The following is a 72,089-nucleotide window of genomic DNA, read 5'->3' on the forward strand; positions in this document are numbered from 1 at the left end:
ATGGAAGCAGGATCAGGTTCTAAATGCATTGGTTTCCAGGGAGAGGACTTCCTCCCGCGCAATCTTTTTCAAGTGAATATTTGCATTTTGATATAACTTACTAATGCAAGGCACTTTACCGCAGGCAAAATGCGCTAGCTTACATTTGGTTGCAAACAATTACTGGAAGGAAATGTCCATTGGGAAAGCCAGAGAAACTCCATAGTGGCTCTAATTTATTTTTGATTAGCTGATGCACTTTTTCTCCTTTCTAGAATTGCAGCAGCTTGTTCAATCCATTCAGTCATTAAACTGTTTATTTTAAACAGTATCAGTCACAGAAAACAACTCCTCTTATTAACATATTCAGACATTTAAATGGTGACAAACCTTGTTCTGACAAAGAACTATTTCCTGTCTGGCTTAGTGTTGATGGCAGATTTACTCTGTGGGATTTTTATTTCAGGAAACCATAAGGTAGATCAGGGGCGAGCAACCTTTCAGAAGTGGTGTGCCGAGTCTTCATTTATTCACTCTTATCTAAGGTTTTGCGTGCCAGTAGTACATTTTAACGTTTTTAGATGGTCTCTTTCTGTAAGTCTATAATATATAACTAAACTATTGTTGTATGTACAGTAAATAAGGTTTTTAAAATGTTTAAGAAGTTTTATTTAAAATTAAATTAAAATGCAGAGCCCTTGGACCGGTGACCAGAACCCTGGTAGTATGAGTACCACTGAAAATCAGCTTGCGTGCTGCCTTTGCCACACTTGCCTGCCCCAAGGTAGATAATGCAAACTCCTTCATTTAGGCCCAAATCCTCTTAGGCAAACTCTGAGTGCTGTAAATGGAATTAGCCCAGTGCTTACAACCTGCAGGTCCCCGAACTGCATGAATAACTGCATCAAACTGGGGCAGTTTCTAGGATGCTGGAGAAATTGTAGATTCAGACATTTGCTGTCAGGAAATTCATCTGTTCCTACTAACACTAACCTTTCATCAAAGCTTCCTATAAGTACATAATGAACAGCCCCAGCAAATATATAACCAACACAATAATCTGACCCAAAAAAATCGGTCATTATGGAGGTTTATGGTCTGTACTGGCTCTTTAGACATGGTCTTTCAGTTCTGTTTGGCCCCCACTGGCAATATTGATGCCCTTTCTGCAAGCTTGACTGGTGTACTTTGTCTTCACACATCTTGGGTATCATCTTAACTCTTGGCAGGTGTGTGGCTGTGCGTCAGGAGTCAGAATTGGCAAAACAGATCTCTGCTTCATCACTGTAAAATAAAACATATAAACTAAAACATGAAGGGTGAAATCCAGACCCTAGTGAAGTCAAGTGAAAGTTTTCCTAGTAAGTTCATGGGGTCAGAATTACACTGAAACTAGTCTCCTTTGGGAGAGATGGAGCTTAACACTCAGTAGGTAGGAAAAGAAGGGTGGGCCAGCGGCAAGGGAATTAGCCTGAACCATGGAGACAAGAGTTCAACTCCCTGTTATGCTACAGACTTCCTGTCTGACCTTGGGCAAGTTGGTTAGGTCCAGATCCATAAAGATATTTAGGCTTCTGTGGCCAAAAGCACTCCTGTACTCACACACTATTGTCATAATCTTTGTCCAAAATATATCTTGTGAGGTATCACTTGAAAAACTAACAACTCACTGATCAACAATGTAATGGTGAAATGTGAGTAACAACATTATATGTAAAAGTTATGAATTCCTCCTGTCTGATGTTGTTAGCAAATGTTCAAAAGCCTGCCCTGGCAAAAGTTGGTAAATAGGGCTATCCTAAACAAAGGAATGTGTATTTATCTCAATTTTTATATAAGTAGTAAACAGGGTCCTCAAGACAGCATGCAGAGGAGATGGCAGGAAACAGAATAACTTGCATTTTAGCAAACATAAGTGGTGGGAAGAAAGAACATGGAGCTTCCTGCATCACCAGACTCCATGTTGTCTTCCTCACTGTTTGGATAAACTTTACATTGAGGGGTAATCTTCAGAAGAATCCACTTCAAAGATCCACTGGACTATAAATGAAAGGGGCAGAAAACCCGAGTTTATCTCTTTCCCCTGAGAAGACAAAGGCACCAGCATCTCTCACCTCTACGAGAGACCCTATCCAAGGAGAGGGTCAGTCACCATCTCGCTGGAGGACTGTAGGTAAGAGAGGCCATCTTAAACAAAGCCTTAAACAAAAACTTGCTAGATTAAGTTTTAGACTTCTACATGTGTTTTCATTTTTATTTGCTGGTAACCATTTCTAATTCATCTCTTATTCACCTAAACCTCTTTCTTCTTTGCGTAGTGAACTTATTTTATTTTTAATCTAAACCAGTTTAAACTGAAGCAAACTGTTGAATATTGATTCCTTAAAAGGGCAATGAACCTCAGTATCTGAACAGTCCAGGAAAGGACTGGATGTTGCAGAACATATGTTTTGGGGAAAATATGGGATTGGGAGCGTGTTTGGGGTAAGTAGTACAACCTGCAAGTAGTAAACCAGGCTCATGGAAGCCAGCATGCAGCTGTAGACAGGCTGCTAGGGGAAGAGCTGCTGAACTAGGGCTGTCTAGCACACAGACACTCGGAAGTGACCTGCATCCTGGTAGGTTTGTCGTGAGCAGCCCAGGTTGGGAGCTACACCAGCAAAGTTGTGAGGTGCCCAAGGTTACAAGGCAGGCAGTGACACCAACCCTCACTGGTCTGGATTGCACTCCCTAATGTGACAGCTTCTAACTTTCATTAATTTTAATGGCAGTCAGGTCCAGATCCACGAAGGTATTTAGGCTCCTTAGTCTTTCTGTGCCTCAATTCCCAATCAATAAATTGTGAACTATAGTACTCTCTACCTCACAAAGACCATGTGAGAATAAATACATTAGATTGTGAGGCGTTAAGGGTATGTTTATACTGCAATTTAAAAGTTTGTGGCTCACCTGACTCAAACTCATGTTAAGGGATTGTTAAATTGCCATGTAGATGTTTGAACTCGGGCTGCAGCCTGAGCTCTAGGACCCTCCTACCTCACAGGACCCTAGAACCTGGTCTCCAGACTGAGCCCAAATGTCTACACTGCAATTAAACATTCCTCTAGCCCAAGCCCTGCAAGCTCAAGTCAACTGTCAAGCTGAGGGTTTTTAATTGCAGTGTAGACACATCCCTAGATACTTCAGTAATGGAGACTGTGATTGGATGTGTACCCTACACAGGCTCAGAAACAATTAATGTGAGCCTAAGAGGCCAGTTAACATACCAGGCTGCACCTGGAGGAAAAGCCTGGCTTAATGAGGTTGGAGCCCAGCTGGGAAAGAACTACATTATCTCCTCACTCAAAGTCATCCCGGTTAACGTTGTTTTGTTGTTGATCAATTAGGGAACATGCTCATTTAAAGTTGTGCAATGCTCCCTTATAACGTTGTTTGGCAGCTGCCTGCTTTGTCCACTGCTTGCAGGAAGAGCAGCCCATTGGAGCTAGCTGGTGGGGGCTTGAAATCAGGATGGACCGGCAGCCCCCCATCAGCTCCCCACTCCCCTAAGTTTCCTGGGCAGCTGCTGCCCAGCAGCTATCAATTGCTGACAGTTCAGCTGTCCCTCCCCCCACTGCCATGTACTGCTCCTGCTCTCTGCCTTGGAGCTGCTCCCCGAGACTCCGCTTGCTGTCCAGGGGACAGGGGAGAGAAAAGGGAGCTAATGTCAGGGTGTCTCCTTCCCCCCTGCTCCTGCACTCCACTTACCCCATCTTCCATAGAGCAGGGGGACACATGACAGGGCTCAGGGTGGAGGGAGTGTGCTGGCAGTAGCTGTGGTCTCAGCAAGCTGATCTAATTAATAAGGCAGTGTAATGAAGAGTACTTCAGTCAGCGTACTTAAAGGTGAAATGCACATCTCTCTCACACACATATGGTGTGTGTCTCTGTCTGCAATGCTGTCTCCCCTCCCTCCATCCCTGCTGCCTTGTAGAGTGTGAGAGTTAATTCTCGAGGGCTCATCCAATTGCTAGTTCATCATTTAGCAGTAAGGCATTCCCTGGGAAATATGACAAGAAAAGATCTTTCATGTGAAAAGAAATGTGAAATATTAGGCCTATTTATTTAGTTTAGATATGAGACAAATAAGAGGTGATATAACAGAGGTATGAAAATGGTACAGAATAGGTAACTAAGGTGATCTTGTTAATCTCTTCTTTACAATACAAAAACAAGTGGTGTCCCAATGGAACTAAAAGCAACACATTAAAAAGTGAAAAACAAAATACTTTTTTTCATACAACACAATATTAACCAGTGGAACTCACAACCACAGCATATTGTGGAGGCAAAGAGAGCTTATGTAGAGTTCAAAAACAGATTAAATGTTCGTATGAATAACTAAAAGTTACATAGGCTAAGATAAAATTGTATTGGATATAAGCCCTCTTGATTCAGAACGTACACTGCCTGGAGTTAGAATAAAACTTTTGCCATGGGTATGAGCATCCATTGTGAGAGTTTTACACCTTTCTCTGAAGCATCTAGTACATAGGATCAAGTAGCTAAAATACTGGACTAGATAGCCTAGTAGTCTAGTCCTGAATGACAAGTCCTGTACTCCTTTATACCTATTACTCCAGCTGTGAAACGGCACAGTGACCTCAAGAAATCTGATCTAATGATGAATCTTTTTTTTATTATTATAGCTTACTAATTACAGAGGATGACATAAGCCCTTTGTGATGCAGACTTGGAAATTATTCACAATGTTTTTATCCTTTCCTCTTTTAATAGCAACACAGATCCATTGTACAACTTCATTAAGACACTCCAGGGCTTGCATTAATGAGATGTTATAATACTTCTTAAGTAGTAGACAGCACTTCTTCTTTGGTCTTCTGACTTACAGTTACAGTGTGGAAAACACAGACATTTTGCATCACAGAGTTCGTGCAAATATACTTGTACGCGTCTCTCCATGTGGATTCACAACCCTTCCATTTTGCATTTTACTAATTTGAATAGTTCAATAGTTCAATTATTTCAAAGTCCCCAAGTGAGACCTGGTTTCATCTGGAAATGCTGCAAATATCACAAATTTCATCTGACTTCAGTGTATAATCATAAATTAATTCTGTTTCACTCAAAACTAGAACCCGGGCACATAAAAGGTTTCTGATTAGCAAATGTTTTGATAATTTTGTAATGAACCCTCCAAACAAACTAATTTCATGTAGTTGAGCTCATTTGGCGCAGCTCTGCTCATAGTGCGTCTGGGATGTACCATATCAGTGATGAACACACGTCAACACTTTTTCAGATTGAGTTTAGATCAGTATCTAGCTGTTCCCAACAACTGGCTTAATCTAGAAATGTTGTCATTCTGACTTTTTCCTCAAAGTGGCTTGAGACAATTTGTAACTTTAACTCCAATTTGACCACTATGGGATTGGGTGGGTTTGGGAAGGGAATGAAGAAAAAACAATGAAAATATCAAGTGAAAAATGAAGTTGAGAGGAGGCAGGAAATTAAATGCAGAGAAAGAGAGAGTGAAAATAGAAGCAAAGAAGCAGAGAGAAAAAACATTCTAATGAAAAAATACTAGTACTTTAAATATACCACAGAGGGGACGTGGGTGGGGATAATAAAATAATAATAAAAGGTTCTCTTTATCATTAAAAGTATGTGGTAGATCTTTGGTTTCTTTTTTAAATTGTATTCTCTTTTTTTTAAAAAAAAGAATCTATAAGGTGTTTTTTACTTCAAGTTTTGTGACCCCAGAAAAAGTTGGAGATCTCAGCCAGTCTTGACTTCTTTTTCATTCTCCCTTCCCTTCTAAAAAGCCTTCTCTCCTTCTGCACCCCGCACCCCAGTATTTTCCTAATTTTGACTGGATCAGAAATACCATAAGATTAGCTATATTCACATTATTCCTGATTCTTGACCAAGTCAAAATCAGAAGGTGCAGGGGTATGTGGAAATCTAAACAAACAAGCAAGCAATGATATTTATCAATAAGTTGCCAAAAGTTATTGGTATCAAAGGATGGGATTTGCTTACTGTTCTTATTTTATGTTATGTGGTTCCCCCATCCCAACAAAAGCATGTGATGGAATGTATATGATCACTTCTTGTTCAACTTCCAGAGCAAATATTCTTAATCTTGGGATTCAGTCAATGTCAACAAAGAAGATGATAGTAAAATTAGATACATTCCAAGGAAAGAGGATTTTTTAAAAACAACAATAATAAAAATAATTGATGAAAAATGTGTGTAGGATTAATTGTATGTGAGAGAGTTTATGACAGGAAAAAACTGTCGACTATCAGTTGCAATTTTACCTCATGAAGACTTAAATCAAGGAGTACATGTATTCTTCGCAGTCTGTATTTAGATCCCAGAGAAAACAACTCTTCCGTAATCGTCTCAGGCAGTAGCTTGGTAACAGCAGGCTAGCAGCAGGATGACATTTTCCAAAATTATATTTCAAGTCTCTTCAATTTTCTCTTTATTTGTAACAGATTAACAGCCAGCTGTTGCATTGGCTAAATACACTGAGGAACCACATCTCAGTGGCCTCATGTTCAAAGAGCCTCTGAAACATGCGTATGCAAAATTTGCTCACGCACATTTCAGTGAACCATTGGAAACTTGACTTGATGTGTCCACCCATTACATCCAACAGAACTAATTCCAGTTCCTGGTAGAGATTGTAATGAGTTGCTATACCTTGAATGTACTAGTTATAGTCATTGTTCTTGATAACAATTGCCAAAGACAGCTGTGGTGTCATTCCACTACCACCAATTCTGTCTGTAGCCTTGATCACAAATCATGGCACATGTACTACATACCATTTAATTACATGAACCACCAGGTCACCCTAAATCAATCAGTGAAGGGCAGAGCAGAGCTCTCCTGCATTCTCTTCACTGTCTCCTGGCCCTGCAGAACTCCCAGAATGCCTCTGTATGTGGCCCACTGCCAGCAGTGCAAGAACATACCCTGCAGAAACACTAGTGTCTGATCCATGTGTAGAGTGCTTGCAGATACTCCTACCGACGCCAGCAGGAGTCCTATATATGGTGGGCTTGTTAGAAATCGGCCCTGGGCTCATTGCTCTGCATGGGTCACCAGGGCCTGATGAAATGCATCCTAGAATACTCAGACTTAATAGATGGTATCTTGAGCCTCTAGCTATTATCTTTGGAAAGTCATGGGAGACGGAGAGATTCCAGAAGACTGGAAAAGGCGCAAATATAGTGCCCATCTATAAAAAGGAAAATAAAAACAACCCAGGAAACTACAGACCATTAGTTTAACTTCTGTCCGGGAAATAATGCAGCAAGTAATTAAAGAATCATCTGCAAACACTTGGAAGGTGTAAGGTATAGAAATAGCCAGCATGATTTGTAAAGAACAAATTGTGTCAAACCAATCTGACAGCTTGCTTTGATAGGATAACGAGTCTTGTGGATACAGGGAGAAAGCGTTGGATGTGTATACCTAGACTTTAGTAAGCATTTGATACAGCTCGCATGATATGCTATTGATAAACTAGGCAAATACAATTTAGATGGGCTACTATAAAGTGGGCCATAACTGCTGATTACCATACTCAGAGAGTGATTATTAATGGCTCCCAATCCGCTGGGAAAGTATAACAAGTGGTTCCAGCAGGGTCTGTTTTGACCGCTCTGTTCAGCATCTTCATCAACGACTTAGATGTGCATAGAAAGTACGCTTATTAAGTTTGCGGATGATACCAAAGCGGAGGATTGCAACTGCTTTGGAGGACAGGGTCAAAATTCAAAATGATCTGGACAAACTGGAGAAATGTCTGAAGTAAACCAGATGAAGTTCAATAAAGACAAATGCAAAGTGCCCACTTAGAAGAACATCATTCACACCATACAGATGGGAAAACGACTGTCTAGAAGGAGTATGCTAAAGAGATCTGAGTCATAGTGACACAAGCTATATATGAGTCATACAGGTGATACTGTTGCAAAAAAGCAATGTATTCCGGATGCATAACAGTGTGTTGTACAGAAACGAGAAGTCATTCTCCGCTCTACTCTGCATTGGTTAGCCTCACTGAGTATTGGTCCATCTGGCATCACATTCAAGAAAGATGTGAGAAATTGTGAGAGGGTCCCAGAGAAGAGCAATCAGAATGATTAAAGCTAGATAACATGACGTATGAGAAGGCTAAAGAATTGTTTGTAGTTGGAAAAGAGAAGACTGAGAGGGACATGATAGCAGTTTTCAGATATCTAAAGGGTCATCAGGAGGAGGGAGAAAACTGTTCACCTAGCCTCTAATGATAGAACAAGAAGCAAGGGCTTAAACTGCGCAAGGGAGATTTAGGCTGGACATTAGGAAAAAGTTCCTAAGTGTCAGGGTAGTTAAACACTGGAATAAATTGCCTCGGGAGGTTGTGGAATCTGCATCTCTGGAGATATTTAAGAGTAGGTTAGATAAATGTCTATCAGGGATGGTCTAGACAGTATTTGGTCCTGCCATGAGGGCAGGGGACTGGACTCTTTAACCTCTCGAGGTCCCTTCCAGTCCTAGAGTCTATGAATCTATGAATCTATGGGTGTTAACCTCCTCATGAGGTGTCTCAGGAAACCTAGGATAAGCAGTTACCATAAGGAGGAATCTCATAGGATGTATCGCATACAAAAATAAAACGGTTGCATGGATGTGCTGGAGAGACAATGTCCCTAGCATTGCCCAGAGAGCTACAAGCCATTGCATGATTTTATTCTTTTCAGGTTTTTATACTACTCCTGTCACTATCATTCTCTTCTCTTTTCAATTTCTCAAGCTCCAAAATGATCTTCTTAAACTGATCCAATAAAAACAAGTGCAGTTTTGATCTGATTACGATTCTCAAATCCAAATAATCATTAATAAGATGAAAACACTTTATCAGTTTTGAGTTTGGTCCTCCTCCCATTCAAGTCCAAACTTCCATTGACTCCAATAACAAGAAGATCAGGTGGTTAAACACAGCTGGGCTGACTTGTCAGAAAAGCTGAGTACCTCCAAATCTCATTGAAGTCAGTGGAAGCTTACAGTTCTCAGTACCTTCAAAAATGAGACTAGCTATGTTTGTGAAATGCAGTAATCCATGATGGTTCATTTAACTGCAAGTGCTTTAAAATAACAAGAAACCTACAATAAATCCATGGTAACACGGTGACTGATTTGTTGTTGTTTTTGTTCACAGCATCTGGAATTAGTAATGTAGGGGAAGAAACCTTTTAAATTAAAAAATGGTATTTTCGTTAAGCACAATGGGACAGGGAACAATCTAATGATCATAAAGACAAATAGGAACAGCTGTCTGACATTTGCTTACAAGGAAACATTAATGGAAATGAGCAAGTTTCAGACCAAACAGAGTCAGATGTTCCCCCTATCTCTCAAGGGAATGTACTTGTACTTTTAACAGCTCTGTCAGTAAGTCTTACATTCTGAAACATGGACAGCTAATGAACGTGGAGAACATCTGTATTTTCATTATGATTAATGTCAAAAGAATTTTATTTTTATCTCATTAAGCATCAAGATCGTTGCGTACATAGGCTGCTTCTTGAAAGACACAGACTTTTGAATAAAGGTCCAGAATTAAAAAGAATTAAGCAATGTAAGAAACAAAAAATCTATTAGTTATCTAAGACTGAGAACGTACACACGAAGGATCCGCCTGCCACAGAATTCAAAATAACTATATTTCAACCAAATATAGGACACACCAAGATGACTGTAATCCAAGAGTATTACTACATAGGGGAGAGTGACTTCTCTTTCTGTTTCCTCCTGATTACAATGGCAATTCTGAAATCTTAACAGCCTGTCTCAAAAGTAGCAGCCACGTGTTCTGAAAAGAGCAACCTCAATTTGCAACCACTTACATTAGGTGACTCATCATGATTAGTCCAAAGATTGTAAGTAGGATCCCTCAAGTCCCTTTAAAATGTCACAGTTAGGTACAGTAATACGAGTGAGCTGAGAGTGTGTTTCCATTAGTTCAGTGCCCTATAATTTCTATTAATGTATTAGTTTTTAATATGTTTTACATACAATCAAAGAGAGGAGGTGGGAAACTGCACATGCATGGTCCTTTGTACACTGAGTAACCTAAAGCTTTTTTGGAAAGAGATCATATTACATTAAAAAAGCACTGTTCTTTAATTGATTTTAAATGTCTTTTTATTCCTCTTGAATTTTGTAATTTCTGATACCTTATAATGCTTTTGAAAATTAGAGGGCACCTTTTATCTTTTAAACCACGCTGCCTACCCTTTTTACTCCCTCCATCTTCAGACGTCCTGCATCATGCTGACTAGCCTTTCAGCCAAGGAATGAATGTGGCTCTATCCCAAATCCATCCTCATAATTCTTCAATCATCCAAAGGGGCAGCTACAGAGCAGCTCAGAGCCATCCCTCGTGCTGGGGCTGAGTGTGCTGCCTTCGCATTGTTCCTATCCTTGTTACTGATCATGTTCTTATTTTTCTAAAAGTGGAACCTGAATCCCCTGCTAGAACTGTGGCATTATCTTTACAGAGGCTCCAGGAATGTTGTTAGGAATTTTATTCAAAGGCACTTTGAATCTCCATTCAATGCTATTATTTAAAAAGCAGGACCCCATCAGATTTAACAGAGAAAATATGGATCCCTAAAGAATCTGGACTGGTTTCTAAGTTTCTGTTTCTCACAAGCAATGTTTTTCTTAAAGTCACTTAAACATCTGCTACCATTCCTGCACTTCTGCAGATATTAAAAATAAAATTAGAATACAGAGATCTCAATGTTAACATTTTACTCACAGATGTGCTGAAACTGCTGAGTCATACCACATGAAAGTCCAGCTACAGAAGGGACTGTGGAAGTGAGTGAAAATCTGAGGCTTGCACAACTTTTTCCACTGCAAGCAAAAGCTTCTGTAAAGAGAAGATTGAGACTTTGAACCTCCACTGGAAGATGGAGCCAGCCACTGAACAATGTTGCTAAGTTTCTTAGCAGAGCTCCTAAAATTGTCCCTGTAAAAATTTTAAAGATGTTTTTTAAAAAAAAAAACTTGAGGAATCCATTTCTGGGAAGGCCTTGCATAAAATCCAGACTATAAAACTATAAAATACACCAAAATTTGCTAAGGTAAGCACTCTGCAAGCACCTTAAAACAAAAACTGCAATTGGATGAAGTCAAACCATAAAATGCTGAAAAATCTTGTCCAAATTCTCAGGCTGTCTTAGCCTCAAACTTCCTTTGGGACTATGATGACCTTTTTAAAGTAGTCTGTAATTTTGAGTGCTTATGTTTACAAGTTGTGTAGCTGGTTGGCCGCCTAATATGAGACACCTGTAGCTTCAGTTTCAAAAGTGCTGAGCATCAGCAGCTCTCTCTGACTTCAGCTGCCCTCTGAAAATCATCTCAAACTGGATACCCAATAACTGCGGCATTCCAACAATTAGATACCACTTTTAGAAAATTTGGTCCATAACCCCTCCAGGTTGTGGCCTCCTGATCTCTACATCACAGGAGTCTGGAATAGGTTAATGTATTAATTAGAATTGGTTGGAAACTGGAATTCCTGTCCCTTGAGAAACTCTGAAATTTAAAAAAAAAAAATCCAAAAGAGAATGAAAAACATTTAAAAATTTCCCCCAGAATGGAAATTCAAAAAATTTTAACGTTGAATTGTCTAAGCATTTTATTTAAACCTTTTCTATACATTTCTGAGGTTCCCTGAGTTGTCCAGAGTCCCAGCAGTCCACCAGTCAATGAGCTAGGAAGGCGATGAGCCCTGGCTACCTAGGAATTATGAGTTTAATAGTCTGGGAACCAAGGTTCCCAGGGCGTCCTGTCTCCCTGTCAGATGGGTTGCTGAGAAGCTTGGCAGTTGAGCTGGCAGGAAACCAGGTAACTTGCAAAATTTGTCTGGCTGGCAGGGTTCCATCAGAACCTGCTTTCCATAAGAATGTCATCAAAATCAACATGTTTTGTGGAGTGTTTCAGTTCTGATAAATTAACATATTCTGACAGAAAAATGTTCTGTCGGAAACTTTCTGACCAGCTCTAGTTCTATGGTTTGATAAAAGCTTATAGATCCTCAAGTGCAAAGTGTTTGTTTGTTGTTCTTTGAAACTTTTTATGAAGGTAAAGCTACAATAAAATGTTAATGTACTGCGTTGTACTTAATCAGGATCAGGTTAATAGTCAAAGAACTGGCTAAAGACTTTGGCATCAGAGCCCTTCTCTTTTGAGTACACTAAAGGTGACCAAATTTCTAAATACCAGTCCTCTTTTTGGCACTTTTCTTGTGCACGTACTTGGTGTGAATTTTTTTCCATTACGAGGACAGTCCATATTTTATTATATCACAATTCCGCAGGAGGAAAAGTCACATTTTTCCAATAATGTGGAATACAAATCTTAGCATATAAATGCTGCTGAGACAGATGGTTGTAGAGGGGACAAAATGCAAATAGCAATTCACATACTTGTATATTACAATAGCAAACCAGCTTCATTGGACTCCTAGGAAGATTGGGAATTGACATATCAGATGTATCTGAACAATAATTTCTTCCATTTTGAGAATGACTCTGCTCTGTTAGTGGAGTTATAAGGATGGTCCCTCTCTGTAGGTGTAAAAGGATATAGGGAAACATCACTACAAAGGATTCACAATCAGCAGCTAAAGCCTTTTGAGTAAATCCTTTCTAGCTCAGATATTTATACAACTCCTGCCACTATGATCTAATCACTGTTTAAATAACAGATTTGTATTAGTGAAACTCGGCAGCACCAACCTTCTATTATCACAAGGAGAGGAGTCCAAACGCAAAATCCAGATCTAGGTCAAAGTTTAGTTAGCAGCTTGAATTTATCTCGATAATGGGCTGAATCAAAACATCAAATCCGAACACCCCAATTTTTGGAAACTGTTGTTTTTCTTTGGATTTCAAATGCCAGCACTTCAGTTTTTAATCCCTGATTTTGATTCTTCTCATGATAGAAATATGAAGCTTGGACTCAGATATGGATTTAGGTTTGGGAGCGAATATTCCTAACTGAATGGCGTTCTCTGGAATTTCTTGATGTTGCAGATTCTGAGGCTTTGACATTCTGCAATTCTCATCTATATGGCTAATTCCCATTTTCTTTCTTCTGTACAAGGGAAGAAGGTTTACACCAATAGAATTATGGGGTTGCCTGAGTATGCATCATGTTGGTTTCTCTTGTCCTTATTCTATGTGTATTTAAACAGACTGGGACTAAATTCTGAGAAGAGACTGGGAGACATATCTTGGTGACACTCAGACCATGGAAGTCAAATACCATCCTGCTCAGAGGAGCTGAGTCACCCCTCCCACGGAACATGTATTACAGTATTCTGTGCATATTTCACATTGGACTATTTTAGTTTTCACCTTCTCTCAGTAATTGTTTCTTTGATCCCATAATCATTTGGCTGTTTCTAATGTTTATGGCACAAGAATATATTAATACTACTCTACAGGCAGGTCTGACTTCACTTTCTCGTTGAAACACGCCACAACATAAGAGCGTACCATTTGGGGAATCAGAGTCGCAGCTGTGTAGTCTGTATCCGCAAAAAGAACAGGAGTACTTGTGGCACCTCAGAGACTAACACATTTATTTCAGCATGAGCTTTCGTGAGCTACAGCTCACTTCTTCAGATGCACAGAATGGATCACACAGACAGGAGATATTTATACACACAGAGAACATGAAAAGGTGGAAGTATGCATACCAACAGGAAGAGTCTAATCAATTGAGATGAAGCTAATCCGTCCCAGCAGGGGAAAAAAACTTTTGGAGTTGATAATTAAGATGACCCATAGAAGTGTGAGGAAGAATTTACTAGGGAAATAGATTCAATTAGTGTAATGACCCAGCATTCCCAGTCTATTTGGCGAATTAGACACAGTAACTCAGGCCTTAAACAGAGACTGGGAATGTCGGTCTTACACTAATTGAATCTTATTTCCCTATGTTACTGTTTCTCCTCACGACCTTCTATGCGGTCATCTTAATATCACTTCAAAAAGTTTTTTTTCCCCTGCTGACGATAGCTCATCTCAATTGATTAGACTCTTCCTGTTGAATATGCATACTTCCATCTTTTCATGTTCTCTGTGTGTATAAATATCTCCTGTCTGTGTGTTCCATTCTGTGCATCTGAAGAAGTGAGCTGTAGCTCACGAAAGCTCATGCTGAAATAAATTTGTTAGTCTCTAAGGTGCCACACCTTAGCACACACATACTCTTGTTCCATTTGGGGAATGTCCACATCCTTCTTACTGGTTCTCCCCGCTACTGAGTTAAGGTTATCATCTGGAAAGTTTGAATCTGAAGTTCCCAGGTTTCAGGGTTTGGCTATATAATTTTATTTCAGGCCCATCCTTTTTTGCAAGAAAAAAAAGCCCCACCAGGAAACAACAGGTGATAAACTCTGTAGCTATGAGCAAGCAGTAAGGAATCTACTAATAAAAATATCACTGTGCAAAAAAGGAACTGAGGAGGATAGAGGCAGATTGACACTAAGTAGATGTTTATCTTCTGTGAATAGAAAAGAAAAAATTTGGGTTACTTGCCAAATAAAAAGGTTATTGTATGAAATAGTTAACCAAATTAAAAAACTAAAATATTTCAATAAGTGCCCTCGTCTCCCACACAAGGTTTGAACTGTTAGAAACTCCTGACCTTGACTAAGAGAAAATGCTTCTGAGGGATACATGAGTCATGAAGGTGAAGGAAGAAAAAATACCATGTTGGACAACTGAGAGATGGTAGAATAATAAAGAAGCACAACTGCAGACACTTAATTGAGATACAATAGGCTACAGTCGTTCCATCTCTCCTGAACAAAACCAATATTAGAAGACTGCCTCAAAGGTTGTGGTATAGCAAATACTAAATATGGTTGAACTATGCAAAGTAGGGCAACGAAGACCTTTGGCACTTTTCCAAGAAATGTGCAGAAGGACAGCCAATTACTTTCAGTAAGCAGAAAAATAAGTCATTTATCACTGTAAGACCGACTAAACACAGTCTTGCAGAGGTTTGTACTGCATAAAGAATGAAAATGCTATTGAGTCTCAAAAGAAACCAACCTTTATTGTCAACTTAAAAGATAAGGAGACTAAACAAGAGCCATTGCTGCATACTGATACATCTGTAGTTTTTCAAGGCCAAACCTCTGTTCTAATGAAGTAAATATGTGGGAGTAAAAGCAGCAGAGAATCCTGTGGCACCTTATAGACTAACAGACGTTTTGGAGCGTGAGCTTTCGTGGGTGAATACCCACTTCGTCAGACGCAGGTAGTGGAAATTTCCAGGGGCAGGTATATATATGCTAGCAAGCAAGCTAGAGATAACGAGGTTAGTTTCAATCGGAAGGTGAGCCCTGTTTAGCAAGTAGAGGTGTGAAAACCAAGGGAGGAGAAACTGGTCTCGTAACTGGCAACAATAACCAATTCATTAAACAAGTCTTTGTTATTCCAGAGCTGATGGTGTCATTTGCACGATGAACTGAAAGCTCAAGCAGCTCTCTTTTGAAGTCTGGTTCCCTAAAGTTTTTTTGCTGCAGGATATTCCACCACGGACTCACTTCATTCACAATTACAGGCCCCAGTAAAACCCTCCAAACCGCATCCAATCTTAGGAATCTACAAAACATACCTGGACATGATCCACCACTCATCACGGTTACTGTGGCAGCAATCATTGCCAAACAACCTGCCATGACCAAACCTTGAACGTATTCACCAGCAATCTGCACACACCGCCACCATAGTAACTCCTAGCCAGCACACACAATTCCTGCAGAAACAACCTCGATGCCACATATCTACACCGTCAATTAACCTCACACCAACAGACTGAACCGCAGAATACCGCACAATCATCACTGGTTCCAATCTAGCCACCTGCAACCGATCACAATGTACACTAATTACGCACCATATACTATCACAATGCCCCTCTGCTTAATTATGGCAAACTGGGACAATCAACTACGGAAAAGATAAATGGACACCCAAATCAGATATCAGGAATGCAAAATACCAAAACCTGTAGGAGAACATCACCTCCCTGGCCAAACTATAAGCAAGACCTTAAGGTGGGCCATCCGCAGCAAAAACTTCAGGCCAGGACTTCAAAGAGAACTTGAGCTTCAATTCATCTGCAAATTGACACCATCAGCTCTGGACTAAAAAGACGTGAAATGGCTGTGCAATTACAAACCAGTTCTTCTCCCTGGTTTCAACACCTGTGCTAGAACAGGGCCCTCTACCCTCCACTGATTGAGACTTAACCTCGTTATCTCAGCTTCTGTCTAGCATTTATTATACGTCCCCTGAACTTTCCAACTAACCTAGCGTCTGACGAAGTGGGTATTCACCCACGAAAGCTCACGCTCCAAAACGTCTGTTAGTCTATAAGGTGCCACAGGATTCTCTGCTGCTTTTACAGATCCAGACTAACACGGCTACCCCTCTGATATGTGGGAGTGTCTTCCATTCCGACACAAAACTTTGATACTGATTTTGGGGTGTAACAGTTTGGATGGAGGAAATAGTTAAAGAAGAGCAAATACAGTGGGTGTCACTATGAAGAATGATTTCACAGCAACTGCCATTTTTCAGCATTCTGAATACATAGTCAAGGAATTCTCTGCTCTCCCTGTCTCCTGCCAAAGCAGTTGTGATCTGCTATATCCTCCTGTACCTGAAGTCTAACACCCTATAAGATGCAGCAAGGCCCTTATTTCCACCCTGAGAGAAACACTGCAGTGCAAATAACCGTCCTCCTAATGGAAGATGGCATGAGGGGAGTCCATTCAGAGCCCATCACCACCATTCGTCTAGAGCAAACACACGTGCTGAGCATATGGCTTCCACTCCTACTCTTCTTGGCTTGCGGGATGCGAATGTCATCTTGATATCAAAAGAGCTCAGACAACACTATTTAAAAATGAAGCAAACAAAAGGAAATTAAATTGGCTGCTTATGGATATGAAACCTTCATAGAGGAGGTACCAATTAAATACATGGTCCTACCATGGGGACAACACTGCTGTATGTACTGTGCCAAGAGGGTTTCAATATAACAATTATATCAGCTCCTTAAAAGGCATATCCTCCTACCTACATGTGACAGTCTTAAACAAACCAAGATAAACCAGTAGCACGCACCTTACGCATGTTGATGTGCCAGCTTTTTTCAGTTTTGTTTTATTTGTCTCTGTAAATCAGTGAAGTGAGCACAACAAATGAGCAAAGCTGTTAAATATAGGACTAACATTAGCAACAATTTAACAATGTGGTCTTTGCCATGAGAAAGAAATAGCTGTGGCACTGGTGTGGAAATGGCCACAGTGGGAATCCTTGTTCCTGTTCTAAACTCCATCCATCTGATAAATCCATGTGCCCAGATTGCATCACTGTATTATTATTCCCTTTCCATGGTAGCTACATCACCATGCTGCCCTTAGTTTAAGTGAATTACAGTATGCATTAAAAGCCGCCATCTGGAATTAGACCCATTCCTTGGAGTTTAAGCCTTTGTCATCTTCTCTCCCCCATGCCAGCCCCTTGCACTCTGTATCAGTGATGCTATTATAGGGACTGGTATAAAGGAGGGAAGAGATAACAATGGGTCTGGATTTCCTCAGAGGTATGTTTTTGATATGGTATTAGAGGAGATGCTACTGCTGCTGCTGTTTTCACTTTTACATCTGCCACACGCCCTTTTCCTCTGATTTTGCAGCTACTGCATGTGAGCAATTGTCATTAAAGTCAGTGGAAGCTGCTCTTAGAGAAGCTGTGCTAGAGAGTTTTGTGAGGGGGAGTTTGTTTTCATTGTTCACTCCAGCTCTATTTTTGATCTGGCTCTCTGTGTAAAGTACATGCGTGAGGTGTTTGTGGGTTGTTCTGGGCAAAGATAAGGAAGTGAGGACCACTGGTCAGTTCCCATTACTGCTTTGTTTTCTTGTTTCCTATTTATATTTTCTGAGACTTTTTTCTATCTCATAGATGTGTTTGTTGTGAAGGTTTTTTTTATTGGGGTTTTTTGTTTTTCCTCTATCTCCTTCCTCCTACAGCAGTGAACAGGGTCTGGCTCCTTAGTTCATGCCCATCAGACTTTAGTTCTTTGATTCCCCTTGTACAGTAAGTAATCCATAAAAAGTTAGAGAAAACAGAATATTTGGTTTATATTAAGGCATGCAAAGTACATTATGTCCTGTGCAGTGATGTTCCTTTACTCTACAGCAAAGCAGAAGTTTCCCATGGCACCGTGCCTTGTGAGACTTGCTAAATCTTGCAAATTACAGCAAGTGTTTCAGATGTACACCTAGGAAGAAGTGCATCCTCCACATGTGTATGCATTTTTGTGTACGTTTGCTGCAGGATAGTCATACTATAGCTCCATAGTCAGGGCTCCAATATTCCTTTGCAATTGAAACCAAAGCTTTTTCATACTTTAAAATACCACTGACATTCACTTGCATCTGTTGTTTCAGATTCACACCTCAGAATGTGTCAGCACTAAGACCCTCAGTTGCACCTGCTCCATACTCCTGATGCCCTAACAAGCCAGCCAGGCTCCCTGCTGGACAGCCTGACTGATTGGCTGAGGAAGGCCACTTCTTAAACCTAGCAGCAGAAGTTCCGTGCTCTACCCACAGACTTTACCTCCCTTGCTTGTCTCTCCAAGCCCTGCTTCTGATTTGCTCCTCCACAGCTGTAGCTCAGACCTCATTCTGCACGCAGCCTCATTCCCATCCTATTTCAGCCTCCAAACCAGCCCTGCTCCCGCCTTCTTCATTTCTGGCAATTTGGCTCTGACTTTTGATTCTGACTTCAGTCCTGACTCTAGGCTCTGATTCCTGACTTTGAATCTGTCTCACCCCTTGACCCTGGCATTTGGACTCTGAAAACCAGGCCCGACTCCCACTCTGACCACTAGGCAGGACTGCTGAGTTAATGAGTGAAGATTGCTTTCTGGAATGTTGGCAATGAGTACTGAGTTAGCACTTGTCTGTTTTTAGTACAAATCTGAAATGATTGCCAGAACTATGGCCTGCAGCCATACAGCCTTGTACTGTGACCCTGTTATCTTGATAAAGGTGGACGAAATAACTTCTTTTATAGAACCAACTTCTGCTGGTGAAAGAGACAAGCTTTTGAGTTTCAAGTTTGGAGAAGAGCTGTGTGTAGCTTGAAAGCTTGTCTTTCACCTGTAGAAGTTGGTCCAATAAAAGATACTTTCTAATATCCTGTCTTTGTCTTTCTAATGTCCTGGGATCAATACAGCTACAGCCACTCTGTTAGATTACAAAAGATAAATAAAGTGGGTCATGGCATTGGAATGAGAGACCTCCCAGGAAAACATAGTTATCGAGGATGTGCTATTAATAATTCAGCAAGTGTATTGTTTCTCTCTGAATCAATATAGTAGCAATGCCTCAGCATTATGTTAGGAGACCCTATGAAAGTCAATGCCTTGTGCTCCTAAGTGATTTAGGTGATTTGAAAATCCCACCCATTATCTCTCAAATGAGACATAAAAGCAAGGTCCTCACCAAGTGTTTAGGCCAAAGCCCATTGAAGTCAATGTGAGTCTTTCCATTGATTTTAATGGGTTATTGTTCAGGACCCAGATAAATAATGCAAACGTGTTTGATGATTGAAATTTTAAATGTATTTCCTTTTACCATAGTTGCACACCTTTTGGGTCTGTTTCCCCCCCTCCCCCAATAAATTTTAGTGGCAAAAAAGGGAATGAGTAAGCCAACTGTAGGGCTATATACATCTCATAGTAGTTTCAGAAACAGAATTTTTTAAATTTTTAAATGTGTGCTCCAAATGAATACATGCATACTCATGCAGAGAACAGAAAGTACCAGCTGACATATTTGAGCAGTCACAGCTATGCAACACAGCTTCAATTTCAAACATTTATGATCAGACCTTAAAGCAAGACCCTTTTGGGACATAGTGTGCATGGAGTTGATAGACTTGATCAGTCAGTGTGGGACCCTTACTTTATATCAGATGAAGTTTTTACACAGTCTGGAAAAAGAAGTGAGACAAATTTGAGAAATGTCACTACAAAGCAGCCAATATTCTTCAAAAATCCACAAAGAAAAAAGATCATGCTAAGTTTTCAGGACTCTTGGAAAAAAACAGGGAGATCCTGTTGAATATATTAAGTACCATGTGTTATTTTGCCTAACAAGGATTAACCATGAGAGGCCATCATAACGAACAAACTGAAATATGCGATTAAGTGGAGAGGATGACTACAAATTTAAAGTTGCTGACAAATCAAGACAAATTCACAAGTCCAGTTATTCAAAATGAGATAATGGAAATCGTGACTCAGAAAATCATGAGGGATATTTCTGAGAATTTCTGGAAAGTGGAATGCATGGGTGGCACACCTGTAAGAAGCTTAGGGAGACTAAACCTCCCCAAAATAAAAAAGGTTGGCCATGCAGGTGGCAAATGCTGGATGTGGGTCACCTCCCTTTGGAGGTGTACTGGCCTGCTGTCCTTGCACTCTCGGAGCAGGAGTGCTGGAAGCTCCTTAGAAATGAGGATGCCATAGGTGCCTGGACCGTGCCCCTGCCCCCATTCCACCCTTCCCCCCATGGCCCCTGCTCTGCCTTTTCTCCCAAGGTCCCATCACTTTTTTCCTGCTTTAAGGCCAAGTGATTGAGGGGAGGCATGTAGGATGCAGAGAGAAGTGAGCAGTCAGAGACGCCCAGAGGATTCAGGGGGCCTGGGGCAAAGCAGGGGAGCTGCAGCGCTTGTACTCACCTGGCTGCGGTCCGGGTCTTCGGCGGTGGGGGGCCCTTCAGTCACTCCACATCTTTGGCAGCACTGAAGGGCCCCCTGCTGCTGAAATGCCTCCAAAGTCCTGGACCACCGCTGGGCCAGGGCTCATGGTGCCCCTGTGGGGCCCGGGACAAATTGCCCCTCTTGCCCCTCCTCCCTGAGCAGCCCTGCAAGCAGCAGGTGGGGCCTCAAGGGAAGAGGCAAAGCAGGGCTGGGCAGAGGCAAAGTCAGAGTGGGGCCTTGGGGGAAGAGGGGGGAAGGGGGTAGGGCCATGGAGCAGGTGCCTTGGGCCCCCTGACACTTCAAGGAGCTTCCAGCACTCCTGAGAGTACATCTACCTTAGAATGAAAAGACTACACAATTATTCAAAATATTGAAACTCTCATAACTCCATATATAACAAATGCAAGTCCAAGGCACACTTCAGGTGTATGCTTCCAGTTTCAACCATGATTGACTGATTACTCAGCTTCATCTGGTGGAAGCCAACTATCTGCTTAGAGAAAGATCACTGAAGTTGTTTCAGAAATATCTCAGTTCTCTTGGCCAGACCAAACATCAGCTGTTTTCTGAAGTGATGGAAACATCAACCAATACTGTAACAGAGAGTCAGAGCTCTACCATAATATTAAAACACGGCTTTGATCCACAATGGGATAATCACAGCTCCGATGTATTATTTTACATGTACATGCGCACAGGAGAAAAATGACTTGTACTTTACAGATGTTTCAGAAGAATTCATTTTAAGAAACCTACAAAGTGAAGGTAGTTTTGTACCATGACTAAATTTGTTGACTTTATTATAAGTGAGATAAATGAGGTTTTATAGGAAACTTAAAGAAATAAATGAAATGTGCCGTGGGCCAAATTCTCAGCTTTCACTATACTATATCCATTCAGGCCAGCTAAAGAATCTCTTCCTATGTATTTTACAACTGCTCTCTTGGGCCCCAATTCTGCATACTTAAGCATCTATTCAGTATTACGCCCCACTGAGCTAACCGGGACTACCTATAATGCTGAAAGTTAAGCATGGGTAAGTCTGTGCAGGACTGGGGCCTTGCAATGGTACACTCTAAACTTTACATAGAAAGCAAAATATAACCTAAATATAAGAATGATTGTCTAGAGTATACTAGAATATAGGAACTCTGGCGGGGGAGGAAGGAACTATCCAATTTTTTCCGTTGATTCCAAAAGAAAATAGGTACGGGAAACACACAAAAAAAACCCTAAACTTGTTTTAATATTTTTTTTTGAATTCTCAGATTGGAAAGATGGATTCAATTTGTTTATGAATGTCAAGCTTCAGAAGGAAGAAATCAAAATATTTCTTCAATAGGAGTAAATGGATTTCATCTGCAAGAGAACCTTCAGAACTCTTACAGTAAGAGAAAATTCAAAACCTTTCTGCCAGAGCTCATTGCTAACTGGAACTGCACTGATAGGCTCTACAATAGTCAGGGGACCTCTTAAGCACCTATTTTAACAGCACATAATTCATCTGTTTAAGCTGGCTCAAAAGAGCTCTTTTTCTCCAGCCATCAATGTATAGTGTCTTATGTTTATTTTGTTGGAGTGAAAACTTTACACAATAGCACTGGTTGGCCAGGTAAAGTCCTGCTTTTGATAAGTAAGAGGCTATTGACAAGGAGAAGAAGCAAAAATTAGTTTGTATTTTCCTATTCCATTATAATCAAGTTCAGACCATTTCATGACACTTTTCCTGATCACAACTTCCTACTGTTGCAAAAAAAAATTATTTCAATTATCTGTCCTGTTTATTTTCTATTTTGTGTCAAAGCCCAAACATTGGTCCCTAAGATCAATGACAGAGTCTTTGGAAATAGTTATTGAGTTGCTTCCTTGGACTAGATTTGTCTACATTACACAAATTTCCCATTGTTGATTATGAGTGTCAGCAATGCATGTAGCTGAACACAGTTTATTTGGAAGCGTAGACAACAACAAACCATATTCAGCTTCATCTCAGTAATTACTAATCTACTTGCTTAAATTAATCAGATAGAGACAGATTTTTAAGAGCGCAGCACCAACTATTGAGACCAGATTTTCAAGAGCTCTCAGCTCTTGAAACTCTTAGATACTGGAACAAGGGCTAAATTTTCAGCACTCATTAGCTCCCACTGTGACACTTATGGCCAAATTTTCAAACAGCTCAGCACCCAATCAGCTGAAAATCTGGCCATCTACTTTGGTACCTAAAAGGAAGCTGGGCTATTTTGACCCCAATTGTGGGTGCTGAGCCTTTTTGCAAAGCTAGTCCTTAAGTTATGTGACTCTGTTCCTGAGGCTTGTGGATATAAAAATCAACAAAATACTGTTTATCATGGATGTATCCGTGCACATGTGCATATGTATACACACACACTGCAGTGATATTAAAAATAAACAAAAGCCATCTCGCTTCCTCCCAGGCAGACTGGAAAAAATGACAGGCGAGTTTCAATACACTCAATAAAGTTTGGAGATACCATTTAGTATGAATAAAATATTTAAATATCTCTGTAATATTCTCTGCCTCATGAAAAAGAAATTGTCTCAGACTCATCATTAGCCCAAGAATCAATTTTAAAAAAATCAGTAATAGGGCATTTACACTCTCAGTAATGAGAGCTTTTTAGTTTGCTGCCAGAGAGAAGAAATTAAAGATATTTAGATATAATGGTATTTGAATATGGCTTAATCAAGGCTTTTAAAAAAAACTCCAAATAGATTTCTCTCATGGTTCAAGTAACAGATGTATCTAGAATCAATTTTCAGCACGGGCCAAAAATTACAAACAAAATTATCTTTTTTGCAAATTGGGGCCTGGATAAAGGACCATCAGGTTTTCTTTGTCTAACAATGAGTTCTTCAGAGAAGCACAGCAGGTAGAGTTATCCACAGATTTACAAAGATACTGTTAGTCTGTCTATTAACAATGGCATAGGATGTAAATTTAATGGAATATTTAGGGCCTCATATTCAAAAATAAAGGGGCAGAGTTTGCACTGCAGCTTGACATATTAGGCTGGGAGAGGAGTAACAGGGGGGCCAGTGGATCCACCACCTATTCTATTCCTTGGAGCCATAGATCTAAACACTCCTCAAAGGAGATGAGTAGTGACCCCAGCTGCAACTATAGCCCATGAGCTGTAGCTGAGACTACACAATTACCAAGTCAGCAGACTGGAGATGACAAATTTCTTCCCTCATCCTCAGCTACTCATAGTTCCCATGTGCAAAGACTGTTTCCTCAGGCTTTGCCCATGGTGGGAATGGAGATTTTGTTTATCCCTATATGGAGAATTAGTCTGGTCTGGATCTTCACTGAGACTGTCTAGTTATACTTTTAATCATTAACTTTTGCTGTCTCACTTAGACTCACTATCTATTTTAAAGCTTTTAGGCAGCATTTTGGACAGTAAATTATTGCAGCCTTTCAGCTGTACCTTGGAAATTAAATTCAGTTGGGTGCTCATGCATTGATTTTGTCCTGATGTTCATTTCATCTGAAGATTATCTTGTTTCTTTAAGATCAAGGATTTTGTTTTAGAGGTTTTTCTTCTTTTTCTTTTTCTTGTTAGTTGACACTAGTGCACTCTCTTTTTCTCCTAACAATCCATGGATGGGCTTTTCAAAAGAGTCTGTGACCCAGTATGGATAATACATTAACTTTAATTTTCTATCTCTTGACTAGAAGCATCAAGGTCTGTGTAAAATGCCTCCGTGTCTTTCTCAGTTAGTCTCTTTCCACTGTGATTTAGGCACTTAAGGTCAGATTCACAAAGGTATTTAGGTGCCTAAAGATGCTAATAGGCACATAGTGCATTTACAAAAGCACTCCCATTGAAAGCCAATGGATTTAGGTGCCTAAGTGCCTAAATCACTTTTGAAAATGAAACTTAGGCTCCTAAATTACTTAGTTACTTCTAAAAAATTTATCCCCAGTGACTAAAGAGCTAAGTAATTTTCCTCATTCAAAATTTCATTTTGTTAAATAATTCAGCTTGGGCAGATGATTCTGGGCAGATCACAACCTGGTACTTTTGGAAACAACTTCTGCAGAAATACACAAACATTTTATTTAAAGATCATCCCTATATCTAAGATGCCCTATAACAGATCCAAAATAGTAAAAAGTTTGGCTGTGTTCAAATCAAGCTGGCAAAATATGTTCCCACTTTCTATTCTGAGTAATAAATATACACTCCTAAGTTAGAGTTTATTGATTTATTATTATATTTTACCTGCATCCACAGCGTACTAGCTGCTTCCCAATGCATACTAAAAAGGCACAATCCATGCCTCAAGGAGTTTACAAACTAATCTCCAACATAACACAGCAAGTGATAACTGGACAGTAGATAGAGGCACAGGAGGAAGTACGAGGCAGCATTCTTAAGATTATGCAATTGTTGGGTGAGACTAGCAGTTTTCAGTCAATACTATTTTTATTACTTTTTCGGTTGAGTGAAATAAACAAATACATGACCATATCCCCAGTCCTGCAAACACTTAAACATGCTTAACTTTACATACCTGAGTTTTCTGACCCGGAGCTGCATTCCTATTTGTGGCACGCTAGATGCTAAGTGAAACAAAATGAATGTTGCTCTAACCAAAGTTCACACATGGCCATGAAATTAGAAATATTTGCATCATCTCTGAGTCATGCATTTCTTTAAGTGCTCATACCTGCAACATTGCCAAGTACCTAATTTTATATGACTAAGATTCTAGCTGTATTACCTCAAATACAGACTCTATGATTCATACTTTTATCGCCTAGGGAAAGGATGACTGTAGTGCTGTGATGGTCAGCCCAATGTCCTTGTGGCTTCTCTTCTGTTTGTACAAAATGCTCTTGCTCAGTGAGGGCCTGATCCTGCAAACACTGCTTACCCTGAATAGTCCCATTGATTTCATGAAGGTAACCTTACAGCCTGTATTAAATAGCTGCAGGATGGAGACCTTACTTTAAACTGAAACAGCAGCAGGTCAAAGTGCACAATGGAACCTGTAGTGCAGTAGCAGGGCTCACACAACAGCTGGTGCATGGCAGGCTACAGTGCTGTAGACTTATAACCCACCTTACTGTGCACTAACTGACTGCGTAGACAAGCCCTAAAAAAACAGAATGTATATAATGTTAGATTGTATAATAAGCCACTATCAGGATGCTATCAGTTTCAAGAAATCTTACAACCTATGTTTAAGGTAAGATCTTTCCCCTGTTTTATTAAACTGATTGAATGGCTCCCTAAGTTTGAGGGAGTTCTGCTCTTGCCAGATCTTTTCGGCACTGCAATCCCCAGATGAGGCAATTTAATGAAAAGTGGTTCAAAAATGGATATTAGCAAAAATAAAGCGTACTACAGATCTTCAAGAACAAGCGGAGGGGAAAAAAAAACTAGACCTGGAACTCTGAATATGAACACCCACAAACATGGTGCATGTTTGGGTTCTAGGTTCAGCTCTTGCTCCAAACTTAAGGGCTCTGATCCGTCATGATTTATGAGTAATGTACATCTCCTTTTAGACCAGACAGCCTCTTCAAGGAGTTTGTGAATGATGTTTTAAATACAATAAAACTGTTCACTGAAAATCAGGATTAGAGGTACGAACCACAGCAGATGAGCCAGGCAGTGCATTATGTGATGTGCAGGTAATGACAAAGTCATTGAGGGTACATAATTAATTTTTACGTTACTACTAATAGTATCAAAAACACACAATAGCAGATGCTGGGTCTCTTGGAGACGATCTGGTAGAGTACAGTTCAATGCCCATTGAAATTAATGGAAAAAGGCACATTGATTTAAGGTTAGAAATGTACTATGTTCTCCAAAATTGTTCCTTTAATAAATGTAATATGGAATAAATATATCAGATTTATCAGCATGATACATTAGTAATCAAAATGTGATGTTAAGAATCCATGGGCAAAAAACTCAATGCAAGTGCAGTGCAAATGCTTTTTTAAAAAAGCAAACATTTTTGACTAGTTAATTTATTTTATCAATAAAGCATTTATTACCCTTTGCATCACAGGTTTTTTTTCCTTCCAGGAACAATAAATTTTAATTTGATGAAGTTTGTTGTGATGCTTTGCTAAAAGATATTTTCCAGTGAGACAAACTGCTTCTTGAAGTCCTCGCCCAGTATTCGGCATGTAGTTGAACTGCTGAAATCACAGACAAGTGACTGCTGTGCTGTCTTTTAATGGCTTTTTATAGCAAAAGAAGCTTGCTTAGTGAAATGTCTGCTGCAGTTCTCAGGATTCATTCTTTCCAAAAGGTGTCATGATTGGGACAGGGGCAGTCACAGCAGGAGTTGGGAGTCAGGCCAAATCAGGCATGGGAGGTCAGAGTCCGAGACAGGCCAGAAGGTAAAGTGGGTGTCAGGCATCAGGATGCAGGCAGGGCAGGTTACAGGAGATCAGAGTCAGGCAACAGGTTACAGATGCAATCAAATAGGGAAGTTGAGGACAAACCAAGTTTGGAAGTCAGAGTCTAGGCAAAGGCAGGCAGGCACTCTGTGTTGTTGCTCAGACATCTCCCCTTCATGGCTTCCAGATTTATATTCTGGTATCAGCCAGTGAGGGGCCACTGGGTAGTAGGTCCTGCCACGCCCAGCCTTACATGGTCCTCCCATGGAAGCCCAGCCTAAGTCTCCTGTGGTGATGCAGTGGAGTCAGCAACCCAGAACCTCCTGTCATCCTGGGTTCTAACAGAAGGGGCTTGGCTGATCTTTCCTTGTACTCAGTAATAAACAAAGCACAAATGGCATGGGTTACCTCAAAGGAGAAGACTGGAAAGTAAAGAGAATTTTTCCAGACTCTTCAAGAATCTCTCTCAAATCTCATGATTCTGACCAGCAATAGCACATCTTGGCATCAGCACTTTGGTTCCACTTAAACCTAGTGGCCTGCTACATTTCCTGCTGCCATTTATAAACACTTTCATTTCAAATAGTGTTTAACCTTTTTTTGGACTTCTCATCTGAAATTACATTAGGGAGAACTTTCACCCCTTAGCAGGGGGTCAATAATAACAAGGCCTATGCACCATTTATACCTTATTTTGAGAGTTTAACAGATTGTCATGATGCATAAGCTTTGTGCTGGCCCTGTGTATGGTGTGAATTTTCCAGTATGTTATTCTGAAGTATTAGACTTGAACAAGCAACAATAAGAGTTTCTCTCATCCTAGACCTGCATGACAGACTCTGCTGGCTACTGTAAAGAGTACTGCAGACAATTTAAACCACTGACCTTAGTGTCAAAGGTTCTGGATTCCTTTACCAATTCACGGTCAGTAGGCTCAGACTCACATCTTGTAGGAGCACTGCAAATGGAGGGATCCCTGCACCGAGCCTGATTGACTTTGGTGGATCTCTACCCATGCACATGTTGCAGGATCAGTGTCTTGCATCTCAAGTCATCCTTCATGTACAGAAGAAAATATACAGAGCCAAAGGAAAGCTGTGAAAAGAATACAAATTGGGCTGGTGCCCTTTTTTTGCTTCTTTATAGCTTCATAGATTCTAAAATGAGAAGGGATCATTATGATCATGTAGTCTGACTTCCTGTATAGCACAGGCCAAAGAACTTCCCCAAAATATCCCTACAGCACATCTTTTAGGAAAACATTCAATCTTGATTTAAAAATTGTCAGTCATGGAACATGCACCATGACCCTGGGTAAATTATTCCAGTGGTTAATTACTCTCATTGTTAAAAATATATGTCTTATTTCCAGTTTGAATTTGTCTAGCTTCAACTTCCAGCCATTGAATCGTGTTATTCCTTTCTCTGCTAGATTGAAGAGCCCATTATTAAATATTTGTTCTCATATAGGTACTTAAACTGTAATTAAGTCACCCCTTAATCTTCTCTTTCTTAAACTACACAGATTGAGCTCCTAGAGTCCATCACTGTAAGGCATGTTTTCTAATCCCTTAATCCTTCTTGTGGCTTTTCTCTGAACCCTTTCCAATTTATCAACACCTTTCTTGAATTGTGGGCACCAGAAATGGACACTGTTCCAGCAGCCTTTGCACCAGTGTCATATACAGAGGTAAAATAACCTCTCTTCTCCTATTTAAGATTCCCCTATTTATATTTATGTTTACCAGGACTGAATTAGCTGTTTTGGCCACAGCATCACATGGGGAGCTCTTGGTCATATGATTATCCACACACCCCTCCAAATCTTTTTCAGAGTCACTGTTTCCCAGGATAGAGTCCCCCATCCTGTTAAGTATGTGTACATTTTAAAAAGCATATTGTTTGCTTGGACTTAGTTTGCCAAACGATCTAGATTGCTCTGAATCAGTGACCTGTCTTCTTCATTATTTACGACTCCTCCAATTTTTGTGTCATCTGCAAACTTTACAGTGATGATTTTGTTTTCTCCCAGGTCATTGATAAGGATGTTAAATAGCACAGGGACAAGAACCAATCCCTGCAGGACCCTACTGGAAACAGATGATGATTCCCTGATTACAGTTACATTTTGAGACCTACCATTTAGCTAGTTTTAATACACTTAATATGTACCACATTCATTTTATATCATTCTAATTTTAATCAAAATGTGATGCAACAGCAAGTCAAACCCCTTACAGAGGTCTAAGTGTATCATGTCAAACTGTCACCTTTAATCAACCAAACTCATAATGTCATCAAAAATATATTTATTATTCATAAAATATGTTCCAGGTGTTTTTTCTCTTTTTTTAAAAAAGAGCTCCTCTTTTCTCCAGATTGCTCTTTATATTAGAAATACAGGCTTTGTCTACGCTCCAAGAGGGTGAGAGGAAGTGAAATGAAGTGGTGATATCACCACTACCAAGAGATGGAAAGTTGAGCAGTTGAGAGGGGAATAGACTTTTAGCCATATTTGTTACAATGTTTTTATTTAATTATTTGCTTATTTATTTTTAACCACATGGTTGCAATGATTGATATTCCTACCTTTTCAACTAAGGCATGAGAGGTCACAGTAAACATCCCTAAAACCTCACTGAAGCTCTTCCAAGAAAAACTAGGTGTGGAAACTTACACCGATATAAACCAGACTTTTGATTAAAAGTGTATTTAGTTTAAGCTGGTTAGGATCAGGTTTAAGCTAAACCAAAATCAGCCACTCAGGCAAGAACAGACTTAACATTCCTGATATTTCCCAAGGTAAAAACAAGCAGAAAGAAAACCTTTGAAAAGCAACCTTTCAAGCCTTCTTTATATCTCAGAAAGTAGGAAAAATAGCACAGTTTCTACTTTAAAAAAATCCCTTTACAGGTCATCATTAAACAGAAATCTCCAACAGATATTGCCTTTCCAGTCATATTTCTAGCCAAGATCATACGAAAAAATAAAAGATGAATTCTGAGAAAGTTGCTGAATAACAAATATTCAATGCTAAAGCTTCAGCATCACTAGCTCAAACAGCACTTTGTCTTCATCTTATGTATGTTCTACATTTACATTTGTGATACAATTTCTTTGGGGGGAGGAAGGGGAAGCTTGTCAGGGCAGCCTGACTCTTTAAGGGTCAGGAGGCCTGGGTCCAACCAGCCTTCTTCAGTTAGCCAGCCCTCACTACATTTGTGTTGAGTGTTGGATGTAACAGGAGGAAAGCTTGGCAGTTGAGAGATGTTGGTGAGGGGGCTGAAAGGCTGCTCTTGAGTGGAGCAAAAAACTTGACTTTTACAAGGGACTATTGAAGGACTGAAGGCAAACTGTTGTACTTGAGGGCCCACCTGTGAGGAAGGGGGGCTGAAGGTTGAGCCCAGTTGGACTGCGGATTCTTTTGTTTGATATGTTAGTTGGATTTGGACTAAGTGACTGTTACTCCAGAAAGGGCTGAATGCTTTAAAGTGGCTTGGCCGGGTGGGCCAAGTCCCTTCTACAGAGAGAATAGGATGAAATTGAGGCAAGGGTACCTGGAGGGCCACAAAGGGTGCTCCAGGAGGACCTGCCTTATCACAAGGCTGCTCTGTATGTCTAAGCTGTGACTATGCAGTCAGTCTTTCTGTTGAAAGAATATTATACTGGATGTACAGGGCCTTCATACTATGTTGATAAGTGTTCGAAAACTGCTTCTAGATAGACCCATAGAAATGGCTTATATGAATTTCACAAGGCAATTATTTAGTGGCCAATTTACTAATCTTTTCCAGTGGGCCTCCTAGTTTGTGTTGTTAAAATCAAATATCAAAAGCAGATAAGATTTCTCCTGTTTACTGCAGCAAGGCATTCATACTTTAATCTAGGGGGATGTTAAACTAAAATGAGTTAGATCAAATGTTTTACTTTCTAGACTGTTAAATATGCACAAATATTTGAAATAGTTGAAATCAGCACAGTTCACCTTGCCAAAACTGTAGAAAAACATATTTTGAACATAATTGGTATTTACGGTAGTTATAAGTAATGTTTTTACTGAACATGTATCATGTAGCAAATGACTGCTTTTACAGCCCTTGTCTCAGCCTCTCACTCTGATCTCCAAACATTAATTAGCAATTTTTGTTGAGTACAACTGCCTTCTAATTTAGGAAATGTGTGGTTCTCAAGAATGCATTTCCACTGAGCTGGAGGCACATGACCATAAGTTTTGTCTTTCTGGATCAGATTATTGGTCCTTCCTTCCTTCAGCAGAGACCAATGACTGATGTTGTAGCAAAAGGTGAAAATACATGAATCCACTTGTATTCCTTAATACCCCTTTTCACACCTTAACACCATCTCTTCACACCTGGATTTTCTTAACCCCCAAAAAATGCACATTAGATTTATATTAGATTCTTTATTCGCCTTGCTTGTGTGTCCAGCTGTGGCTACAGTAATGAATTCTACAGTAATGAATTCTACAGGTTGACGATATGCTGCATAAAACAGTTTAATTTTCTTTCGTTCATTCTTCTTTCTTTCCCCTTGTTCTCAAATTATGTGATAGGTTAAAAAGAAAGCTTTACGGTCTTTCATTTCCAGGATCTCACTTTTCTACAGAGCCTTGTAAAAAATGGACATCACAATCCTGAAAGTTCTGCTTATTCTAAACTATTTAAAAGTTTATTTTCAAAAGTTTCTACATGGTTTAAGAGCACAAGTCCCACTGAATTTCAATTAAGCTTGGGCTCCTAGATAACTTAAGTGTTATTGAAAATCCCAACTGAAGTCAGAAATGTTTTGTTATATAATCATGCAAAAAGCAATGCCTCTACAAATTTGTAATATAATGATGAAGGTTCAAGTTTTCCCTTTGCTCCTTTTCCACAATTTGCTCCTGTCCCCCAGTTGTCATTTATTTTTTGGAGTACAGGATTTTGTTACGTTCCGAGTTGTGGTTAAAGATTTCTCCCTCATGTGTATGCAGCATGTGTCTCCCTTCCTTACATTTTAGCTGTAGAAAATCAAGGAAATTAGCCTTCTGCTCTCAGTTTTAGAGGACTATTGTATTTCCTTCTAGTAAATTAACTATGAAAGTTCCAAAATTAGATTTAAGATTTTGGACATTGGAGTCTACATTTTCTGAACTAGTTGCTAGTTTTGCAACTAGCATGCACATTTGACATCAGAACTCTTCATTTTTTTGAGACAATGTTATCTATTAGTATTGAGATCAAACTACCTTTAGAAGATTTTTTTGATAGCTTGAATGTTATTGTTTTAGAAAAAGATATGATGCATATTGAAGTAATCTTGTCAATGCAATCTGATTACAGTGTGCAGACTGTACTTTTTATTAACATTCTGAAAACATGCTATTTTTGTCTTACTGCTTCTGTTTCCTATTACAAAGTAAAACTGAAAAATAGCAAGTTTATCTTAACCAAATGTTATGAGATCACAATGTTGCTCTTTTTCCTGTAATCCGGTTTACATGGATATTTGTTCTTGTCCTAAACAAAGTATGTCAGTCATGTCCAACCCAATTTCCCTTCCTTGGCATTATTGCAGTTTGAGAAAGGAAAGCATGTAATTTATATTCTGCAGACTAATTAACCAGATTAATAAGGCTTGGTCTACACTACAGAGTTAGGTCAACATAAGGCAGCTTATGTCAACCTAACTATGTCAGTGTCTACACTACAGCCTCGCTCCCACTGATGTAAGTGCTCTACTAAGCTGATGCAATAACTCCACCTCCACGAGAGGCGTAGGACTTATAGCAGTGTAATTAGGGCAATGCAGTCATTCTTTACATCAGCTGTTGGCTGTCTTGTCAATTTCACCATTCCCTGCTAGGAGCCCTGCTGCCCCCCTACCCTGCGCCAGGGTCCTGGCTTCCCGCTGGGAACATGGACTCCAGGCACGGATCACCCCAACTGGACTCCAGGCACGGATCACCCCATCAGAGGTGAGGAACCCCCCTCCCCTCTGCTCCCAGCTGGGAGGCAAGGAGCCACAGGGGGCAGTTGGGCTCCCAGCAGGGAGCTGTGCAGAACAGAGAGCCCTGGATCTCAGCCTCTCACATTTCCCCTCTTCAGCTGGTGGAAGCGCTCCTGGTGAGGATGCACACCACCAACAGAAGGAAGGTAGTGTGGACATCAGTCCTTAGAGTTGTGGATGTATACAAATCTCCATGAGGCCATGTTTCCTGCTCTGCACCACATCCTCAGCTGGTGTAAGTTAGTGAGCTCTATTGGCTATGCCAACTTTACATCATCTGAGACCTTGGCCCTCCATAGTCTCATGAGGTGATAAAGACCTAATTGTAGACTACTGCAGCCATTGGGAGTTTTTCCATTGACTTTAATGTGAGGCACATCATGCACTATGGGTGAAATCTAGGAATCTGTAAAATTCACTCTACTGCAGAGGTCCTCGATGGATAAATTCTGATCGCTTTCCAAAACTAATGAAGTGGTGTCTAATCAAATACATTTAATATGAACAAAATCACCCACACTAAAAAGGAATGACGATGTAGTATTTCATAATAAGTGTTCCTTTGGTAGCAAGAGCTATGGCTAATTTAGAAACCCTCCATTCTAACTCTCCTGTTCTACTGGCCCTGTACTGGTACCTCAGCCTCAGGCTTGGAAGGAGGCTGCTCTGTGTCATGCATCAGGGAACAAACATTCAATTAGCAGTCTATCTCTCTGGGTGGGGCAGAGCAGGAAGCAGGCTCTTGCCTATTCCTGGCTAAGGCAGCCAGCAAATATGTGATCTAGGCCCAGAGTCCCCTGGCTGGGACAAGCCACAAACAAAGCACAGGTCTTCTGGTCTAAGAGTGAATAGACCACCACCCCTGGGACACAATCTAGGCCCAGAGTCCCCTGGCTGGGACAAGCCACAAACAAAGCACAGGCCTTCTGACCTAAGAGTGAATAGACCATCACCCCAGGGATGGGGTTGGCAGCGGAGGGTAGGAGGACCCAGACCCACCCTACTTCCCCTGGTTCCAGCCCAGAGCCCTAACAAAGGCGAATGGTTCTGCCATTGAGTCAGGGGGGATCCCCCCAAAACACACTGACTGGCAACTAAACCGGACTAAAGTCTTTTTTTCCTGGGCTACTTCCTACCTCAGTCTGGGCAGAGGGTTCCATAGCCCAAGGGTCCTCCATCTCCTTGGAGTACACTGCGGATGGCAGTCCTAGCAACTCTTCTCCAAGGTCGGTCTCTTCCAGGGGCAGGACACTGCACAGCATAGATTCAGGTCTGCAGCGGGGTGGAGATGTCTGTCTTCTTCCCCAGCTCCAGCCCAACTGAGTTGCGGGGCTCGTCCTTTCTACTTCCTGCCATGCCCCTCTGTTTCTGGCACAGAGAGCTGAGCTGGTCCAGCTCCACCCACGAGAGGGAATGTAGTGGTCCCTCGGGCTCAGGCTATATTACTGTGCCTAACTACAGGCCATCTTAAGCATATTTAGATTCTGAGGTATGATGGTGTAAAAAATATTTGTGATACAGTTAGGATAAAGAGGATCAGTATGTAGTTTCCCGATAGTACATTTCAGGTGAAAATAAATAACATATGAATTATATTCTGCTTCTTGTCTTTGGATATCTCCAAGCCTCAGCTACAGGATATTTTCCATTTTCTTTTCAGACTCTTCCTGGAAACATCAGAAATATATTTATTTAATGCAATTTTAAATTACCCATCAGGTGAATCACTACATCTAACATGCTGTCTGAGAAGGCATTATGAAAGGCATCAGTTTGCATAAGGTCCCTTAAGTGCATAGTCTTCAAAACCAACATTCATATATTTTCACAAGGGGATAGTTGGAACTGGAATGTAAGTGACTGAGTAATGAAGACATTAAAAAAGCCCTCAGTAATTTGGCTTCAGTGGAAAGTTATTTTCATAAGACATAAAAATTGTTGTATTAATAAAATACAAGAGATACATATTTTATTTATTTGTATTCCTTTTACAATAGACTTGGAAAAACATATCCAAATAAATTAAAAACCTATTGAACTTCATACATTCACACTTTGGGAAAGATCGATTCCATATGTAAAGGATCATCAATACTGAAAGATGAAGCATGTTTTAAGCTCTCACCCATGATGGTGCTGGTGAATTTAGGATTCACCCATCTCGCTAGCATAACTGATGAGTGTCAGCTTCATTACAAAAGGGCCAGATTCTGTGAAATGCTTAGGCATCCCTGTCGAGTTACTGAGCTTCTGCTACTGAGAGTGAGGCACGGACGGATACGCTGGTGGGCAGGGGCATACCTGGGACAGCTCCACCCATGGACCCCAGTGCTGCAAGCAAGAGAAACTGGCTGTGCACCTTCACTGTGTTGGAGATTGCAGCCATGTCACCTGTGGGCTAGACCCTGGCCAGCAGGGAGCTGTACAGCAGCTGGCCTGTGCCCATCCCAGCTGGACTCTGAACAGCCACTCAGGCAGGGCAAGCTGCCATCTCACCCCTGCGGTCACTTCTGGGGGCGTATGCACTGCCCCAAGCACATCAGCCCTTCCCCCTGCCTGCCCCACACAAAACAGGCCCCTGCAGCGGCCGCAGGCCTGTGTCCCCAGTGTACATGGAGGGTGGTGTATAGTCAGTGCCTCAGTGGTCCTTGTTAGACAGGATATTGGACAGGATATTGGACTGTTGGTCTTACTCAGAATGCCCATTCTTATGTTCTAGTTCATTTTGCATTTCTGCAAAGGTTACATCCGGGTTCAGTTCAAGGTTGGACCATGATAGAAGATGAATATCTAAAATGATTGTCCTCACTGATGTAAGTAGGGTCTAAATGAGCTTTCCTCTGACATCTAGTGATGAGCTGCGGGGCAGGACTTCAGGAGCAGACTGTGTTTGCATAGACACACCTACTCTGCCTAGGTGCACAGCATGATGGATCTGCTTTCCCAAAATGATCGCTTTTGGGTGGTGTAGGGTTATAAAGCACTTTAGTGTCAGGGTAATGAAAGGTTGTTATCCTTATTGTACTAATAAAGGGCAGCAGAACAGTACTTAGCCTGCCCTGATTGAGGTGGTCACCCTAAGCTGAATTTTATTTACTAAACAAGGGGTAGGGATGCCAAATCCTAGTGAAGGGGAGAGTAGATGACGATAGGTGTTCCTACTGTAGGGATATTAAAGAAGGTTTATATAAAAATGATGTATTGTTAAAAATGATGTATTGTTAACTGATACTTTATAACTAAAGGTTTATATTAGAAATAAATGTGATTCCCGAGATTTAGCCTCTAACCTGCAAGCCACCAGCTGTGTTTGTGTGAAGCCTGCTCAAAGAAATACTTTGTATAAAACTTGCTAAACGTTAATTAACTTTCAGTGCTCGTTCTCTAAGTGACACTATGGGTATGGCTACATTAGAAATTTCAAAGCGTTGCCCCAGAATGAAGCAACTCTCATGGACTGACATAGGGATAAATTCCTATAAAACTGGACTCTGAAGAATAAAGTCTTTGAGTCTCTGATTCTGCTACCACCCTCCAGGAGCATCAGCTGTGCACCTGACCTGGACTCGGCTCCACTCTTGTGTACAGGATACCTGGCCAGTTTTCTGTCACAAGCAACATTTAGGCTGGTAACTATGACATCTACACAGAACTTGTATTAATGATTGTGTGAATAAGTATATATATATATATAAGTGTATAAGAAATAAGTAAGTAGTAATAGGAATAAGTAGCCAAACAAGGTTGTTTACTGTTATCTTTTGTTTTATTAAGGTATTTTCAATAAATGTGACAAATGTTTTGTCCCCTTTAATAAGATCCTGCTGATTTTTATTGGTCTAATATAATTGGTATAACATTTTGGTGGAGAATAGCAAAAGGGGGATTATTGGTATTTTTGCCTCACTTATTGTAAACCAATCTGTGTGCCCACAACCAGCTCTACAGAGCACGGTTCTATTCTTGGTTAACCAAACCTGCTGGCCTCCGGATAAGTAGCAGAAAAATAAAGAGGTCATAAAATTGTTAACAAACCTGCTGGCCTCTGGATAGGTAGCAGAAAAATAAAAAGCTCATAAAGTTGTTAACAAAACCTGCTGGCCTCCGGATAGGTAGCAGGAAAACAAAGAAAAATCAAGGGCAGCAAGAGGGTCCCAGGGGCCAAACAGTGCTGCTCACTGAACAAAATTAAAAATGTTTAAGAAAAGGCAAGGGAGAACAGTCTCAAAGGGAGGAATGGAGTTTGAAGGAGCTCCAACCTCACCTTTTGTAAAAAAAAAAATAATACCCTTTAAACAAAGCCTTCAGAAATATGGGCACAGTCCTTGGACTGAACAAGCCCTCGCAGATGCTTGCTCTGTTTCGGATCTAGAGGATGGATTGGCCCAATATATCCTCATATGTAAACCCCCAAATGCAGCAAAAAGAGATGCTGCAGGGATCTGGCTGCTGTGCGAGGCTTGTAATGACAGCTACCACCACCTAACAGCCTGTAAAAAGGAGAAAATATCTCTAAAAGAAAAACTATCCCAATTAAAAAAAAGAGTAGAAAATTGGAAAGTAATGACACATTGGAAAAAAGAGGCTTGGGACCCCAAGGAAACGTGGGGAAAAAATGTGTGAAACAACCGTTGAAAGCTGCTCTTTTAGGAATTAGGGGTTATAGTGCTTAATATTAATATTTATCTATTTGGTTTTGTTGTGGTTGGTTGTTGTTCACAGCTGTTGGGAAAATGTTTAAGAAAACACTGTCTAAAGAGATCCTTAAAAACAAACAAACAAACAAATTGGCTAGGTACTTATTAATATATAAACCCTCAACTCCAATCAAAAAGGAAGCAGCTGCAGTTTGGCTTTTGTGAAAAACCTGTAATAAGGTATTCCTTCAATTGGCTAAATTTAAAAATAAAAAATTGCACCCAGATTTACAAACCTCTGCTGCAAAAGTAGTAAAACAAAAATTTATGTAGTACCCAAACCCAGTTAAGTGCCCTTAAGGTTGTGTACAGAGAGTTAAAACAGCACTCTCAAATCTTACAACAGCAGTAACATAAAAAAAAAAAAGAAAAAAGAAAAAAAAAAGAAACATTTGAGACCCCAGAGGGGGCAGATTTTGGGACCCCTCTGGAGATTGGGAAGTGGGATATTTGGGTAAATTCCTCCTCCCAGGGCCAGAATGCCATTGCAACAGTAACAACAGTGCCTGCTTCTGCCTCACACCTCCAGTCCATGGCAAAGTGGCTGGGGATTTTAAAATAAAAAAAAATTAAACTAAAAAAAAAAGGCACCCCTTAATTAGCATTTGTGCAGTCCCAAGTACCAAACACACTGTGGCAGAAACTAAGCAGGGTCTGCCATGTGGGAGCACTTTGCTAATTTGTTTCTAAGCTTCTATCTTTCAGGCTCTGAACCGGAACATCAAAAGAGCTGGTATCAGCTGAAAAGTTATAAAATACCATGGTTATAGTGTCGTGACAAAGTCTATGTTCAGTGTTCTGTGTTGCATGTTCTGTGTCTGTCTCTAGTGGTGTCCTGTGCTAGCATTGAATCCAGAAAAAGAGAAAATTTAAATAAAGATGATACAAAGAGTTTGATGTGTCAGTTATTGGTCATCGGAGGTAACATACAGAGTATGGGGGGATGCTGGTATTTGGGTATTGGTTAGCATATAACACATACAGTCTGCAATGTCCCCAATGCGGGGTGTACAGTGGGTGGGATCGAGATACAGTAAGGAAGCAGTGAGGGTACATCGCTCATACAATGGGTTACACGCAGTCATGAGTATGAGTAAGCAGGCCGGGTAATGGGGACAAGATGACCCTCACATGGTGGAATCCAGTTCGGTGGGTTCAAGGCTCAGGGGATATAGTCCAGTAGGGGGGGTTTAAAGGTCTCCTCCGCCCGCGGGCGCACAAAGCCACGCTGGCTCACTCCTGGTATTAGCGGTGGCTGGTGATGTGCTCAGCATATATGTCCCTAGACCACTGAATAGTGTCTGAGACCATTAAACATCTCATGAGCCACACATAGCGACGGCCCACCCCACAGGCCCTAAGTAACAGGGCAAATGTCTTTTCCTCTGTCTCCATCCCCCATGTTCATCCAACTTATCAATCACCACTTGTGTCCAAAAAACTTTGGTCCCCAGTGCATCGGGTTTATTTTTTGTTAGGTTTTATTAATACATTTGTATTGTTAATTACATTTGCTTGTATTGTTAATTCCACACTTTCCTCTATGCACTCTGGTTCTACTTTCCCAAGCCCTAAAGCAGGGGTCTGCAACCTATGGCACATGTGCCAAAGACAGCACGCGAGCCAATTTTTAATGGCATGCTGGAGCCTGCCAGGACTCCAGCATGCTACTAAAAATCCTGCCCAACCCAGTGCGCTCTCCTCTGCCCTCCATTTCCCCCGCAGGGGCAGGGAGCAGAAGCATAGCTGTGCGCACGGGGTGGGCAAATGGCCCCACTCTCCCAGCACGGCAAGCCGCAGGGTCCGCACTCCCAGGCCGGAGAGCGGGGCCGAGCGCAGCAAGCTGCCGGCCCCTCCCCTGCCTTCTCCCCTCCCCTGGAGCCCTGCCGCAGAGTGCATCGCTCTGGGGGTTGGGGTTGCGCGCTCCCGAGGGCAGTGTTTGGCTCTGCGGGGAGGCAGACACGCTCCCGGCTCAACCGGAGGGGCGGGGCTGTGTGCTCCCGTGGAGCAGCGTATCTAGCTCTGTGTGGAGCCTCATGGTAAGGGGCCCAGGGTTGGGGGGGGTTGGATAAGGGGTGGGGGCAGTTAGGGGACAGGGAGCAGGGTGGGTTGGATGGGGCATGGGAGTCCCGGGGTTTATGAGGGGGCAGGAGGTAAATAGAGGTCAGGGCAGTCAGGGGACCGGGAGCAAGGAGGGTCCTGGGGGGGAAGTTAGGGTGTGGGGTCTCTGGAGGGGGTGGTCAGGGGACAAGGAGTCGGGGGGATGTATCAGTTGGGAGTTCTGGGGGTTCTGTCAGGAGGCAGGGACGTGGAAAGGGGTTGGGGCAGGCAGGGAGTTGGGGGGGTTGGATGGATTGGGAGTTCTGGGGGTCCTGTCAGGGGGCAGAGAGTGGTTGGATAGGCATGGGAGTCCTGGGGGTCTGGCTGGGGACAGGGCTGTGAATAAGGGTCGGGGCAGTCAAGGGACAGGTAGGAGGTAGAGTCCAGTCTGGGGAGAAGGAACAGAGAGGCTTAGATAGGGAGTGGGGTCCCAGGAGGGGGTACTCAGGGGATAAGGAGCAGCGGGGTTGAGAGTTATTAGGGGGGCAGTCACCCAGCACTCTTCCCTGAGCCCTGACCCCCCCACACACACACCATACCCTCTGCCCTGAGCCCTGCACTCCCCCCAGGCCCCTGCCCTGAGCCCTGTACCTTCCTTATACACACCCAGCCCTCTGCTTGACTCCTTCATCCCCCCCCACACCCGCCCTAGCCCTGACTCTGGCACCCCCACCATACCCAGCTCCCCCTCTACCCTGACACCTACACACCCTCACATACCCACCCAGCCCTGCCCCAGCCCTCTGGTCCTGGCCACCAGCCCCGCACAGCCCACTGCTGGTCTGGGTTCTGGCTGATGGACGTGCCTTGCCAGCCGGGGTCCCGGCCGCAGGCCTGCTCAGCCCGCTGCCGGCCTAGGTGAACAGCCAGACCAGCAGCGGGCTGAGCGGGCCGGCAGCGTAAGATCAACATTTTAATTTCATTTTAAATGAAGCTTCTTAAACATTTTGAAAACCCTGTTTATTTTAAAATACAACACTAGTTTAGTTATATAATATATAGACATATAGAGAGAGAGACCTTCTAAAACACATTAAAATGTATTACTGGCATGCGAAACCTTAAATGAGAGTGAATAAATGAAGACTCGGCCCACCACTTCTGAAAGGTTGCCGACCCCTGCCCTAAAGGGTAGTTCCTGGGCCCTATAACCTGTAAAACCTTGGCCCATAATTGTAGGGCTCCATCTTTCAGGTACACAGAAACCTCTTAAAAACAACTGTTAAAAGTAGGGAATTCTGCAACATTTTAGCAACTAAATGTCAGTTTAAGTCCAAATCAGCTGAACCTTGCATAACAACTGTGGTCCTCCTACAAAGTCTTATTTGTTGTGTGTGCTTAAAAAGGTCCTAACCTCAGTAACTTTTATTGTTTGATGGCTATTGCAGCATCAAACTTGGGCCTCATCTTATTTGTCAATGTACCTAATTACTGCAATTGTTATGGGTTTTTATTGTATTCCCTATTATTATAACTATAATTGTTTAAATTTGTGTTTAGGTTATATCTGATGTTTAGTCAATTGTAATGGTTTTAGTTATATTCACCTGGTTATAATTGTTTGGCTTGTTTGCAACAAATCACCTGTGCCCTACCATAACAACAACTACTGTAATGATCATAGATCAAGGGGCAGAGTGTTAACAGCCCCCAGTAGAAAAACAAATTACAATCTACCACTGGCATCCTATCAGTACTGCTACACCCCTTAATAGTAGTTTTAATATTAAATTGTATTTCTATAACTGGTATGTGTCACACATGTTTTCAAATAAAAAATATGTACGCTAAATTAAAATCACAAATGCATGTTGCCTCACAGTACCTTCTTTTAAACAGGTTACATAGAAAGTGACACTAACAAGTATATGTATAACATAGTGTCAAAAGGGGGATGTGTAGGGATATTAAAGAAGGTTTATATTAAACATGGTTTATATAAAAATGATTTATTGTTAATTGATACTTTATATAACTAAAGGTTTATATTAGAAATAAATGTGATTCCCGAGATTTAGCCTCTAACCTGCAAGCCACCAGCTGTGTCTGTGTGAAGCCTGCTCAAAGACATACTTTGTATAAAACTTCTTAAACGTTAATTGACTCTAAGTGGCCGTCCTCTAAGTGACACTTTGTAGTCGCTACTTTACTTTGTAACGGCCGCTGTGAGCCAAACAGTAACTGTTATAGTACATAGATAGAGAGCCCCCCCTCTGTAAGTTTTCATCTCACTTTATTTTTGAATAATAAAAGACAGAGAGTCTCACATAAATTGGTAACACCCCAAAAGGTAAAGAGACAGTGAAGTAGATGGGATTAAGATAGAAAATATACATGAATGGGTGCCTAGTTTAAATAATGAATGAATGGTTAGGGAGTTACCAGCCTGAAGAATTCAGTGTCCACTGAAGGTGTCAAGTGGGATCAACCAGATGATCCCCGGAGGGCAAACTGGAATCCACCCCACCACCTCAAAGAAAGGAAAAACAAACATCTGACAACATGGAGCCAGCCACCTGCTGATTGATTTAACAACAGCAGAATTAAGCAACTCTCATGGACTGACATAGGGATAAATTCCTATAAAACTGGACTCTGAAGAATAAAGTCTTTGAGTCTCTGGTTCTGCTACCACCCTCCAGGAGCATCAGCTGCGCACCTGACCGAGACTCGGCTCCACTCTTGTGTACAGGATACCTGGCCAGTTTTCTGTCACAAGCAACATTTAGGCTGGTAACTATAACATCTACACAGAACTTGTATAAATGATTGTGTGAATAAGTATATATATATATATATAAGTGTATAAGAAATAAGTAAGTAGTAATAGGAATAAGTAGCCAAACAACGTTGTTTACTGTTATCTTTTGTTTTGTTAAGGTATTTTCAATAAATGTGACAAATGTCTTGTCCCCTTTTAATAAGATCCTACTGGTTTTTATTGGTCTAATATAATTGGTATAACACTACTTGGTTTTATAGCTGCTGCCCAAAGAGTTCTAGATTATATCATTTGATCTGTTCCTTTCTAGCATGTAATGACAGCTGATTAGACCCAACTGAGAGTCCTTCTTTGTGGTTGGTGATTCTAAGAGCTGACATCCCTGCTGAGCATTTCTAGAGGCTGAACTTTAGGCCTTCTGTGGGTAGACTGACACTGCCCATGCTGTGAGGTCCCCCACTATCTGCTGAAATCACTAAAAGCTGGGTTTAGGAGTGGAACCTCAGAACGTGACATTGTGGGAGCAGCAAGTAGTGGTGACTAGTGGCAGCAAAGAAACTGTGGCCAGTAGTAGCAGAGAGTGGTGGTTGAGAGATGGCCAGCAGCAACAGCAGAAGCATTGCTCAATGTCCTCCCTGCTCCCACCCAGAATGAGCAGTGAAGCCTATGAACATACCTCTGGAACTCTGGGTCTTCGCTAACCAATGACAGCCAACTGTGAGTGGAGTGCAGCAGAGGGAGAGGGGAATGATTACAGGGACATTCATTTGTTGAACTTTGCCACCATAAAACTAAGGCAAAGGACACCGCCCAAGACACTGTGGGGTTTACTTATGGTCACATGCTTTTGGAATGTGGTTGTGGTGTTTTTGCAGATTAATGGTTGGTTCCCTCTTTTAATAAAAAATCTCTTTTATTACACACACACACGCACTTGCAAACAGTGTGTGTAAGTATTACCACTTAGAGGCATTCAGGGGTAGTGTTAGGATTTCCCACGTTACTGGGTCGGGACTTGAACCTGTTCTGTTTTGTATTATTAAGAGGAGCCCCTAGATATTGAACCTGGTCATTGTTGCTTCTGACTCTACCTGGCAGAAAGATTACCTTTTAATAAATCTTATGTTTCAGGGTTTAAACCAATATCTACATATTAAGGACTAGAAGGAGATGTAATATGGAAGCACATGATCACAAATCTCTCTAATGTGAGGTTTTTGTACATTCCTCTGACGTATCAGGTGTTGGCCTTAGCTGGAGACCTCAGGTCTGATCTAGTCCAGGACTTCTCTTACATTCTTTTAACATCTAATTGGTATTTTTAGGTAATTTCTTCAATTCTTTCTTCCTAAATACTTTCTTCCTAAGATTAACCCATAACAGGACAGACTGAGAGTAACTAAAGCTCTTTGCAGAGATACATTGTTATAGCCAAATGCTTGTGATTTGGTTTTACTAAACCTCTTTGGTTAGATTGTTACAAACCAGGGGTGGTTTGGATTCAAACTCCATTTTAGGTGAACAACCAAAGTTCTGGATAGGGACAAGGTTCACTAAAAGGTTTCAATCTGAGCTGATTTCTAGCTCTTATCTGTAAGAAGGAGGCTGAATGGTTTTGCGTCACATGGGGTTCATTAAACAATTTACTTCTCTTTCAATCCATGCAGATTGACGTGACCTGGTTTTTCAGATTGAAATGAGCCAAGCAAAGCAAACAATCCTTGAAGAGAGGCCTAGTTGAAATTACCAAGCTCCACCTGCTTTGTGCTGAAATCAACTTATGTCTAGTTTCTTTGCAAAACCATAATTTGCTTCAAGTTTGCAGGAAAGATTCATGAACTTTAAAGAATCTGATGTGAGGTTTTAACAAAAGCCTTAAACTAAGTGAGTTTTTCATGTGGCTCAGGGTTTTGTTGCAAACTACTGACACAACTCACAACCCTAGCTTTGTGCCTAATGCACTGGATGGGGATTCCTGGAACATGAGGCCAGTTTCTGGCCATGCAACAATCTTCCCCAATATTGTCCACCCCAACCATCCCAAATCATGAGCCAGGCTGCCCAAAATTATGAGATTTGTGTTAAAAATCTTGAAATCAAAAACAGGAGGGGACACTTTTTATTTGCCTTTTGGTTTGGTGTGCTTAGTGGGCACAGTTTCAAGCTTTGGTCCACAACCGCAAGGGCTAGAAACTTATTTTTTTCATAAATAAAAGCCAAGATTTTCATGTACTCACTTGTTTCCTGGAGCTGGGGCTTTGGGCATAAAACCAGATATTGCAAACCTGCCTCCTCTGCCAAGTTTCTGAATAACTCTGTATGTCAAGATCTCCCTGTTTAAAATGGAGATAATACTTCCCTAGCTCAGTGGAGTGTTCTGAGGCGCTATTCATTAATGCTTGTGCATCATTCAGATACTAGTGATGAATGCCATACTACTCTAACATTCAATCACTGGTCTTTACACAGTTCTGCTGAATATCCCCTCTCAAAGAAGCATGTACATCTTATTTTCCTGATGAGTGCTGGGCATGAAAATGTACAGTAACATTTTCACAAAGTACCTGTACTGGATCCAAACTACTGACAATGTTGCTGATCATTTCCACTTTAATAAACTGCATGTGCTTATACTTTTAAATGTGACTTAAGGAAAAAATGGTAAATACTTTTCCATTGTAGAATACTCAGTTTTGGGTGTTTTTAATTCAAAAGCACTGTTCTGCATCTGTATCTAATATTTCACAACGCAGGAAAACAACAGTATTAACAAATGAACATCCAAAGCCTAACCCCAGTGAAGAGCTGATCATAGCCAATTATTATAGTAAAGTGAATACAAATAAAGAAATACACATACAGGCTACTAAAGTGAGAATGTAGTAAAAAGCACTTGTAAAAATGAGTCATATTCTCCTGGAATGACTGCATAAAAATAACTTTTTTGACCAAAGAATAACTTCTTGGCCTGTGTGAACTAAATTAAATAGTAAAAAATAATGGAAAGTATGCAGCCTGAGACTAGAAATGCAGTAGAATTTGCACACCTAACTCCATTAGGCTCCTTTGAAATCCCAGATGTAAATTCCTAAAATGAAACTCATTACCAAATAAAAGCTGTTCAACTGGAATTAAGGCTTAATACATATCAGTTATTTAAGGCTAAAAACATCAGAGGGACATTGTAGTTATCCCCAAAACAAACATTTCAAACCTAAGGAATTTGGGGCTATGATTAAACTGAAAATAAATCTAAACATGTTAACTGTGCATATCCAGACCATAAGCCTTAACTCTGCATTGTAATGACACCTTCCAATTAGCCCTACAATTCTGATTAGCACATAATAGCATTTCTAGATCCAGATTAGAATAAACTGATTTCTAAAGAAACATGCCATTTTTTATTTGTTTCCTCCTAATGTAATTCACCTGTGTTATCCCACTCAATTTCCTTCTTCCTTGTTCCCTTTAGGAAATGTACCCATGAGGGGTGTTTACCCCACACTTGCCCTGAAGGGGTTAATGTAGGCTAAGAAGGTGGCCAATTAACCAGACAGGCTACAGCTGAGGGGAATCAGGTGGCTTAAGTAAGCCCCTGACTGAATAATAAGGGAGTCCAGCTAAGGAGGAATGAGCTGGGCTGGGTTTATAAAGATAGGAACTTAGCAGCAAAGAGGCTCTGGGGGAAGTAGTCTGCAATCTCTCTCTGGGAGAAGGGAGGTGTGTTTGGGGGTCTACAAAGCCCAAGCAGCCTATAGTTACTCCCTGGCAGGAGGGAGTTTGGAGACTGGGACACTCAGAGATGGGGGAAGCCAGAACACTAGGAAAGACTCAGGGAAGGGATAGTAAGGTCCAGAATAGAACAGACCTTGGCTGCTGATTAGAGGATAGAATAAATCTGATGCAGTGGGTGGGCTTTGAAAATAATTTAACTGTAATGGGTATTTTTGGTTTTTGGCATTCTTCACAACTGAAAATATCTCATTTGACAAAGCGCTGCCACCTCCTACTTTTCTCACTCGCACTCAACTACAGTGAGGCTACAGAGTGGCCGTTAGCAAAAAGGCCTTCTCTATTGCTCCCAGTGAGAGTGAAACCAGCTGCCTTCAGGGAAGATGATGCGCCACGCCCACCTTCTATCCCATGCTGCAGTTTGTTACTTAGTATAGTTACTTAGTATCTCTTGACAGGAGTATCACTGACTGGGAGAGCCAGCCCACCTTCTGGCACCCGAAGAGTCAAGGCACTTTTTTTTTGTATTGGGGGTGGGGACAGTGATGCTTCCCACTGAAACCTTGGGAAATCTGCAGGGGCAGAGGAGAAGCAGTTCTCACTGAAGATCCAGAATGTGTGTGGTGGGACTAGCCAGGAAGGGAAATAGACTACCCTGTTCTCCGGAGTCAAAAAGATTATTTAAAGTGTGGGGGATACAATATGTGGTAAAGGGAACATCTATAGCAGTGAAAGATGGGGCAGGAGCATATCAAGACTAAGGGAGGAAGAGTGCTTAGTGGTTAGGTTTTGTAAAATCTAAACCTTTAAGAAAACCCTCAAGAGGTGATTGCTGCCCAACCCTTGTGAACCCAGTTGTGTTGTGCTCCATCAATATAGTTCACAGGGATGGAAAACTAATAGTACTCACACATCACTAATCCTCATATATATCCTCAGTATATGCTAGCAAACACTTGACCTTCCAAAGCTGCATTACAAAATGACTTTCCTTTTCTATTTTTAGCCCTCTAATATTGTAAAACGTAATAGCTGACTAGCAGCAGAGCGGATATGTGATATCACTCAGATTCATGTTTTTATTAAGAACTTCCTCATAACTAACACATTTCCTTCTCTGTGCTTTGTACTTCATCACTTTCAGAGGGTCATGGAGTTTCCCTCCAGTGGGAACTAGTGAGCAATTGTGAAAAGTTACATATTTGATCTTATTCCTATTCATTTCAGAAAACCATAGTAGATCTTTCCATTAGGGGAGCAGTTCCTGTTGCAGGATATATGAGATAGGAAAGTCTCCTGCAAACTCTTAGGCACATTCATAACTATTCACTTGAGTAGTTGTTGAAATCAATGGGACTACTACTTGTGCCAAACTGTTTGCAGAATCAGGGCCACCCTCTGAGGTGATATGTAACTATGGAATCACACCAGTGACTTTGTAAGTGGTGCTACGTGGCTGCTCTTTATCGCCAGAAGAGACCTCTCCCAGCGACAAAATAAAACCCCAACAAAGGCTGTTAGCTTTGTCAATGGGAGCATGGCTCCCACCAACGAAGCGCTGTCCAGACTAACACTTTTTGTGACTAAAATTTTTGTCATTTCGGGGTGTGTGTGTGTTTTTTCACACCCTTGAGCAACAAAAGTTTTAGCTACAATAGTGCCAGAGAAGACACGACCTAAGGCTTCAACGCTCTGGCAGTGTCAGGTCTTAAAGTGGGTGAAAATTACATTTCAGTCCTCTTTTCATTGCCAAAGTAATATAAAGTGGCTTTATTGTAACAGAAAATCAGGCACATGAGTAATTTGTTCAATGAATTCCACTTATTTTTCTGTTTGAATTATTGTAAGTAGATGGCAATTTTGTCAGATTTATTAGTTATTTGAAATAGTCACAAAATAGTTTTGCTGACTAATTCTGGGGTCTGTAGTAAATTCACTAGCAGTTCATTGTGAGATTTTATATTTGAAACGCAAGTAGAGCTGATCAAAAAATGAGGAAAAAACACTTTAAAATTCTACTTTTTTGTTAAAACTAGAGATGGTGATGAAAAGTGTAATTCAAAAACCAAAATATAGAAAATGTTGACTACATATCAGTGCAAGCTGCTTTGATTGGGTGTGGTCACATAGTATGTTTCTGGTGCTTGACTGAATGAGCCATGATCCCTGGAATCAGATTTCTGCTGCAAATATGTGTGAACACAAGTTTTCAATTTGTTTTCCATGTGTGTTCGGCAATATTTGCTTAAAATGTTCCATTTTGGTGAACATTCCTGCCAATAAACTCATTTCCTGGAAATTCAAAAATTCAAATGAATAATTCACAGAATGATTTTTGCAGTACTCAACACAGCTGTACTCATGACTAAAAAGCTTAGAACATTTTTAAATGGGAAAAGTATATTCTTTTTCACCCTCTCTATACTCATTCATGGAGGCTGAAGAATGACTGAAATGATCCTGCTCAAACTTTATGAAATATTTTCTTTGGGGGCAGAGATCAGGCATGGAAAGTACCACCCTCAGATGATCATTTTTCAGGAACTAAGGGGCAAGAGGAGAGTAGAGGTTTTAATGGACATTTTTGGAATGTTTTTGTGTGTATGTTGTGTATACTTTATGAAGGGAGACCTTTTTCTCATACAGATGATTTCTCCAAGATCTTTGCTCCTCTTCATTAGGAGATGATAAGACCTATGATTATTATAAGTGTATGGTATAACCACTCTGTACCGTTACCAGTATTTTAAGAGTGAACCCAATCACTGAGCCTATGTACTTGCAAGTCTAGTCACTGTTTCTAGCTTTGGTGGACTTCCAGGCTCAGACCTCTTGCTTAATCTCCCAATCTTCACCTATGGGGCAGGGTCCCTGACTGACCTGCATCTCCCATGATGCACCCAAAGCCATGTGACTCCTCTGATGCACTACAAAGCTTGATCACCCGGGGCTGCATTGCATTGTGAGAGACATAGTTCTCCACGGTGCACAGAAGACAGTGGGGTCCCAAACTACAATTCCCATAAGGCAAGAGAAATGCAGTTTAATGTCTGACTCAAAACAAAGCATTTCAGGTCAAATCAAGAAAACAAAATGAAACCTTGCTACTTTTGTTTCTATCAAAACAGCAAAAGGAAATGTGTGAACATTTCTGAATTGAAATTTTTTTGAATTTCCTTTCCCCCCTCACCCCCCCATCAAAATATTCACATTTTTTCCATTTGGGGACAAAAGCAAAATGTTGAAATGCCAGAATTTCCCACGGGACAGAAATTCTGAATTTTGCTCATCTCTGCTCTTAAAGAACCCAAGAGTTACAGCTCATTGACAGAAACAATAGAGCTGAGATCCACCCTCCCTTAACCTGCCCTCGCCTCTTCTGTGAGTCTGTGGTAAATGAACGTATCAGGTTGGGCAGAGTCTCTCCTGTAAGTCCTTCTCACTCTGGCAATGTTCTGCCCCCCTGCATGAGCAGAGCCCTATCATGATCACACTCCATTCTCCCTCCCCGCCGCCTGTTTGCTCATCTGCAGTCCCTCTGTAGAAACAACACTGTTTCATGGGGGTGGGACAGCAGAGGGCCAGGGACACTGGGTTTCCAGCATCTGAAAGCCCTGGCTGGTGTAGACTTCTGGCTTCATGGCAGGGACCCCGGAAATCCTGGCATGGGGGTGCTTGCCCCCGAGCTGTGCACTGTGAAAATCCAGAGTCTCAGTCCCTTCAGCAATTCACATGGCAGAGCAAGACTGACTTCAGTCCCAGTGCTAATATTTACATTTGTAATGGAACACAAGTTCATAATTACATACAGATAAGTCCTACCCACTCTGTGACAGTTCTAACTAAAGCCAGGGCTTTAAGAATGCTTGTTTCTGTTCTCTTGCTTGCCACTGGTTTGGGACCCATTTAGGCTCTCTGTTTACTTACCTGGAAAGCGAATGTAATAATGCTTAGCTACCTCACAGTGACGCTTAACTAATGTTTGTAAAGCACTCGGTAGACATGGCGGCACCATAGAAGTGCAGAGTGATGATAATAATTCACTGATTATTGGATTAAATACAAGACTTAGACCAGCTCTACATCACAAACTGACAGCAGTATAACTAGGTCGCTCAGGGGTGTGAAAAATCTACACTCTTGAGCAACACAGTTATACTGACCAAATCCCTGGCATAGGCAGCACTATGTCAGTGGGAGAGCTTCTCCTTTCCACATACCTGCTGCCTCTTGTGGAGATGAATTAACTATGCTGATGTGCCAAGCTCTCTTGTCGGCCTAGTAGTGTCTTCACTGAAGTGCTACTGCAGGGCAGCTCTTCAAGTAGAACCATTCTCAGATCCTGCTGAGGGAGAATTCCCCCATGGTAGGTACTGCAGAATACTGTCATAAGTCTGATCTCTGAGCAAGCATGGCTTGATGTAGGAAGCATGCCACGGATGGGGCTATGGGTGGGAGGGTTATATCTGGGATCAGGATGCAGCCCATAGCACTGCAAAGATTTCAGCTAGTGCTGTGGTCCAAAAGTCAGTGTGGAGTAGCTGCCACAACTTAAAGAGGCTCCCAGATCTATTAAGTTATGCTAGGGGCCTTGCAGAAGCCCAAGGATGTGAGGGTCATAGATGGCTTAAAGCCACCTTAGCTCCTTTGCCCATAGGATGAGAAGCCTGTGGAAGAGTTTCTCAAAGATTATTCCTGCCTGTAAACTGAGAATAGGACAATCACCCATATTTTTGCATTTTTGTCAGCTCCATAAAAACTACTTTTTCTACAGCTGCATAGTAGAGGTGGGGCTGGTAGCACCACCTATTATTAAGGTTGCCTGACACTTCCAGTTATAAGACCCTGTTTTTTGTTGCTTTTAACTTTGTCAAACTTTAAAGATTTGACCCAATATTTTTCATGCTGGATGTCTGCCTCAGGCTGAGTCATACTGGAAAATTTCTTCCAAACTGAGAATGAGGGAGGGAAACCATTGTTGTTTTGCAAATGTTAAAACTTTGGTGCTTTTTCTTTGACCATCTCTACTGCCCACATGCTTTGGAGCAGGGACATGAAATTTGGGAAAGGAAGGACTTTTGTGGCAAGCATATGCCTGTTGCAATCCCTGTGAACATATGCCCAAATTTGGCCAAGTGATAAGTCTTTGGGAAAAAACCCACCTTTCGGAGAGGCTTGCTAGATACTTGCAGCTAAGTTTCCATTCACACTGGGCATGTTTTAGCCAAGAGCTAAGCAGGACTTTACCTGCAATTGCAGCTCTGGACTGCTGCAGATCATGCCAGGCCTGTCAGTGGAATGAAGAGCAGAGAGATTGTCTCTCCTGTGCTCTCAATGGCTTTGCTGCTGGACACAGGCAGCGTGGAGGAAGAACCTACCTGATTTAATGAGACAAGAGCCAAGCCTGGGGTGAGGGAGGGAGGTGGCAAGGGAAGTAGATTGGGACAAGAAGCCTACAGGGACTGAAACTGCAAGCTGATGAGGTGGAAGAGGGTAACTGGGACTGGAAGTTTAGGGGGGGACACTAGGAGCTGGGTGAGGGAGGACTGGTACTGTTGGGCAAGGACAGGGGAGGCAAATGGGTGGATTGAGATCCAGGCCAGGTTTACACTATAAAGTTTTGTCAGCATTGCTATGTGAGTCAGAGGTGTGAATAAACCATGCCCGCATTGACATAGCTATGTAGATGTAGGGTAGATGTAATTAGGTTGACAGAAGCAACAGGCAGATGGTGTAACTATGCTGACAGAAAAGCTCCTTCTGTCTGCATATGCTTCATCTACTGGAGGGAGCTATGCCAGTGCAGCTGTATCAGCAAAGCCTGTATAATGCAGACTGGCCCCAAATGATGAGCAGACTGGGACTGGCTGAGCAAGGATAATGGGACTTGGAACAATGGAGTGGAGAAATGAAGTGATGGGAGAGGAGATAGGACTGATGAACAACCAGGGTGCACAGGAAGCACAAGCACCGGCTGAGTAAAGAGACAGGAGGAAGAGCTGAGGGAGTAGGGGAGGGCATAGTATGTGATCATGTGATTAAAGACTGTATCATAATGAGTATGCACAAGGGAGCTAAATTAAGGTTGCACTGAATTCTGGCATTTCCTAACTTTGGAGTGTTTAACTTTGCAACATTAATAATGTTCTTCTAGTGTGTGTGTGTGTGTGTGTGTGTGTGTGTGTGTGTGTAGAGAGAGAGATAAAGTATGATAAAGGCCAGACACTGGAGAGATGGCAATAGAAGTCAGGAGTGCTTAGATCCCAGCCTGTACGCATTCTTCCAAACTGTGTTGCTTCTGGAGAAGCTTTTGTTTTGAGGACTTTGTAAGGTTTAGCATACCCTGGCCGGTGCACCATACCAGCAAGCTATTTATAGCCAGTACAGCATACCAGAAGGACACAGCAGCAGCCTGGATGGAGGAGAGGGCTGGAGGTCCTGCTCCTTTCCCTCTGGCAAGGGCAGCAGCATGGAAATGAGCAGAATGCCAGCAGTTGTGCGCCTCCTCCAGCCCTGTTTTCAGTGCAGCAGTAGGAGGACAGAACCTCCAACCCCCTCTGCCCCAGAGGGCAGAGCAGTGAGGAGTCACATGGAGGGTCATGTGGGGAGGTCAAGTGCCCCCCTTAGGTGGTGCCCCCCTCCCCCCATACCAGTAAGACATGGGGTTTTGCTTGCACCACTGAGCAAACCATAGATGTTTTTGTGAATTTAGATCATTATGCTCCCAGTGTTCCATATTGTCTCAGACTGAGCCAACCAACCTAACAGCAAATCCTAATGAGCATATGTGGTGGGGAATATTCAGCATTCCTAACTTCACATCTTATGAACAAATTTCCTTCAAACTTTACTTGTTTCTTAGATCTTGCTCAGATTTAAATAACACTTCAGGCTGGAACCTAGTGGTTGTCATCCTGGAGAGTGCTTGGTGCATTTTGTCCTGCTATACTGCTGTAAACCAGCTATAAAAATAGCACATCTGGCCCTAGAGGATGTGGCAAAAAGCTACTACAACTGCTTCTAAAATGGAATGTCTACACTACCCACCGGATCAGCGGATAGTGATTGATCTATTGAGGATCGATGTGTCGCATCTCGTTTAGATGAGATACATTGATCCCCGAACATGCTTCCCATCAACTCCGGAACTCCACCAGGGCAGAGGCGGAAGCAGAGTCAATGGGGCAGCAGCGGCCGTCGATCCCGCGCCACAAGGACACGAAGTAAGTCAATCCAAATCAATCTAAGATACATCGACTTCAGCTACGCTATTCTCATAGCTGAGGTTGCGTATCTTAGATCGATCCCACCCCCCCAGTGTAGACCAGGTGTTTGACAATGCCCCTCATCCTAGCTGTTGGTGCATAAGGTGTGGCCATGGGAAAGGGTGTGTGGCAGAAGCTCCCTTACACCTCAGAGATTCTTGCTTCTGTGATGCCCGTGGGGCAGTTGACAGCTGCTGAAAGTTAGAGCAGCTATCAGGTGAGCCTTTCCTTGCCCTAAATTATGCCAAAGGCTCTTCAGTTGCAAATAAGGATCTAACTGAATTAGTTGAGTCATGGCTGAGTTGTATATGCACAGAGTTAACTTTTTGAGTGGACCATATGGGAAATGAGTCCTTTGTTTATTCTTTTACCCTTGCAGGATCAGAAACAGCAGGCCCAATTTTGTTCATTCTCTTTTTGAATTGAGACCCAGACTGCCAAATTTCACCCCCAAGTAATTTGTTTGTCAGAGTTATGAGCAACTAAAACAGGAGTGAAGGAAAGCTATAAAGGAAGCTGCAGCTCAATTATAACTGTAGCATGGAATGCTTGTCAGAAATACCTACTAAAGAAAACATGCTCCTTTCAGACTTAATTAAGTAAGCAAAGCTCCTACAATATTCAGCTCAACAGTGTCATGTTGCCTTCAAATTTCCTGTGCTTGATGTCGTATTGAGATGCCATTGTACATGGGTGCATTGTACTACGATATATTGGGTTACAATGCATACACAATATGCCAGTGTGACTCCTTATCAAAAAATACACTTAATTTGCTGAAAAGTGTAATTGAAAAAAATTGGTTTCCAGAAAAGCTTCCTTTATTCAACTTCTACCTCAAGAAGGAAATACTGGAAGTTTCTGTTACTGCAACTGCATTTTGGAATGACTGATGTTCATTGCTCATTGCCGTATTTTATTATTAAACTGTTCTGTAAAGCAGTCTGGATGTCCTTCCCACCACAATAAAGATATTTGTTACATGGCTGCCTTTTCCCTTTTGCTGTTCTTGTTTCCAGAAGCCAAGTGTTCTCTTCCTTCAAATTACCACCTTGCATCTTTATTTTGCCCGATTTTAAACCCTCCTGGGTAATATATTATAGCCACCATCCTTCCAGGCCAGGATTACAGGATAACAAGCCTATCAGAGCTGTCCCATAATTGATTCCGATGGCAGTAAGATGTAAGCATCCCTTTCAACTCAACCATACAGTTGTGAGTTACTGCCATGCATAGATTCATAGATTCATAGACTCTAGGACTGGAAGGGACCTCGAGAGGTCATCGAGTCCAGTCCCCTGCCCTCATGACAGGACCAAATACTGTCTAGACCATCCCTGATAGACATTTATCTAACCTACTCTTAAATATCTCCAGAGATGCAGATTCCACAACTCCTATAAGCAATTTATTCCAGTGTTTAACTACCCTGGACACTTAGGAACTTTTTCCTAATTCCAACCTAAATCTCCCTTGCTGCGTTTAGCCATTGCTTCTTGTTCTATCATTAGAGGCTAAGGTGAACAAGTTTTCTCCCTCCTTCCTGATGACACCCTTTTAGATACCTGAAAACTGCTATCATGTCCACCTCTCAGTCTTCTCTTTTCCAAAACTAAAAACCAAATTCTTTCAGCCTTTCCTTCATAGGTCATGTTCTCAAGACCTTTAATCATTCTTTTTGCTCTTCTCTGGACCCTCTCCAATTTCTCCACATCTTTCTTGAAATGCGGTGGTCCCAGAACTGGACACAATACTCCAGCTGAGGCTAACCAGCGCAGGAGTAGAGCGGAAGAATGATTCTCGTGTCTTGTTTACAACACACCTGTTAATGGCATCCCAGAATCAACGTTTCTGCTTTTTTTGCAACGTATCACACTGTGACTCATATTTAGCTTGTGGTCCACTATGACCCCTAGATCTCTTTCTGCCATACTCCTTCCTAGACAGTCTCTTCCCATTCTGTATGTGTGAAACTGATTGTCCTTCCTAAGTGGAGCACTTCTGCATTTTTGTCTTTATTGACTTCATCCGGTTTACCTCAGACCATATCTTCTCCAATTTGTCCAGATCATTTTGAATTTTGACCCTGTCCTCCAAAGCAGTTGCAAATCCCTCCCAGTTTGGTATCATCCACAAACTTAATAAGCGTACTTTCTATGCCAACATCTAAGTCGTTTTTTGATGAAGATATTTGAACAGAGCCGTCCCAAACAGACCCCTGCGGAATCCCACTTGTTATATCTTTCTAGCAGGATTGGGAGCCATTAATAACTACTCTCTGAGCACGGTTATCCAGCCAGTTAATGCACCCACCTTATAGAATGCCCCATCTAAATTGTATTTGCCTAGTTTTATCGATAAGGATTATCATCGCAAGATCGTATCAAATGGCTGCCTTACTAAAGTCTAGGTATACCACATCCGCCGCTTCTTTCTTATCCACTAGACTCATTATCCTATCAATCAAAGAGAGCTATCAGATTGGTTTGACACAATTTGTTCTTTACAAATCCATGCTGGCTATTCCCTATCTCCTTACCACCTTCCAAGTGTTTGCAGATGATTTCTTTAATTACTTGCTTCATTATCTTTTCTGGCACAGAAGTTAAACTAACTGTTCTGTAGTTTCCTGGGTTGTTTTTATTTCCCTTTTTATAGATGGGCACTATGCATGCCCCACACTTGTGGCCTGAAGGATGTATGACTGGGAATGAGAATGAAAGAGGGTTTATTTGTTTTCTTTTATCTCCCCTTTGTATCATGTTTTCCAAGTCTCTAATTTAAAAAAAAAAAAAAGAAACACTGTTGTGGTGAGAAATACAAAGTACATTTGGATGCAAACATGTAACATGTCATAATATTAGCACTGCCGTGGGTCTGGGAAGGTTCATTTAACACATTGTAGACTGAGATTTAGTGACCCTGCATGGAGGGAGGCAGAGGCTATGAATGAGTCAGTGTTTTAGAAGACTTACCTTTTGAAATATTCAGTCTTTTGAATGCTTGTTTTACAACATTACCATTCAGTAATGTCAATTCTTTTTGTCCGTACCCTCATTCAAGTGCATGCACGAATGTGTGTGAATACACCACTGCTCTCTGCTGGATGGCATATCACATCTGCTCAAGTGTGTGTCACATGGCTGCAACCATCCTGAAGCCTTTATAAACCCAAATACTGTCACATAAGTGGGAATATTACTTGGGTTGCTACTTGAATTTGTCCTTACTATTATTATTGGATATACTGGAACTGATTCTCATTTATACCCACTTTTAAGGCCCCTTTCTGAAGCCAGAGCACTGTAGACAGGACTTAGTGAAAATGAGAATCAGACCCATTGCATTTACAGTGTTTCTTGTGATTTTTATCACATCGCGACATTTTGAGTTTTTCTTAGTGCTCTAGCTCTTAAGGTGATTATGTAAGAAACTCAGCTTTCTTTTTCTAGCTCTCATGAGTGCAGAAGAAAGCCAGAAAGCATGAACCCGAAAGTTTTTAGAAAACAGTAAAAAAGTCAGAAGAATCCAAAATTTATAAACTTTTAAATCCCATCCCATCCCTTAGACCAATCCCAGGATTGGGGAGAGGGGACCGTCTCATTATTTTGGAAAGTTTGGGATTGCCCTTGTTATATCCATCACGGTGGCTCTGACTCACGTTGAATAATGTCTTACTCCACAAGCATCCCCATTTGTTTCTGATCCATTATCTGGCCATCAGACCAATTACTATGGAGCAAGTTACTATTCAGTATGAGTAAAGGGGCCAATTCTAATTTTTGACAGAATTAGATCCAGTGCCTATTGCAGCATTTTTGTACTCACAGAGAAACCACATTTAAAGGCATTTAGTGACAATATTCTTTAGCTGGTTCTCAGCACTGAAGGACAAACTCTTCCTCACTAGTTTGCCACTAATCAGAAAGATGAAAACTACAAGTCAGTGCCAGTTCCTTATCATATTATTTGTGTGTTTCTGCATGTACTTGTACTGGTAAATATTTAATAAAGGTGCAATAAAATGAATGTCACTATAGCTAGTTCTGCCATAGTGTTTACAATGTAAAATCACCCATTTCCCTGTAGTCTATTTTAATTATGTGCCGTTGTTAATATTAAAATACTATACTATAAAATATGATACATCTTAAACTCTAATTGGATAGTCAGATACTAAAAAATTAAAAATGAAGATGCTATATTTATAGAGATGGATGAACCCGTCTGGATAAGAACCAGCAGCTGTCACCATTCCTTAAAAAGGACGAAACTAGAAGAACTGCTCCTCTGATCACAAAGACATGTTCTCCATCACATCTCATTCTGTGTTTGCCAGTGATGCAGTTTGTCATGCTGCCGCCCTGTTAATCATCATTTTTAGATTTATACGTAGCTTTTGTCGAAGAAGCGTTGCTATGCAGCATTCTACCTAGCAGGGGGGAAAGCTTCTTTAGTTGTTGTTCTAGACACAAAGGAGCCTAATGGAGTTGGGCACCTAACTCCCACTGCATTTCATGTATGCAGTGGTGGTGTAGCTGGGTCAGTCCCAGGATATTAGAGAGACAAGGTGGCTGAGGTAATATCTTTTATTGGACCAACTTCTACTGGGGAGAAAGATAAGCTCTGTCCCACTGAAGAGCTCTGTTAAGCTGGAAAGCTTGTCTTTCTCACCAACAAAAATTGGTTCAATGAAAGATATTACCTCACTCACCTTGTCACTGGATTTCACAGCATTTTGGTGCCCGGCTCATGTAGGCACCTTTGAAAATTCCAGCCAAAGTCTCTAACATACATTTCTCCATCTTAGTTTATGGGTGTTATTCATGGCTTTTTCTAAATGACATCTAGGGGAGCAGTATGCAATATATTAATGAGTGTTCTAAAATACTGTCTGTGAGTTGGATGCATCTTGGCTTTTCTCTCTGATGTTGCTAACTTTTTGGGAATTCTTTTCGGAAATCATGACATTTGGCTGTACCATAATGAACAAAATAGATGCTTCAGAGTAGCAGCCATCTTAGTCTGTATCCGCAAAAAGAACAGGAGTACTTGTGGCACCTTAGAGATTAACAAATTTATTTGAGCATAAGCTTTCGTGAGCTACAGCCCACTTCATTAGACGCATAGAATGGAACATATAGTGAGGAGATATATATACATACAGAGAACATGAAAAGGTGGGAGTTGCCCCACAACTCTTGACGGCAATTCAATATAAGTATGAAATTTGTATGTCCGCAAGGTGTGTAAAAGAGACGTACTATTAAGCAGTGAATAATTACAGATGAACCGCTTATGACGCCAGTTTCACAAGGCTGGGAGGATATAAATGTTAGTTAATTAATGTAAAGGCATTCAAATGAGTGGGGCTGTTAGATCTTGATGTGCCAACGCCTAAGCTTAATTGCTCGAGGATAATGTTTGTCTCTTCTCTTCTAAAGTGTCGACAGTTACTCCTGTTTTTGTGGAAAAGATAGATGCTCTTTTTCTTTCAGCTTTGGATGCTTATTCTGTCCATGCAGATCTCTGTTAGATCTTTTGTCCTTCAAAGTCACAGAATTTAGAATACTGTTTTTATTCCCTGAGAACGAACAACTCTTGGTGAAATTGAGATCTAAGCAGTTGAGAGGAAGCGAGTCCACAAGTAGCTTTTGTAAAAGCACGCTGCTTAATTTCTTTAAAAGACATAACCTCACCAAATGGACGCACAGTGACTAGAGTAGGATGTGTTTTAGGGTTACTAACGTCTAATGCAAGTTACTATTGTGCAGGAAGTCAGCTAGATGAGCAGATGATGGTCCCTTGTGCTGAGCGCAAATTCGAAAAGTCTCTCACTTGCGCTTCCTTTTGGCATTGATCAGGCCTTAGTAGATTTTAAAATGTGGCAGCTGTTTCCTCTCTTTCTTGCTTTGATAGTGGTCCCTAGACTTTTCCCTGATGAAGAACTGCCTCATTTTTCAGGCACATTACAGAAGGACTTCACTTTCTTGGCTAGCATAACTCAATTCATTATTAATTTTACAATGGCTCATTGAGAGGCTGGTGATGCTAAAACACTTTATTGTTATAAATGCAATAAGGCGTTGCAGATAAATGCTTTAGGATTAGGGTTGGCAGGAGTTTCAAATTTGCTCTCATTACTCCTATGTAATTTCGAGTTAACTCCAGGTTACATCATGATCTTTAGTGTGAAGGGCAGGGACTGGCTTTACAGGTGGGGAATAATATGTGATCCATCAGGACGCTGTGGTAAGAGGTCTAGGGAGTGGGGTGTCTCGGCTGTGTAGACGATGATGTAGAGCTCGTGGTGGGCCTTAGTAAGGGGCTCAAGTCGTGGTCGGGTGTCGATGGAGTGGTTCTTTGTCTCTTCAAGAAAAACAGGGAAGGCTTAAAAATAGGGAGCAATGAGGGCTTTGAGTGTTATTTGGAAACCAAATAGGAGATATTGCCCAAGTGGCATTCCTCGTGATGGGTAAAGGCAGGTCCGTGAAACATATAAAAATTGGCGATGTCCATTTCCTGACAGCCCTTTAGCAAGGGGGTGCAGATGTTACAGCTTCAAGGGGAGCAAGCCGTGTGACCATGTCAATCATGCAGCTGGAAATTCTTCATCACTGAATGCTTGCCTTTCTGCTTGAGCGACATAAACCTAGTTATGTTGGAGCATTACATATGCTGACTTTGAGCTACTGCTATATTTAACCCTGTAACATGTCCCTTTGTGTGAGCAATCAAGATCTGACTGGCAATAGAATGACCTTAAAGATCTCCATGTTCAATCCTCTTCCACTTTGACCCGTGAGGACAAATCTAGTGTCTTAGTTTGCTGACAGTCCCAGCAATCCTGCAGGCGGGTTTGGGAAGCGGAGAGAGTCAGGGCAGGATGGGTAGATATGCTTCCTGTAGAGTTTGCTGCAGCGTTCTCCCCTCACTCCCTGGTTCACTACCATTCTGTTCAAGTATCAAGGAAGACATAGCTGGTTCAGTAATGTGCAGTTACTCTAGTTTGTTAGTGGTTATTGGTGATACCCAAATGATCGCAGCTGTACACCCGAGCCAGTATTACAAGTCACACGCAAGCAACTTATGCATATACATAATAAGGTGAGCACTAGTTTACAATCTGTGGCTATTAAGACATTAGGATTGAGGGAACCGATTTTTATAGGCACAAAATTACATTTTGCATAGTGCTTTGCACGCTAAAGTGCCTTAGAATAGTAATATTCCAGTTACATGAAGGGGTAGCCGTGTTGAGCTGATATCGTGTGTAAACATCGAGCAAGAATCCTGTGGCACCTTATAGACTAACAGGCGTTTTGGAGCATGAGCTTTCGTGGGTGAATACCCACTTCTTCAGATGCAAATTCTATGCTTTGCAAACAGTTCTCAGGCTATATAGTTTATTTTTCAGTAACAAATTCAACTCCAGCTGCTTGGAAATGGCACTTGTTCTGGCACTGGAACCAGTGAGTCAAAAGACATATGCCTTTAATGGGGCTTTTGGCAAGAATGGAGGCATTAAAGCTATTATTAAGGTCGACACAAGCAGACCTAATAGTTTATTTCATGCTTTACAAATAAAAATCAGTGTTTAGGGTAAAAATAATATAAAACACACTGTTGAAATATTTACACAGATAAATTAACTAATAGATACACCCTCTGTAGGATGATAAACTACAAGCTAAAGGGAAAGTGAAGGACAGACTTCTCATGGTGCTCCAAGGAAGGGTAAGGAAATCTTTTAAAAAAGAAACTCCAACTAAATCCATGTAAAGGGCTGGCCTGAAATTTATGTTTAACTTTATGTGCTGAGCGGCATGATCTACCACAGATTTGTGAGGGGAGGATTCATAAGTGTAGTGAATTACTATATATTAATGTTTGTAATTATACCACTCACAGCTGTGATCCTGTCACAACTTGTAAGATAAACAAGTTTAGCCTGGATCAAGACCTGGATAGATTTGTGTCTTCGATATGGCCCACAACTGCTTAAAAATGTAGTGAACAGGAGTGATTAGATTTAGTTCAGCAAAAGGAAACCGGTGGGGGAGAGACTTTTCAAATGCACCTGAGGGATTTAGGCACACACGTCCCATTGATTTTTATCTTTAAAATCACCCATTAAAGGGCTGATACCTGTTGATATTGCACACCAGTTACATGGGTTTCCAGATTCCAGGGAAATCCAATTCATTGTTCCTTTTTCTTTTCATGGCAGCTCATTTCCTCTAAGCACAATGAACCCCAGAGGTGTGCACACAGCAAAACTAAAACTTGTAATATGAGTAAATCCCAATATAAAGGAGTATGTGATAGCTGTTCTTGGAACAAGAAGGTTTGATCTTTCCTCCAGTCTGCCTGGGGCCTAACTAAATAGGAAGATTTTCTGTGGCTTCCAAAACAAGTAGGGTTACCAAATCTCCAGGATTGTCCTAGAGTCTCCAGGAATTAAAGATTAATCTTTAATTAAAGGTTATGTCATGTGATGAAACATCCAGGAATACATCCAATGACCCTACATATGAGACAAAAAACACAGACCCACCACTTATCTCCTAAGAAGGTCTGAGATAAAACCATTCTTAACACTTCCCTCCCCCAGCTCTGGTAAGAACACTGTATGGTTGGGGAACACAGGAGTTTGGAAGGCCTGGCTAGGAGAGTAGGAGAGAGAAGCAACTCCAGCAGCCTGCCTGTCTCACACATTGTCTGCCTCTTTGCGGCTTCCACCTTCAGGTGACATGGATAGATGTACACAGGTGCAACCAGGGGACCAATGGTAGCATAGCTGTGATGCTAGTTTTGGTGACATCAAGAAGCAACATGGAAAGCTGTACACTTAGCCTCCCCAATCAATATGCATTTGGGAGGGAGGCATGATTACCTATGGATCTTTGGGCTTTGTGAGGCTGGGAGCCCATGCTTCCTGAGACCACTACCTGTCCACTAAGGCCCTGATCCTTTACCACAGAAGTCAATAGGAGCTTTGCCTAACTTTTCAGGGAACAATATGTTTTACATCTTAAATGCTGTTGATTTTTCAGACTACTTTTTCTTTTCCTATGCGTGTGTGCATGTGTCATAAGCATAATTCCTAATTCTGAACCTTAGAGTCCAAAATGTGGGTGCCTGCATGAAACCTCCAAGCTTAATTACCAGCTTGGATCTGATAGTGCTGCCACCAGCCAAAAATTCCAGTGTTTGGCTCACTCTGGTCTCCCCAAAACCTTCCCTGGGGGACCCCAAGACTCAGATGCCCTGAGTCTCACCACAAAGGGAAATAACCCCCCTCCCCTTGTCTTCTCTTTACTTCCTCCCCAGGCTTCCCCTCCGTGGGTTATCCTGGAAGATTACTGTACTTAAACTCCTTGAATTACAAAACAGAGAGGGCAATTTACCTTCCCCAACTCCTTCTTATTCCCCCTCCCAGTCTTTCCCTGAGAGAGACCGTAATCCTGGCACAGGGATTTCTATCCCCTAGAGCCTCACTTAGAAAAGAAAATCCAACAGGTTTTAAAAAGAAAAGCTTTATATAAAAAGAAAGAAAAGACATAAAAATGGTCTCTGTATCAAGGTAACAATATACAGGGTCAATTGCTTAAAAGAAAAATATGAATAAACAGCCTTATTCAAAAAGAAATACAATTTAAACATCCCAGCAACTACACACATGTAAATACAAAAAAACAATAAAAGCCTATTGTTTTTCTACCTTTGTACTCACAACTTGGAAACTGAAGATTAGAAGCTTGAAGATAGAAAGATCCCTCTAATAGCCGAGAGACAGACAAAAGACACACACAAAGGGACACACACCCAACCATTCCATCCCTGAGCTTTTAAAAATCCGGTTTCCTGATTGGTCCTCTGGTCAGGTGTTTGGTTCCCTTTGTTAACCCTTTACAGGTGAAAGAAACATTAACCCTTAGCTATCTGTTTATGACAGCATGGCTGGAGAAAACATAGGCCCAAGATGCAAATGGATGACTACTCAAGTAATTTCCCTTTGAGGTCATTTTGCTGGATTGATGAAACTTGTTTAGAAAGAGAATGGCTTCCTTGCCTCTTGTCTCCTGCCTGTAGCTCCATCCAGATGAACACCTCATAGAAGTCCTTTATTTCAAAGGTATCTTCAGTAATCAATGAAATTGTAAAGGAGATGGTAACAAAGCCACTAGAATATTTTAAGTTAACTGCATGTGATAGAATTGTTTAGTTCATGTCCCTATGAGTGTCATCAAAATAATCGTTTAAGAAAATGTAGGATAAAAGAAGACTTGAGTTTCACTGATTGAACTGTTTTTTAAATGAAAGTGTTTCCCTCTTGGCTGGGGTGAAGGTGTTTGTTAGTTCTGTTCTTAATAAATCTTGGCTTTCTTGGAAATGGAAGGAAGCCTGGATATAAGGTATGTATTTTTCTGTTCTCTATTCATTGCAAGATAAGAGGGTCTGAAAGCAAAGTAGGGCACTCACATGCTATTGCTAATTTTTTTGTGCTTTTGTATTCATGACTGAACAGCTTCAGAATGAGGATATTTCTACAAGATACTCCTAGGAATATGGTGTTGGTTCTGATTGTATTTTTATTGTGGTGGCACCTAGAGACCTCAGCACCATTGTGTATTGTACACGCACATAAGGAAGAGGCCTAAAATTATCACTCACAAGGACAAGTAGCAAAATTCTCTTTCTTCTCCTCCATCCACCCAAACTGCCAAGAATATAAAATCACCATATCTCAGTCGGAAATCCTCTGACTCGGGCTTAGAAAGTCTGGGTACATTTGCACAATAAGTCATGTGCTTTCTGAAAAACTGGTCCTAGGTATGAAACCAATGTTTATCCAATTTTTCTAAATAAGAAGTAAAGTTCTCAGACTTACATTCCTAAACCCAAGAGAATTCCTGTAACATTTTCTCTCCTCAATAACTAGGTTACCTGAAATATGACAACACTGGTTAGGGAGACAAGATGAGTAAGGTAATATCTTTTATTGGACCAACTTCTGTTGATGAGACAGACAATAAAAGATATTACGTCCCCCAGCTTGTCTCTATAATATTCTGGGATTGACATGGCTACAATGACACTGCAGACAACACTGATTGATAGTTTCTCTGATATTACTGGTAGAAATGAGATTATTGTAATAATAACAAGGTGATATGATGGGGGTTGCCTATGATAACAGAGGCCAGGACTTGATGAACCAAGGAGGTCTCTTCCAGTTGTATGTTCCTACGTTATATGTCTTACATGAGGAAAACCTATACAATTGCCTATATTTTTTTTATATTCTGAGACCAGAAGGTTGTTTCTACTGTTTTGTTCTACTCTGTATCACCCAGATTAACAATATAGGAACCACACACACCCATTATGTACAGCTTTGCTCTAACGTGTTATCTGAAGGGAGTCATGATACAGGCTTGATAAAATCTGGGCAAAATTCAGCCACAGCTTTTTTGCCTGGTCTCACCCTGCTTTTATTCCTAAGGGCAGTTTACCAGTCACTTACTTTACCCAAATACAAAAGGTTCCTTGCAACTGGAACGTAGGTTTCCAACCTAACTTCAAATATGAAACATAAATATTAGAGCTGAGCTATTAAGATACAAGAAATAATATACTTGTTAAGTTTCACCTTTTCTGTTTGTGAGGAAAGGGGCTGATTCAGCACCTATTAAGTCAATGGGAGTTTCTCATTAACTTCAGAAGAGGTTGAATTGTGCCCAGATTATGCAGTTCTCAACTATTCATAATTGTGATTTTCTCCACAAAATAATTCTTAATGTGCAGATCATTTGCAAAATGTGAATATTCACAGTTCATGCTGTGTGAGTTGGTTAAATCAGGTGTTTGTTTCCTGATTGGATTAATTACATAACTAATCAACAAAGAGCAGTTGGAAATATGACAGTTGAATACACAATCTAAAATTCATGCTGAGTTGGTTAATTACATTTGTCATCCCATTGGGACACAAACAGTGTAATTATATAGTTAAGCAATGAATTTTGAATTGTAATATTCTCAATTCACAATTTGCATTTCATCCTGTTGGTTAGTTACATAAGTCATGTGATATTGTTTTGTTTTCATGCTTGGATGATTTATGCTATTGACTAAGACAATGTGAACTATAATTTGGCAATCCAGTGCAAAATCTGAAATTTGCTTTATGCAGATTTTGCACTGGATTGCCAAATGCACTTTTCACAAGTATTCATGGCAATAAAAATTCAACACTTCAGTGTTCATGGAAAATGAACACGAAAGACCTGCAAATAAGGTTGGTCTAATGGAATTTCATAATTTGAATTAATGTTCACAGAACATTTTCACACATTTCTCATCTCTAACAAATATTACTGTTGCTGTAATATTCTGTGGTACTATGAAACTTCCTGACTTGGCTAAGACTGAGTCACGAGGAATGAAATCACCACAATGGTGCTATGACATCTTATGTGCACATTGGTTATCTTAAAACACCTGTATCTGTAGCTATTTGGTACAATGACATCAAGTTAATGACAATTACCAATAACAGAACTCTGTCCATATCAGGAACTCTGAAACCTCTCAGAATCTTGTGTCCAAAATAACCTCATATTGTGCTGTTTTTTCCCCACTTTGTTTAGAAAGTGGGTCATATTTGCCCAGCTTGTGGTCATTCCAAGTTTGTTTTTGGAGGCTATCTTGTACTTCACAATCTATGCTTTCATTTTTTAAAAATAATATATTAAGGAGCAAATTTTCAAATCACATGTCCTTGCACAGTACAACGGAACAAAGGGATTTCCTTATAGCTCTGTAAATGGGTTGAGTTCAGTTACAAAAATGATGATATAATGAATATATGTAAACTGATTTTCAGAGCTGCTGAGTTCCCACAAATCCCTTTGAAATTAATGAAAGCTGAGTGTGCATTTTTCAAAATCAGGACCCCTTTATATAAGTGTTTGTATATGAGTTTGGGTATAATTTTGTGTATAGCTAAACTTGAAGATTTGGATCATAGCTCTAGCATTTGTGTTTGCAAAACTAACCAAATTGTGAGTTGAATTCAGACCGATTCCATGGTGATTGTTTGAGTCTTCAGGCAGTCTGAAATAGATCAGTGAGTTTGTGGCTTGACAGAATGCTTTGCAATATGTTGTTTACCCAGAAGTCTAGCAATTTAAATGCATCAGCATATAATATATTTCACTGCTGATCAAAGCATGCAAGAAGAAGGAGGGACAATCCTATTAAGATCTATATGACTCCATGTCAGTAGCATCTTGGTTTGACTTCTCATGTGGATATAGTTTAATTCGTGTCAGATCTTTGTGGGTGAAATTTGGGAAAGTTAGCTCTATACTTTTCTAATTAGACCCTTCATTATATTAATTCGCAAGGTTTTGTATAAGAGCTAAAACTTAAATTTTTACTCAGGTAAAACTCTATGGCAGTTCTTAGAACTTTTTGACAAAGTAAAGACTGTAAGATTTGTCCTTAAAATCAAAAGGTAATGGAGTAATTTATTCTGTAAGAGCGAGAAGTACCTGGTTTGCAGGGCTGGCTGTAGCCATTTCACTGCCCCAAGCACAGCGGCACACCGCTGGGGGCGCTCTGCATGAGGTCCATCGGAGCTGCGTGCCACCCTCCTGGCAACCAGCAGAGCGCCCCCTACGCTTGGTGCGCTGGGGCCTGGAGCCAGCCCTTCTGGTTCTTTATATATAAAGAACTAGTTTTTGAAGCCTGCACATTTCACTAATTTCAAGTGTGCTGTTTGTAGATAGTCATTAAATAATATTCCTGCAACAACTTGTTTTTCTTTAAAATGTTATCGCCTTTCTATTTCCTTTGAGATCTAGTACAGTATGTGTGATGTCTTCATAGCACTCTAACCACAGTACTTTTAAAGGGCTATCAACGTAACACAGTAGTGGTAATTTGATAAACAAATTGTTCCCACAAACTAGTAATGGAAGATTGGTATTTTAAACGTGGTTAAACATTGCACACATCATAGTTCATGCAAACTTCCTGTGCCTGATACAAATTATATGTAAAAGGTTCCAGGGAGAGTTTGGTGTTCTGTTGGTTCACCTACAATTATATTGTATTGTAGAGCATAAATAAAAATGACAGTCTAAATTCTGCCCTGATTTAGTGCATGAGAGTCTTTTTATTGACTTATACGGGGCTGGATCTGATCCTTGTATTCTCTGCAATTCTTCTGACTTGAGGGTAGGGCTGGTTAAATGTTTTGTTGAAACTGTTTTGTTGTTTTTTTGGAAATTGGGTTTTTGACTAAACAAAATTTTTCACAAAAAGTCTCAGTTTTGGTTGAACATGTTGAGTTTGTTTAAAAAAACTGGACACCCAAAATATTTTGCTTTGTAAGTTCCACCACAGTACCTCATGGGAATCATAGTTCAGATGACTTATGTCCCCACTGTTCTCTATGGGAGAGCTTCGCAGGTGGACTTCATCTAGCCATGGGACTCCAATGATGCACTGACCAGCTCTCTAACATGTCTACACTGCACACTTAGCCTGGGCTCTGACCCAGGCTTGAGCTCAAGCACCCCTTCAGTCCACACACAAATCAGTCTGGCTTGAGTCAGCAAGCACTAGGGACCTGGGCCCTAGGACCCTGAGGGGTGGGGAGTAGGTCCCACTGTAAGTTGGGTCCAGGCCCTGCTATTTTGTGGTGTGGACACAGGTCAAGCTGCAGACCTGAGTCAGAATGTCTGTGTAACACAGTAGGAAACATCAGCATTACTGTGAGACCCGCGTCCAGTAACTGTAAACCCAGGTTTACAATGCAGTGTGGACGCACAAACCAGGGGTCAGAAATGTGTCCATACATGGACACAAGTGTCCATGGTAAAAATGTTGAGGTCTATGGTAATTTTTTAAAAAAATTGAATGACTGATTGCATAACCCCACCTCCACCCTCCAAAGTCCATCACTCATTATGGTAATTTTGTCAAGTGTCCATTGCACAACATGGTGGTGCCAACCCCTGGCTCAGACAGAGGCTTGAAAACACCAAGTCCATAAGCACAGGTCCCAGAGACCCACGCTCAGTCTACAGTGTAGATGAACCCTAAAAGGGGAGACTGGGGTGTATGATGTAGTCTGCCTAAGTAGCCTGGCCTACATGAGAACAGGAGCATGAGATACCTTATCTACAATTTGGATGAGGCACTGCAGAAGTATTTCTGAATAGAAACATAATGGATTCTGATTTTTCACTGCAAAGTCAAAACTTTCCATGGAGAATTTACTTGAAAACTCTGAGTATTTGTTTTCATCCAAATCTTCTGCAGGAAGAAAATCCTCATCAGAAGAAAATCCACCAGTATTAGTTCTGTGTAGTTGCATGGGATGCAGGTGAGGGTGAAATTTTTGCCCAGTGTGTCTAACTTAATCTGCCTAGACAGCTGTTGCCTTTTAAAAAAAACAAAATTCTCACTGTTATTACAATCATTACAACTCCACTGGTAGAAGCAAAAATGGGCAGGAGCACTAATGCCATTCAACCACGGCCAGCAACCAGCAGTCAGTATAACCACTATCATTTGGTCTAGTCCTGCTCTGGTCAGGGGAAAATGCCAACAGCTGCTTATCTTTTTTTTGTAATCTAATGCTCTCATTGTTTCTATCCATTGCACTGGAACTGCCCAGTTGTAGCATGGTGGGAAATTTTAAGAAAAAAAGGCTAATGTAGTATTTAATGACTTATCTTCCAGCATTATTCATCGCTGGCAGACGTGCGTGTATGTTGATATCTATGGTGCTTTAAATACTCTTTGTTCAGTTCAGTTAAGTACTCCAGGAATCAAGGGCTTGATTTTTGAAATTCAGATTTTGCAGCTGTTTTAAATCTAATTGTAAGAAGAGGACACATATCTTCAGAATTACAAAAAAGTGAAAGCAATAAGAGTTTTACTGCAAGTACTTTCAAAGAAGAGTTATCCACATGAAACTGGTACAAGAAGTGAACTATGAGTATGGCTAGATAGATGAGCAGAGAAATTACAAAAAAGAAACTAGTTTATAAATGTTTGAAAAAATAGCACTAGGTCAGTGTTAAGAATTATTAAAACTGTTATTGCAACACCACATTTCAAGGAACACGCTGGTTTCTGCAGAATACAAATCAGCCACAGAAAACCGTGGAGTGGTTTCTAATAAAACAGGTTAATCAATGATATTATCAATGGATGACATTCAGGCTTCCATTGTCACGAGGCAGAGTATTATAAAAGTTGTTCTGTTTTCCAATGTGCATGTGATGACAATTTAAACCCTCAGCCAAGTATAAGTTCATTCAAACCATTCCAAGTCCTAAAGAAATGTGTCCAATCAGATGGAAATATTTCCTTCATTTCCCTGCAATTGATCACCATAGTATCTCAGTCATTAAGGAATTAATCCTCACTGTAGCTCTGCAAAGTAGGGAAGTATTGTTATCGCAGTTTCACAGATGCGGAAAGTGAGACAAACAGAGGTTAAGTGAGATGCCAAAGGTCACACAGGAAGTCTGAGCCAGTGCTAGGATTACAAGTTGTATCAGCTTAGTCCCATTCTTAAATATTAATAATCTCAAGACACTACAAGACGATCCTTCTCCCCTATTCTATCTGAAGGGATGACCTCAGCATCAGGATAATTGCTTAACTTGTGGAATCTTTTATTTTAAGTCTTCTAGCCACAGCCGCTGTGTTAAGATCTAATGGGCCAATCCTTCCCTTTTCTCTGTGCCTCCAGAGCTGCAGAACCGGGGAAGGGGGGTGAGCAAGATTTAGAGAGCCTACCTCTACACACCTCAGTTCCAGGGAGGCTCCCTGGGATCCCCCACACAGCAGAGTTTCAGTAGTGGGGCAGGGCTAAGCTGGGAGAAAAGTGTGTCTGTCAGTACATTGATCTACTGGCTATTTCCCCCTGTAGAGTGACAACACAGGAGCCACAGTGGCTGCGGCAGCCTCAGGCCTGCATTAGTGGCTGTGCAGTGACTTTGCAGCTGCTCTGTGGCCTGGGGAAGAGGATTCCTTTCCAATATAGAACCCTCTTGCAACAAGTTCAGCTATTCAGGCTTAGCTGGGGGTGGGAGTAAGATTTTAAGCATATGTTTGGGTCTAAACAATGTTATAATAAATAGGACTTGGACAGCCTGACTTCCAGTAGAAGCACAGATGTGCATCACTCAGTTTGTTATACAAATCTGTTTCTCTTTCCTTGTTTTGAATACAAACCAGAACATCCGGGCAGGAAAGATAAAGATTACCCACAAATTGACTGCCTGTGACTTTAGTGGCACAGACGACGTTCTTAATAAATGTAATGAATAATGAATCCCTCTAGTCTTTCTTCCTCTAGTCCATATGTCTCCACTGTAGTAATAGCTCATGACAATCTGCTTTACTTTCCTCTACAAATAGTAGAGAGGCAAAGTGGGGGAGGTAATATATCTTTTACTGGACCAACCTTTTTTTATTTGTTTTTTGCATTTGCTCAAGAAATGTCACCATTAAGTTTGCTTTCCCTTTTCTTCCTGTTGTGGAGTTCCCATTTCAGATGGCAAAATTCGATATCTTCCATTGTTATTTGCAGTGTTGTTGTAGCCGTGCTGATCCCAGGATATTAGCAAGAGAGGGTGGATGAGGTAATAAATAAGCAAAAGATATTACCTCACCCACCTTGTCTATCTAATATGCTGCGATCAACACGGCTACAACAACATTGCAAACAACCATAAAAATATTGGCACAGGATGGATTTATGTGAATGTCCATATCTGTGCCATTGTGTTTTGTACACTAATGTTTTCTATTTACACTTCTTGTTTCCCATGTCCTGTATTGGATGAAAACTTTAAAAACTACTTCAGGATTACAGGATGAAATTCTATGACTTCTCTTACTCAGGAGCTTAGAATAGATCAAAATGGTTCCTCCTATCTTTAAAATATCTGAATATTAGCTTAGTAGATATAGGGCTATCCCGAGTGGTCGTGGGTCAACACAGCCACTGACACCTTTGTTACTGATCTCACGAGAGATGTCAGAAACTAAACAGATGTGAAGAGTGAGTTAACCTCTCACTCCTTTTGTTTGGTCATGTGACATCAGGTTATCCCATATAGGGAGGATAGTTCAGATAAGTTTGCTTTGCTGCTACTTCTGTTATACCCATTTAAAGGATCCATTTCCAGGCCTAGTCCTACAGTAGCTCTCATGAGTATTGTATAGCTAGTTACTCAGAACCAAATTCACACTATTTTTTAACCAGAGAATCT

Source organism: Chelonoidis abingdonii, chromosome 6 (genome assembly GCF_003597395.2).
Source record: "Chelonoidis abingdonii isolate Lonesome George chromosome 6, CheloAbing_2.0, whole genome shotgun sequence".
Taxonomy (NCBI): Eukaryota; Metazoa; Chordata; order Testudines; family Testudinidae; genus Chelonoidis; species Chelonoidis abingdonii.